The sequence below is a fragment of the Nicotiana tabacum genome, chromosome 20, assembly GCF_000715075.1.
Source record: "Nicotiana tabacum cultivar K326 chromosome 20, ASM71507v2, whole genome shotgun sequence".
Classification (NCBI taxonomy): domain Eukaryota; kingdom Viridiplantae; phylum Streptophyta; class Magnoliopsida; order Solanales; family Solanaceae; genus Nicotiana; species Nicotiana tabacum.
The window spans coordinates 139089819-139161907 of NC_134099.1; the positions used below are offsets into that span (position 1 = coordinate 139089819).

Genomic DNA, 72089 nt, shown 5'->3' on the forward strand with positions numbered 1-72089 from the left:
GGGTTGGATGGAGTGAGGTACGATTTCTACGTATATATGGTTGCTTTGATGGGTGTTAAGGATTTGGGTGTAGTGATGGTCACTAGTAAAGTTTTGGGGATTGGGAATGGGTTGTGGTGTGTTTTGGGGAGTGTGGTAAGTGGTGGTTGGTGGGCACTGAATTGGTTGATGGTGATGTTGTGGCGGAGTTGGTATTGGCAATGGATTGAGATTTTGGGGTGGAGTTGCGTATTGATTTGGTGGGGGAGGATTTTGTGGATGTTGGTTTTGTGTGTTTTGGGGAGGTGCTAGGTTCTTTGTGTTTTGTTGGTGGATGTCGGGGACATTTAAGGTGAGTGACAAGTTTGCCAAGTTGCGAACCTGCTCAAGTTCTCCTTGCAATTCCAATATCGTTTGTTCTAATCTCAGGACTAGATCGCTTGGGGCCGGAGTACTACGGCCATCTGAGGTTTCTGCATTCTAACATTCTCCTTTCAGATATCACTTAAGTCATCCATTTTTTTCTTTTCCTTTGCCCTTTGTATTGCTTGGAGGATGAGGAGGTGGATAGCTTCTAGATCTAGTATGATACGCTTATGAGGCCAGTATGAGTGAACCAACCTAAGGGAGTTGGAATAATCAAAATATGGAAAAACAAAAAAAAGGTAACAAGTTATTGAGGATTCTGAAATGTTTGCAGTATTTAAACACATATTGAGGAAATGTAAATTCGTGTCTTAATTTGGAAACCTCATTGTGCCCGAGGTAGGCCTAGCGACAAATAGATTTGGAGAACTTTAGATGCCAATAAATGCTTCATTTCATAGTATAAAAATAGACGAATCCCAAAACAACACTAAGATAATAGAAAAAATAAGTCACTACTGGCACTTGGCCTTATTACATTCGAAAAATGAGTGAATCTAATCTATTTGGTCTCGGAAGGACCTTCTTCAGGCAAAATGCTTTTGTCGATCAAATCCTCCAGTTCGCATAGGTTCGTCAGTAAGAATGCCTTTGCCAAATGTCCTCCTTCGTTTTCCTCAGTATTCTGGCAGTCAGCGACTCTCTTCCTCATTTTTCCTTCAAATTCCAATAGACTGTATTCCAGATATTCCAGCTTTTCACTAGATTTGGCGGCCATCTCTTTCCATTCATTGATTTGGTCACTTGATGGAAGATTCCTCCACCAGTCTAGCAAGAGTGAGGGTGTGCTAACCATACCGAAGTTGGGGACCTTGTTCCTCATTTTCTGCAAAAGAAAAAGGTTAGGCCCTTCTCCCCCACCAGACTCGACTATTTATACATTCATGATCAGCATATCGGCATTTAATTCTCCAAATTAATGCATAGTATGTGGTTGTGTTCATTAGGATTATGGAAAGCCGGATGGACTTTTGCATAAGGCTTACCTTAAAGGATTATTATGTAGACAACATATTGATCCGGCTAGGTTTGACCATGATGCATGCATAATTTTAACCAGAGTAAGGTTACTATGGGGATCTAGACTGGTACCCTCAAGCGGACAACTTGAGGGGGAAAGGCACGAAACCGTCGACTGCACCGCTGATCGACTAGTTTCACCGCAAATAAGCCTTTCCGAATTCAAGGGTAATAAATAGGAAGAGTGCAACCACTCATTAAGCGTTGCTATAAGATTTGATACGCACAAGTTAAATATGATGTTGAGCATGATATATGCAGCAATAAATAGCACGTAGTCAAGTATTTTCATGTAGGAAAAATAAATACAGTATTTAAATAATTAAAAGACAGTTACAGAAAAAGAAAACAAAGAGACAAGTCAGTTTCATGAATAAAAGAAACATAAGTGCTTAAAATAGGCAGTTAATTTCAAATAAGGGGAAAGGGTTTAGGATAGATTATGCTTGGACTAATTCATAAAAAAGTTCGTTATGGTAAGAGCCTAAGATATCCCCAGCAGAGTCGCCATGCTGTCACACCCCCTTTTTTCCTCCGCGGAGAAAGTCCGGGTTTCGACGTTCATGGGGGTAATAACTCATTTTCTTTTGGGATTTGGGTATTTGAAGAGTCGTCACCTAATGGATTATGGTGCGTTAGGGCACCCAAAGCAATTAACTCTTGGATTGGTTTGAATTACTAGAGATTTAGGGTAAGGGCTCGAAATAACATGGAAGGGAAAGAGCAGGTTTTTTGGACAACGGCCAAAATTAAGGGGACCTGGGTTGGGTAAATGTATTTGGGGCATGGGTCGGGTAATTTAGTTAGAAATTGGGGTGGGTGTTGGGATTGGATTGGGTTGAATTTAGGCTGAAATTAAAAAATATTTGGCCAAGTTTTAAATAGCCAATTTCAGTACTATACAATTTTTATAAAAATAATAAAATTATTTAAAAAAAATATTTCATGTGGGAGGGTCTGTAGGAAAATATGGGACTTGGGCATATGCCCAGAATTGAATTCCAAGGTCCCAAGCTCGAGAAATGAATTTTTGAAGAAAATTGTTTACTTGAAATTATAAGAGTTTTTGAAAATTTAAATGTGTTTGAATTTAATGGTATCGGGACCGTATTTTAGTTTCGGAACCCGGTACAGGTTTTATACGGTATTTAAGTTGTGCCTGTAAAATTTGGTAAGAAACGGACTTCATATGACGTGAATCTAACCCTCGGTTGTCAAAATTTGAACTTAAGAGTTCTTGAGATTTTTCTTTGAATTTTGATGCTAAACTTGAAGTTCTAGGTGTTATTTTGGTGATTTGATCGCACGAGTAAGTCCGTATGATGTTTTTAGGGTTGTGTGCATGTTTGGTTTGGAGTCCTGAGGGCTCAGTTGAGTTCCGGATAGGCCACGAGATGTTTTTACAATTAGAAAAGTTGCAGGTTTTGCTCCTTTAATGCACAGAGATTTTGTGCTTCGCGGTCGCGAAGCTATTCTCGCGATCGCGAAAGGGAACTGGGTAGGGGGTGAAATTTGTTTTATGCGAACGCAAAGACAGGGACGCGAACGCGGAGCACTGGGGGGCTGCACTACCCGAACGTGACCCATGTCCCACGAACGCGTATAGTAAATTGGAGGTGGACTGGGAAGTTGTCATTTCTTTTACGCGAACGCGAACGCGTACGCTGGTCTACGAATGAGAAGGTCAGGGGGCTTGCCCTTCACAAACACGTAGGAGAACTCACGATCACGTAAGTCCTCAACGGGCAGCTCTTCGCGAATGCGGCAGGCCCATCGCGAACGCGATGAAGGCCTACCCGGTCTTTTAAAACAGTAGCAAAAACGGGCAGAACCCATTTTTATGAAATTTTAGAACTACCAAGACCTAGAGGCGATTTTCTTCACATAAATTCATCCCCAAAGTGTTGGTAATCAATTCTAAACTCTAATCTTTCAATTACCCAACGTTTTTCATCTTTTTTTATTAAAAAGTCAAGAATTTTCATAGTATAAATTAGAATTTAGACCTCATTTTTGGGTCGGATTTTGAAACTAATTGCATATTCGGGCTCATGGGTGATCGAATTTTGGTCTGAACCTTGAGTTTTGACCAAGCGGGCCCGCGGTCTCACTTTTGATGAAAATGATAGAAAACCTATAATTAAGCATTGGATATGAATTCTTTAGAATTTATTGATATTGTTAAATTAAAGGAAACGCGGTGTTTGAGGCTTGAATTGGCCGTGGAAGTTCGAGATAAGTGTTTGGCCTAACCTTAGCTTGAGGGAATAGGTATTGTTCTTTATTTGCTATGTGTTAGTGTATTGTACGCCGTATAGGTATGGTCACGAGTATCTATACGTTAGTGTCAAGCATGCCCGTGAGTCTTAAATTGTGATCGTTGTGTTTTCTTAATAAGTACTACAATTGCATAAATTATTGATTATCCATGTTGAGCAAGTCGTATGATTATCTTCTTGGCATTGGTTTATTATTGAGCATTGGCTCTAGTTGAGGTTCATTTGTGAAGTTAATTGTTGGTATAAGTTTGATTATAGCTGATTCCCTTGCCGGGACGTATTTATTTCTTACTGGTGATTCCCCTGCCGGGATATAGTTATTTCTTATTGTTGATTCCCTTGCCGGGATGTATATATTCTTGTTGTTGATTCCTTTGTCGGGATGTGTTTATTCTTGTTGTTGATTCCCTTGCCGGGATGTTGTTGTTGCTATTGTTTGGGTGAGGAAAGAGAGATAAAGCACGAAGGATGATGCCGTGCATATTCATATTTATGCATGCGGTGAGGAAAGAGTGATAAATCACGAAGAGTGATGCCGTGTACATTTTCATTGATATTGATGCATATGGTGAGGAAGAGAGATAAAGCACGAAGGGTGATGCCATGCACATTTCTAATATTTACATGGTGAGGAAGAGAGATTTTAGCACGAAGGGTGATGTCGTGCACATTTTTATTACTTGATTGCATTGGTGAGGATTGAGAGTAAAAGCACGAAGGGTGATGTCGTGCACTTATTGCCTGTTTGTTGTGATTTCTTGTTGCTTTAGGTTCAATTACCTTAATTATCTTATTCCACTATTACTGTGATTCTTTACGTTGGTATTTCCCCCATAGCATGTTACCCCTCCCCTGTTACTCTTGAATTATTTCTATTACTGTTATTCTGCTAGTTACTGTTTATCTGCATGTTATTTGTTTGTTGAGTCCTAGCCTCGTCACTACTTCGTCGGGGTTAGGCTCGACACTTACTCGGTACATGGGGTCGGTTGTATTGATACTACACTCTGCACTCTTTTGTGCAGATCCCGGTACTGGAGCATACATACCTTAGCTAGGAGTTGCTGCCTTCAGTCCATCATGAGACCCGAGGTAGTCCTGCAGGCGTCCGCAGGCCTTAGTGTCCCCTTCTTATTTAGTTTCTTTTTGTTCTTTTCTATTTCAGAGATAGACATGTACTTTCTTGTTCAGACCCTATTTGTAGTTTTTCTTAAATAGTCCGTGAGATTATGACACTAGTTCTGGGTGGTTTATGTTTATGGATTCGCATTGGTATTAGCTTTAACGTTAAATTTCTTTCTTCCGCATTATTTTTTCCGCTGCTTATAATATGTTGGCTTGAAATTGTCAAGAGGTTAAAAATAAAAAGGGTAAATTAATTAGAATAGTTGGCTTGCCTAGCTTTCACTAGTAGGCGTCATCACGACTCCCGAGAATGGGAAATCCGGGTCGTGACAAGTTGGTATCAGAGCTCTAGGTTGCTTTGGTCTCAAAATTCACGGACAAGCTTGGTAGAGTCTGAGGGATCAGTCTGTGCTTATCCCTAAAGGCTACAGAGTTAGGAACAATTTCACTTCTATTCTTCTCTATCATGTGATTTGGTTTCTCAATGCTAATTGAACTTCTACTCTGTTCTTTCGCAGATGGCGAGAACACATGCTTCTTTATTTGCTGACCAACAGCCCAAGCCCCCAGCAGCAGCTCCCACGAGGGGCAGAGGATGAGGACGAGGCCGTGCTAGGGGCCGAGGCAGGGGCAGAGCTCAGCCTAGAGCAGCAGCACCAGCTGCGGAGCCTCAGGTTGAGTTTGATGATGAGGTTCTGGCCCAGATAGTTCCGGTGAGCCCAGCTCATGTCCCAGAGGGGTTCATTGCTACCCAAGTACTCCAGGATGCTCTGGTCTATCTAGTGGATCTTATGGAGAGTGTCACTCAAACAAGCTTACTTCATGTAGCACCAGCCGTCTCTCAAGCTGGGGGAGGAACACAGACTCCCGCTACCCGAACTCCAGAGCAGATGGCTCCCCAGTTTTAGACTCCAGTAGCTCAACCAGTTGGAGCAGTTCAGCTGGGTGTAGTAGCTCAGACCGGTGATGGAGCAGCTATGTCTGCTGATGTTTTCTGGAGGTTGGACAGGTTCACCAAGCTATTTACTACTACTTATGGTGGTACATCTTCAGAGGATCCCCAAGATTACTTAGATAGTTTTCATGAGGTTCTTCGGAACATGGGGATAGTGGAGACCAATGGGGTCGACTTTGCTGCTTTCCATCTGTCAGGTTCTGCTAAGAAATGGTGGAGAGATTATTGTTTGGCCAGAACAATTAGATCACCAGCTCTCACTTGGGACCAGTTCTCGCAGTTATTTCTTGAGAAGTTTCTTCCCGCCACTCAGAGAGAGGAGTACCGTAGGCAGTTCGAGCGTCTCTAGTAGGGTTCTATGACTGTCACCTAGTACGAGGCGAGGTTTTTCGATTTCGCTCATCATGCTCTTCTGATACTCCCCACCGAGAGAGAGAGGATGAGGAGGTTTATTGAGGGACTCGCTCAGCCTATTAGACTGCAGATGGATAAGGAGACATGTAACGAGATTTCTTTCCAAGATGCAGCCAATGTGACCAGGAGGGTTGAGATGGTTTGGCTTAAGGGAGCGGTCAGGGGTCCGATAAGAGGCCTCGACATTCTAGCAGATTCAGTGGTGCCTCGTCTGGAGGCAGGGATTCTTTTGGTAGAATCCGTCCTCCTAGGCCATTTCAATCAGAACTTCAGATTTCTCACGGTGCTCCAGGAGGCTGTGGTTCTCACATGTAATATTCTGATCAGTTGCCCTACAGTACACCACCAGCTCCTATCAGTGCACCTCCGCTTCAGAGTTTTCAAGGTGGTTATCCAGGCTGTCAGGGTCAGTTTCAAGGTTAGCAGTCTCAGCAGCCCAAGTCTTGCTATACTTGTGGTGATACGAGGCACATTGCTAGGTTTTGCCCTCGAGCCTCGAGCAGTTCTCAGCACCAGGGTTCTCGTGCTATGGTTCTAGCACCGGGTGTTCTATGGTTCCACCGCCTGCTTAGCCAGCTAGAGGTAGGGGTAGAGGTGTTAGAGGTGGAGGCCAGGCAGCTAGAGGTGGAGGACAGCTGGCAGGAGGCCGTCATAGGGATGCAATTCATAGTGGCGGGGCCCAGCCCCAATTTTATGCTATGCCAGACAGACCTGAGGCTGAGGCCTCCGATGCAGTTATCACAGGTACGTTTTCAGTGTGCAATAGAGATTCCTCAATTCTATTTGATCCAGGGTCCACATATTCTTATGTATCATCTTATTTTGCCCCTTATCTGGTTGTGCCTCGTGATTCTTTGAGTGCTCCTGTATATGTGTCTACACCGGTGGGTGATTCTATTATGGTAGATCATGTTTATCGTGCTTGCGTGGTTGTTATTGGGGGTCTTGAGACCCAAGTAGATCTCTTACTTCTCAATATGGTGGATTTCGATGTCATTCTGAGAATGGACTGGTTATCCCCTTATCATGCTATATTGGATTGTCATTCCAAGACTGTGACCTTAGCATTGCCGGGGTTGCCTCGTTTGGAGTGGAGAAGGACTCTTGGTCATTCTGCCAGTAGGGTTATCTCGTATATGAAGGCTCGACATATGGTTGATAAGGGATGTTTGACCTATTTGGAGTATGTTCGTGATTCCAGTATTGAGGTTCCTTCTATAGATTTTGTGCCCGTTGTTCGTGAGTTTCCAGAAGTATTTTCTTTAGATCTGCCGGGGATGCCACTTGACAGGGACATTGACTTTTGCATTGATTTGGCTCCGAGCACTCAACCCATTTCTATTCCACCATATCGTATGGCCCCGCCAGAGTTGAAAGAATTGAAAGAGCAGTTGTAGGACTTGATGGATAAAGGCTTTATTAGACCGAGTGTCTCGCCTTGGGGTGCACCGGTGTTGTTTGTCAAGAAGAAGGATGGGCCGATGAGGATGTGTATAGATTATCGGCAGTTGAACAAAGTCACCATCAAGAACAAGTATCCATTGCCGAGGATTGATGATTTGTTTGATCAACTTCAGGGTGCCAAGGTATTTTCGAAGTGAGGATTAGGGCATTCGATGTCCCTAAGATAGCTTTTTGCACTTGGTACGGGCATTATGAGTTCTTACTGATTTCATTCGGGTTAACAAATGCCCTAACATCTTTTATGAATTTTATGAACCGAGTGTTCAAGCCTTATTTGGATTCCTTCGTGAATGTCTTCATTGATGATATTTTGATATATTCCCACAGCTGAGAAAAGCACGAGCAGCATCTTCGAGTCATTCTTCAGACTTTAAGGGATAGTCAGTTGTATGCTAAGTTTTCAAAATGTGAGTTTTGGGTGAGTTCGGTTGCATTCTTGGGTCATGTTGTATCAGCAGAGGGTATTCAGGTGGATCCTAAGAAGATTGCAGCAGTCAAGGACTGGCCTAGACCAACATCAGCTACAGAGATCTGGAGTTTCTTAGGTTTGGCAGGCTATTACCGTAGGTTTGTGGATGGGTTCTCATCTATTGCAGCCCCTATGACCAGGTTGACCTAGAAAGGTGCCCAGATCAGGTGGTTGGATGAGTGTGAGGCGAGCTTCCAGAAGGTCAAGACAGCTTTGACTACGGTGCCAATGTTGGTATTGCCCACAGGCTCAGTGCCATATACAGTGTATTATGATGCATCACATATTGGATTTGGTGCGGTGTTGATGCAGAATGTCAAGGTTATCGCATATGCTTCACGGCAGTTAAATATTCACGAGAAAAATTATCCAATTCATGATTTGGAGCTAGCAGCCATTGTTCACGTGCTGAAGATTGGGAGGCATTATCTATATGGCGTGTCATGTGAGGTGTTCACGGATCATAAGAGTTTGCAATACTTGTTCAAGTAGAAGGAGCTAAATTTGAGGCAGATGAGGTGGTTGGAGCGGTTGAAAGACTATGATATCATCATCCGGGAAAGGCTAATGTTGTGGCCGATGCATTGAGTAGGAATTCAGCCAATATGGGCAGCCTTGTGTATATTCCGGTCGGGGAGAGACCGTTTGTTTTGAATGTTCAGGCTTTAGCTAATGAGTTCATGAGGTTGGATGTTTCTGAGCCTAGCCGTGTTCTAGCTTGCACAGTCGCTCGTTCTTAATTATTTGAGCGTATCCGAGATCGGCAGTATGATGATCCTCATTTGCTTGTCCTTAGAGACACAGTGCGGCACGGAGATGCCAAGCATGTTATAGTGGGATATGATGGAGTTCTGAGGATGCATGATCATATTTGTGTGCTTAATGTGGATGGACTTCGTGAGTTGATTCTATAGGAGGCCCATAGTTCTCGGTATTCTATTCATCCGGGCGCCGCTAAGATGTATCAGGATTTTCGGCAGCATTATTGGTGGAGGAGGATAAAGAAGGACATTGTTGCCTATGTAGCTCAGTGTTTGAATTGTCAGCAGGTAAAGTACGAGCATCAGAGACCTGGTGGTTTGTTTCAAAAGATTGATATTCCTGAGTGGAAGTGGGAGCGGATCATTATGGACTTCATTGTTGGACTCCTATGGACTCAGAGGAAGTTCGATACAGTATGGGTTATTGTTGATATGCTGACCAAGTCAGCGCATTTCATTCCTATGGCAGTTTCCTATTCCTCGGAGCGGTTGGCTGAGATCTATATCCGGGAGATTGTTCGTCTTCATGGCGTGCCCGTGTCTATCATTTCTGATCGGGGTACGCAGTTTACCTTGCATTTTTAGAGGGTAGTACAGGGTGAGTTGGGTACGCGGGTTGAGTTGAGCATAACATTTCATCCTCATTTGGACGGACAGACCGAGCGTACTATTCAGATTTTGGAAGATATGCTCCGAGCATGTGTTATTGACTTTGGAGGTTCTTGGGATCAGTTCTTGCCATTAGCAGAGTTTGACTACAAAAACAACTACCAGTCGAGCATTCAGATGGCTCCCTATGAGGCATTATATGGTAGGCGGTGTCAGTCATCGGTTGGGTGGTTTGAGCCGTGAGAGGCTCGGTTGTTGGGTACAAATTTAGTTCAGGATGCCTTGGATAAAGTGAAGATCATTCAGGATAGGCTTTGTACAACTCAGTCCAGGCAGAAGAGTTATGCCGACCGCAAGGTTCGTGATATAACATTCATGGTCGGAGAGCGAGTGTTGCTTCGGGTGTCGCCCATGAAGGGTGTGATGAGATTTGGGAAGAAAAGCAAGCTAAGCCCTTGGTTCATTGGTCCTTTTGAGATTCTCGATCGAGTGGGAGAGGTGGATTACATACTTGCATTGCCGCCGAGTTTATCAGTTGTGCACCCAGTATTTCATGTGTCTGTGCTTCGGAAGTATCATGGTGATCCATCCCACGTGTTAGACTTCAGCACTGTCCAGCTGGACAAGGACATGACCTATGAGGAGGAGCCGGTAGCTATTCTAGACCGGCAGGTTCGTCAGTTGAGATCGAAGAAGTTCCATTCAGTTCATGTTTAGTGGAGAGTTCAGCCTGCCGAGGCAGCAACCTGGGAGTCTGAGTCCGATATGCAGAGCCGATATCCCCATCATTTTCCTTACTCAGGTACTTCTTTTCTATGTCCGTTCAAGGACGAACGGTTGTTTTAGGGGTGGAGGATGTGACAACCAAAAAGGTCATCACTTAATTTACAAGTCAATTTTGTGTTTCAAGGCCTTAAAAACCTCCTTTTATCTCATCTTGATTTACGTGCACGGTTCAGGTGTATATCCGGAACGCTTTTATGTGGAAAGTTGATAAAAATGCTAATTTTGCCTTCAAAATTAAATTTAAGTTGACTTCGGTCAACATTTTGGGTAACAGACGCAAACCCGTGATTTGACGGTTCCAGAGGGTCCGTAGGAAAATATGGGACTTGGGCGTATGCCTGAAATTGAATTCCGATGTCCTAAACCCGAGAAATGAATTTTTGAAGAAAATTGTTTAACTGAAATTATAAATATTTTTGGAAATTTAAATGTGTTTGAATTTAATGGTATCGGACCTGTATTTTGGTTCCGGAGCCCGATACAGGTCTTATACAGTATTTAAGTTATGCCTGTAAAATTTGGTAAGAAACGGACTTCATATGACGTGAATCTGACCCTCGGTTGTAAAAATTTAAACTTAAGAGTTCTTGAGATCGCGAAAGGGAACTGGGCAGGGGGTGGAATTTGTTCTATGCGAACGCGGAGCACTGGGGGGGGGGCTGCTCTACGCGAACGCGACCCATGTCCCGCGAACGCGTATATTAAATTGGAGGTGGGCTGGGAAGTTGTCATTACTTCTACGCGAACGCGTACGCCGATCCACGAACGTGAAGGTCAGGGGGCTTACCCTTCGCGAACACGTAGGAGAACTCCCGATCGTGTAAGTCCTCAACGGGAAGCTCTTCGCGAATGCGGCAGGCCCATCGCGAATGCAATAAAGGCCTACCCAGTCTTTTAAAACAGTAACAAAAATGGGCAGAACCCATTTTTATCATATTTTCGAACTTCCAAGACCTAGAGGCGATTTTCTTCCCACAAATTCATCCCCAAAGTGTTGGTAATCAATTCTAAACTCTACTCTTTCAATTACCCAACCTTTTTCTCACTTTTTAATCAAAAATCAAGAATTTTCATGGTAGACATTGGGAATTTGGGTAGAGTTAAGGCTTTTTGAATAATTGGAATTTAGACCTTGTTTTAGGTTTGGATTTCGAAACTAATTACATATTCGGGCTCGTCGGTGAATGAGTGGTCGGGTTTTGGTCTGAACCTTGACTTTTGACCAAGCGAGCCCGGGATCGATTTTTTATTTTTGGGGAAAATGATAGAAAATCTATAATTAAGCATTGGGTATGAATTCTTTAGCATTTATTGATATTGTTAAGTTAATTTGGGCTAGATACAAGTAAATTGGAGGCAAATTCTAAAGGAAAACCGGTGTTTGAGGCTTGAGTTGGCCGTGGAAGTTCGAGGTAAGTGTTTGGTATAACCTTAGCTTGAGAGAATAGGTATTGTGCTTTATTTGCTATGTGCTAGTGTAGTGTACGGCGTATAGGTGTGGTCACGAGTATCTATACGTAGGTGTCAAGCATGCCCGTGAGTCTTAAATTGTGATCGTTGTATTTTCTTAATAAGTACTACAATTGCCTAAATTGTTGATTATCCATGTTGAGCAAGACGTATGATTATCTTCTTGGTATTGGTTTATTATTAAGCATTGGCTCTAGTTGAGGTTCATTTGTGAAGTTAATTGTTGGTACAAGATTGGTTATAGATGATTCCCTTGCCGAGACGTATTTTTTTTATACTGTTGATTCCCTTGCCGGGATGCATTTATTCTTGTTGTTGATTCCCTTGCCGGGATGTATTTATTCTTGTTGTTGATTCCCTTGCCGGAATGTTGTTGTTGCTATTGTTTGGGTGAGGAAAGAGAGATAAAGCACGAAGGGTGATACGTGCACATTCATATTTATGCATGTGGTGAGGAAAGAGTGATAAAGCACGAAGGGTGATGCCGTGTATATTTTCATTGATATTGATGCATATGGTGAGGAAGAGAGATAAAACACGAAGGGTGATGCCGTGCACATTTTTAATATTTACATGGTGAGGAAGAGAGATAAAGCACGAAGGGTAATACTGTGCATATTTTTATTACTTGATTTCATTGGTGAGGATTGAGAGTAAAAGCACGAAGGGTGATGTCGTGCACTTATTGCCTGTTTGTTATGATTTTTTGCTGCTTTCGGTTCAATTACCTTAATTGTCTTATTCCACTATCATTGTGATTCTTTACGTTTGTATTTCCCCATAGCATGTTACCCCTCCCCCGTTACTCTTGAATTATTACAATTACTGTTATTCTGCTAGATACTGTTTAACTGCATGTTATTTGTTTATTGTATCCTAGCCTCGTCATTACTTCGCCGGGGTTAGGCTCGACACTTACTTAGTAAATGGGGTCGGTTGTACTGATATTATACTTTGCACTCTTTTGTGTAGATCCCGGTACTGGAGCATACAGACCTTAGCTAGGGGTTGCTGCCTTCAGTCCATCAAGAGACCCGAGGTAGTCCTGCAGGTGCCCGCAGGCCTTGGCGTCCCCTTCCTATCTAGTTTCTTTCTGTTCTTTTCTATTTCAGAGACAGACATGTACTTTCTTATTCAGACCCTATTTGTATTTTTTCTTAGATAGTCAGTGAGATTGTGACACCAGTTCTGGGTGGTTTATGTTTATGGATTCATATTAGTATTAGCTTAAATGTTAAATTTCTTTCTTCTGCATTATTATTTTCCGCTGCTTATAATATGTTGACTTGAAATTGTTAAGAGGTTAAAAATAAAAAGAATAAATTAATCGGAATAGTTGGTTTGTCTAGCTTTCACTAGTAGGCGCCATCACAACTCGAGGGTGGAAAATCCGGGTCGTGACAGTAAGTCCTCTTTCTCCTTTGGCATTAGGTATTGTAGGTTCTAAAATTTAGATTTTTGTGTATTTTGTAGGTTAATTTCTGTGATTTGGGTCTTAATTGAGATATTTCTTTTTGCATGTGTATTTTAGAACCCCCGGGGACCTTCAGAAAAGACGCAATTATCTCAAGGTACTATTGTAATACTGTTCAAAGAGCATAACTAAAGTATAAACAGGTTTTTAGTTTTCTTCATAGTGTTGAATATTATTTTTTTTTCCTTTCCAGATTCAAATTGGTTTTGTTGTAGATGTGCTTTATGTGTTTGAAAATTGAACCTTCACCTTGGCATTCAATGTTTTTTTGTCATGTGTACTGCTTTTGCTGAGCATTTGTTTGTGCTTTGATATCCACCACTATAGAAAATTGAACCTCCGGCTTTCCATTTGTATATGTGCATGTCAAAACAAGGCTGTCCTTTTCCAGTTCATCCTTATGCAAAATTGATTCAAAATTTATTTTCCAATTCATTTCAAAACTTTATTTGTATAGAGTTGGTCTTCTTGTCTTTTCTTTTCTTTCTTTTTTATTTCCTTTGTTCTTTTTGCTTTTTTCATGTGTCAATTGTATAAGATTATAATTTAAACGGTGTGACAAATAGTAAATTTTGTCTTGGAATTTATGTTCTGTCTTCTTCTCTTTAAAAGTCTACTTCTCACTTGAGTTTCTTGGGACCTGAGACAGTAACATGTCAAATTACAAATGATGAAATAAATTGATAGATGAAATATCAGTGTTTGTCATACTTACATACTGCTGTACATGTGTGATATATTTTAGTACGTACTCTTTTTCTTGATTAGATACATGCCCCATTCAATCATAGCTAGCTAGAAAGAATCCTAGAAAAATTCTATTACCACTACTACAATATTTTTGTATGTTAAATCACTGATCATTTGGTATGTGGTTGTTGTACGTAAGGACTGGTCTCTCAAAGATTGATTGTCACATGAAAATTCATTGAATTAGGAGATAAGGGAAAAAATTGTTTAGATATCTGGTAGTAAATTTATATGTTGAATATATATATATAAATATTCTATTGAAGTGTTGTACATTAAATAACTATTTACAATTTCAATCTACAACAGTTACTAAATCCTTTGTTGAGGTACCAACAACAGTTACATATATAGTTTAGGATTTTGAAAAGGCTAGATCAATAGAATAAATTTAACACACCGACAATCGCTTGAACCTGTTGTACTAACTAAACATGCATGTAACACGTTACCGGCCTTGTTCACGCCACAATTCCTACAAAATTTTACATTGTTGTTGCGTTGATAGGTTACTAAATCATCCTTTCTCATGAAAATATTGTAGGTTATAGTAAACACTCTTGCTAGAGAAATGTTTATCAATGGAGCACTTCTGAAAGGTTTGTTTACCTCGAAAAATGGGAGTAATAACTAAATGTGATTTGTGGTTTTAAAGATATGTGATTTATTCCAATACTAGTGAATATGCAAATAATATTAAGTTTAAGTAAGAAGAATTGATGAACCAAACAAGTGTTGCTAGTACAATAAGGACATCGAGCTCGACTTTCTTGGGGACCTCGAGGTCAGCTAAGAGCAATGGAGTATGAATAATAAAGTTAAAACAATAAAGGTAAAGGACAATTGTTGAGCACGGTAAATAAGAAAAGCAAGGTAGAATATTCTATTGCAGTGAATAATGCCCCCTTTACAAATGATTGGGGTCCCCTTTATATAGGAGGAGAAAACCCCAATATAGTACATTCCTAATTGTGGTAAAGAATTCTATTGGTACAGATGTATAACCACCTAGTACGGACCTGTACCATTTCGTACAAATCTTATCCTTTGATTTATGCCTTGATCCACGTGTCCCTGAGAAATTCCCGCTCTTTCTTGAGTGTCTTCGAGATTGTACTGCCCTCGATGTAGGTCGTGCCAGGCCTCTGACCTACTCTCTCGAGGTGCGTGTCCTCCATCCGGGTCTGACCCCCGCTTCGAGTCGCTCGGACTCGGACTCATAGCCCAATTTAAGACTTCGAAATCGGGCTCCTTGATTTTGACCGTATATAGATAGTCCCCGCATTTCTTAGAATGGAATGATATGAAACGATTTGGATTCCCGAAGTCATTTATGGTGGCACCACTCTTATGACGTAAGCGTTGAAATGACCGAAGCGTCCCGTCGGTTCTTTTCCCCAAAAAACAATAAATGCACGTCAGAGCCGGTCGGCCATCACTACTAGTGAACTGTCGCCGCCTTCCACTATATATACTTGTTTTCTCTTCTCAATAAGGACTTTTCCACCTTGCAACACTTATTCTCTTCTATACTTTCCTTTTCACCTCCAAATCCTCCGTCGCATCGGCTCAAAACCTCGCCGGTTCACTCATTTTCTTCCCTCTTTTCCTAAAGCACTGATGGCAAAAACTTCCAAGCCTGTTCCTCAAAAAGATGGGAATCTACTTCTACTTCCTGTCCGGTTGGTGGTAAACCGCCTACTCTTCATAAGATCGTACCGAGCAAATTTTCTTTAAAAAAGGACTTTATAGTCAAGAACCCTCCCGACGTTGCCGGCCATTGAGAGCATGCATCGAGGTAGGTACATAAGGTCAATTGAGGAAGGTCATCTCGATGCTGTGAGGAGGGAGTGTAAATGGGGAGAGAAGGTCATTCTACAAATACCTTCTCGAGGGGAGGACATCACAACTTACGTAGAGGGGTTCCTGAGTGTATATACATACCCCTTTACGTTGGGTACCCTCGACCCGCTCGTGCTCGAATTCTGCCGAAGATATCAAGTAACCCTGGGTCAGATTCATCCGTCCTTTTGGCGGATCGTAAAAATGATGAGGTTCTTCAGTGAAAAGGTCGGGCTTGAGTTCACCCTTAGCCACCTCATCCGATTATATCGACCTCAACATTTCCGAGGTTTAATCAAACTCCAACGCCAATCAACCAAGTCTTTCTTCGCCAGTAACAACGAAGGCAAGGATCGAGGTTGGATGAGCCGGTTCATCCGGGTGAGGACCGTCAATATTATTCCTGAGAAGTTCCTGCCATTCCAATGGAATTTCGAACGCGAGTGAAATTCTTTTAATTCTTTTCAATAAATTTTGCTAAACTTTGCATAATTACTCATTTCCCCTCTCTGCAGCGGTTCCGTGGATTCCTAATGTAATCCTTGACCTCGAGGACTGGGTTCGCAAACTAGATGCTACTTCACCATACGATAAACGCAAATGGCAAGACTTGTCGAAGGGCAAGTGGCAAGCAAAACATCACGGTATGTGCCATAATGTTTCTTTCCTCGTCAAGAATACCTTTCTTCATGTGACTGATTCCTCTATCGCAAGTATTGGGGAGTTCTTTGAGATGAGGCCGCCCCTTTCCGGGGAGGAAGGGGAAGCGGGATCTTCGGCTCTAAAGCCTAAGGAGGATAACAACAGGAAGAGGTCCTCGATGAGAGAGGACACCCAAAGCCAAGCAGAGCCCGCTCGGAGGCGTAGGAGAAGCGTCGTCATAAACGTGGATGTTGACTCAACCCACCAGTTCATGCATGATGATAGTAACGAGATGGAGGGTTCGACACTGGTGGCTCGAACCAGGAAATCTTCCGAGGCTGTCAAGCCTCTTGAGTTCGGGGCCCCTAGCCTCGAGGAAGGATCTTTAAAAGGAAATGGGGATGAAGGCCCTACTTTACCTGACGTGACAACCGCTTCTTAGACTTCTGGAAATACTCTAAAGGGAGTGAGCTTCAAAGCTCCTCCGCCTGAACAGAACGCCTTGGGAGATCTCCCCAAGGCCATGACAGCAAGTCAACCCTTGTCGTTTCTGGCTTTCCTAAGGATACCATTAGGGATGCTCATAATGTAAAGATGTCCGAGCTCGACGGTGTAACGACCCGACTGGTCGTTTTGAGCATTCGCACCTCGCTCGCCAGTTCACGGGCATGACTAGCCTCGTATTATGTATTATGTCTTACGTAAATTGTCAATTTTTGGTTTTTAGGATAATTGGAATAGATTTAGAAGAACAATTCTCAGCTTGAAGCTTTAAATTTGAAAGGTTTGACAAAGTTTTGACGTTTTAGTATTTGATCTAGGACTTGGATTTTTATGATTTGGTTAGCTCCGCTAGGTGATTTTGGACTTGGGAGCGCGTTCGGATATTTATTTCAAGGTATGTAGCTAAATTAGGTTTAAAATGGCGAAAATAAGAAATTTAAGTTTGGAAGTTTGACCCGAGGGTTGACTTTTTGATATCGGGGTCGAAATCCAGTTCTGATGTGACGACCAGGCCGGTCGTCTTAAGAATTAATGCCCCAATCCCCTATTAACTTCTTTTTCCAAGTTTATTTCTGCTAATATGATTTGCCGGGATGTTCGGTTTTGAGTTTCGGGGAGTTTTGGGACACTTAGTCCCTAAATGAGAGCTTAAGTGTTGGAAAGTTGACCGTAGTTGGAACAGTGTGAAGACGGCCTCAGAATGGAAATCTGATGGTTCCGTTAGCTCCGTTGGGTGATTTCGGGGTTAGGAGCGTGTTCGGATTGTGTTTTGGAGGTCCGTAGCTAATTTAGGTTTGAAATGCCGAAAGTTGAATTTTGGAAGTTTCCGGTTCGATAGTGAAATTTTGATCCAAGGGTCGGAATGGAATTCCGAGAGTTGCAGCAGTTCCGTTATGTCATTTCAGATGTGTGTGCAAAATTTCAGGTCATTCGGACATGTTTTGGTAGACTTTTTGATCGAAAGCGTATTTTGAGGAAATTTGGAGTTTTAGGCTTAAATCCTTGGTTAATTTGAGGTTTCGATGTTGTTTTAGGTGTTTTAAGGATTAGTACAAGTTTGAATAAGGTATTAGGTGATGTTTGTGCTTTTGGTTGAGGTCCCGGGGGCCTTGGGGTGATTTTGGGATGGTTAACGAGAAGTTTGATGAAATGTTGCAACTGCTATATCTTTTGTTGCTTCTGGTATTTTCGCATCTGCGGTTTGGAGACCGCAGATGCGGTGCCGTAGAAGCGGCTAAGCGGGCCGCAGAAGCGGCTTTGGGTCAAGTCCTCAAGAACCGCAGATGCGGTGAATGTCCCGTAGAAGTGGAACCGCTCCTGCGGTAAATGCTCCGCATATGCGAAAATTTGGGTTTTAGTGAATGTCGCAGATGCGAAATAGTTTCCACAGAAGCGGGACCGCAAATGCGAGAATCGCTGGGTAGAAAATATAAATAGTTGCCTTCGCGAATTTGAGGGATCCTTTCACCATTTTTATCCGGGTTTGAAACTTTTAAGAGAGATTTTTGAGGAAAACAAAGGGGAATCACTTGGAGGTAACATCTTTGACTTCATAACTCATTTTTATGTGATTAAAGACCTAATTAGTGGTGAGAAATCTGGGAAAAATGGGTAATTAGGGCTTGAGTTTAAGAGGCCTTTAACTGAGGATTTGAGATGTCATTTGGACTCCGATTTTAGTGTTCTTGTTATGTATAGACTCGTGAGAGTAATAGGTTTCTGAAAATATAAATTTTACCCGATTCCGAGACATGGGCCCAAGGGGCATTTTTGTCATTTTACATAATTTCGCGTATTAGCTTAGAATTTAATTGTAGAATCAATTACCTGAAGTGTTATTTACATTATGCAATTGAATTGAATAGATATGGGCCATTTGGAGTCGAGTACTCATGGCAAAAACGTGGTGTTGAGTTGATTTTGAGGCGGTTCGAGGTAAGTGACTTGTCTAACCTTGTGTGGGGGACCTTCCCCTTAGGATTGGTATATTTGCTAATTGAAATGCCTTGTACGTGAGGTGATGAGTGCATACTTGTGCTAATTGTTGGAAATCCGGTTTTCTTTAAGTACTTACTAGTATATTTCCTTTCTTGTTTCTATTACTTGCTCTATTAAGCATGTTGTTAGCTTAAGAAAGCATGTCTAAGTGACTTAATTGCTTCATTTGATTTAACCGCCTTACTTGAATTCTGTACAGCATGCTAGGCTAGAATCACTTATTTCCTTAATATAAATTTTGCTATTTCTATTTATCTTCCTGCTGCTGTGTTTATTTATTTTAGGACTACGGATGTGGGATTCCGGTAGCTCTCCCTTGTCTGTTTACTTTGGGACTACGGGTTAGATTCTCGGTAGATCTCCCTGCACATTTACTTTGGGACTACGAGTTAGATTACCGGTAGATCCCACTGCACAGTTATATGGAACTACGGGAATGCACCCGGTAGATTCCCCTAGTGCTAGGTATTTACATTTGGGACTATGAAACGAGATTCCAGTAGATCCCCGTACACTATGAGTTGGACTATGGGACGGGATCCCCGGAGATCCTTCGGACATATATATATGATGGACTACGGGACAGTATCCCGGGAGATTCACTGGATATGTAAAAATGGGACTACAGGACGGTATCCTGGGAGATCCCCGATTGTTACTATTGGTGCTGAGCTGTATTTCCTTTCCATGTTTACCATGTTCTGTATAATTGTTGTTGTTCTGTATATCCTGTGTTATTTTACTACCGTACTTATTTATATTGTTCTGTCCTATACTGTTGACCTTTATATTTGTTTAACCTCAGTAGGGCCCTAACCTTCCTCGTCACTACCTAACCGAGGTTAGGCTTGGCACTTACTGAGTACCGTTGTGGTGTACTCATGCCCCCTCTGCGCATGTTTTTCATGTGCAGATCCAGGTACCGCTGATCAGGCCTACTATCCTTGAGGGAGGCGACTGCTCTAGAGACTTCGAGGTACATCTTCCGTGTCCGCAAACCGAGAAGTCCATTTCTATTCCTGCTTTTAGTAGTTAGCCCTTCTGTACTTTCTGTTCTTATTACACAAATTCCGGAGTAAGAGCTATGTAGTATTTCCTTTTCTTAGCTTGTGATTCGTGGGTTTTTGGGTCATGGATTTAGATATTGGTTTTGAGATCTATATAAATGTGGTGTATGCCGAGCGGCACATTTAACACTGTTATTGCCTTATTTATGTTTTTAAATTGTTTTACTTCCGCAAGTTTTGGTTATCTTCCGCAAGTTTAGGCTTACCTAGTCATAGAGTAGGTGCCGTCACGATGGTTCACGGAGGGCAAACCGGGGTCGTGACATCTCAAAATTTTCATAGCTTTGTTATGTCATTTATGATTTATGTGCAAAATTTAAAGTCATTTCGGATTGATCAATGTTTCGGCGCAAAATGTAGAAGTTTGAAGATTTGAAAACTCATAATTCAATTCGATGCGCGATTCGTAATTTCGGCGTTGTTTGACCTGGTTTGAAGCCTCGATTAAGTTCGTATTGTATTTTGGGAGATATTGATATAATTGGCTAAGGTCCCGAGGGCCTCGAGTGGATTTCGGAAGGCTAACAAAATGGATTTCGGACAAAAAAGGTTGCTGGAATTTTCTGCTGCAGAAGCCGTCTTTGGACAGCAACTGTGCAATCGTGGAGCCTATTTCGGGAGCTTATATATAGAAATTTGTAAGGAATCTATAAATTAGCAAAACATCACAGTTGTATTCCTTTCATCCTAGTTTCCAGAAAGCTAAATCATTAATTATTTGGATATTTGTACAGAAAGTTATGATCGATTGAATAAAGGCTGGTAAAGCTGTTTTGAATTTTTTTTCCAGAAATTTCTGATGCGAGGAGGCTACTTTGGAAGCTTATATCTCGAAATTCATAAGGAATCTGAAAATTTGCAAAACATCAAAGTTCTAGCCCTTGCATTCTATTTTCCATAAAGTTAAACCATTTATCATTTCGACATTTGTAATGAACGTTATGACAGATTTAGTGAAGACTAGTACTGTCTTTTGTTTTGGCTGGAAATAATGAGCAAGCCGCATTTCATAGATGCGACTTGCCTGGAAAGAAGTTTGTATTCGGGAGTTAGCCATTTTTATTAATTCTTGACGATTTTAGAGCTCGGAAAAAGCGATTTTCAATAGATTTTTCAAGAGGACTTTTTTGAGGTAAGATTATTGAACCTAAAACTCGATCCTATGTTGATTCTTCCTTGTTTTAACATGAAATTAGTGAGATTTAAAGCTTAAAATTGGGGAATTAGGGCTTGGAATTGGAGAGTGTAAATTGGGAATTTGATGGGCCATTTGAGGTCCGATTTTGATGTTTTTGGTATGTATGGACTCGTGAGAGGATAAGGATTCTATTGATGTGATTTTTATCAGATTCCGAGACATGAGCTCGGGGGGTCGGGTTTGGCCAATTTTTGGATTATTGGTGTAAATTGATTATTTTCGAATGGGCTTTGTTCCCTTTGCATATTTTGATGGTATGAATCTATTTTTGGTTAGATTTGGAGCATTCGGAGGCCGAGTCGAGAGGCAAAGGCATCGCGGGATAGAGTTTGGACCAGATTGAGGTAAGTAATGATTGTAAATGTTGTCCTGAGGGTATGAAACCCCGGATTTTACATCATTGTGCTACTTTGAGGTGACGCACATGCTAGATGATGAACGTGGGGACGTGCACCATTGGGGATTATAAATTAGTCCGTCCCGTATGACTATTCAATTGCGTATTTGACTGAAACCTGTTTGCTATAATTGTGTCTGGAGTATATTATCATGTTTTGGGCTAAATGCTATATTTGAGCCTCATGCCAATTGTTTTGGACCCTGAGGGGATTTTCACTATTATTCCTTACTATTTTGACTTCATATTTGTACTCAGTCATGCTGTATTCTACTGTTTTCATAACTCAGCCATATTTACTCTATTTTAACATTTTAAATGATATTTTGGAATGAGCATCATATTTTACTATGCCCGAGTGGCTTTGAGTGATTTCAGACTGAGTGAGGTTGATGACCTGTGTTGTGAGGGTATTATGGGATCGGGCTGCGCGCCGCAGTAGTGTGGTACTGATTCATGTTATAAGGCCAAGTGCCTGTTTGATTATGCCACGAGATGGCTTGTTATTGCGCTTGGGCTGTAATGATCCCCTCCCGGAGTCTGTACACCCCCAGTGAGCGCGAGTACCTAGTGTGAGTGATATGTTGTAGCCTGAGGGGCTGTTGTTGTTTCATATTATTGCCCGAGGGTCTGTTTTTGATCCATGTTTTGCCCGAGGAGTGATTCTTGATTTATGTTATGCCCGAGGGGCTGATTATGAGTGATTGTAAGGTAACCCAAGAGGCTGGTTCTGTTGATATTATGCCCGAGGGGCAGTTTATGGTAGATGTTTTGCCTGAGGGGCTGTTTACGTTTCTACCATGTCTATTCACTGTTTTTATCACTCGTTGAAACTATTGAAAATTGTTTTAAAAGGTTTTACCGAAACTAAGCATGATTTACGAAGTAAATGATTTCTGTACTGTGTTGGAAATGTCCTGCATTTGTTGTAGCGTTTTGACGTGGTTTACGTATTTTCTTACTGCTCATCTTTCATTTACCTTTATTACTTACTGAGTTGGCATACTCACATTACTCCCTACATCTTGTGTGCAGATACAAGCATTTCTGAACCCGGTAGTGGGTGTTGATTGCTTAGTGGCAGAGTCATTGGAGTTAGCAGGTAGTTGTCCGGTTTGTAGCCCTGCTCTTTCCCTTTTATCTTCCTTAGCCTGTTATAGTTTATTTTCAAACTCTTCGTTATATTCGGACATTAGTAGATGCTCGTGACTTGTGACACCGCGATGTCGGGCTTGTGTATTTATTCCGCACTGTTCACTTAGACTTACATTTTGAGATATGTGATTAATTAAAGGCTTCAAAATGACTTTTATTAATTAAAGGGTTAATTCGGGAGTTGTGTTGGGTAGCCTAGTTTCACGATAGGCACCATCACGACCGGATCAATTTTTAGGGTCGTGAAAAGTTGGTATCAGAGCCTAGGTTATATAGGTCTCGCGAGTCATGAGCAGGTTTAGTAGAGTCTCGCGGATCGGTACAGAGACGTTTGTACTTATCCTTGGGAGGCTGCAGAACCTTTAAGAAAAACTTTACATTCTTGAATTCTTATTGTGCGTCCTTGATTCAGCTTGAAGTGTAACTCTTTGAATTCCTTCCACGCGTTCGTGTGCGCACATGAGCGCTCAATATCACCTGTGTATTGACGGTTTGTGATTCCCTGATCGAGGTGTGAGATATGATTTTTGTGTTGATGTTGGGCCAGTCTGGAGGACTTGAGGTCGGGACTTGCCTGTAGCTTGAGCCTTGAGCTGTTGATTGCGCAAGCGCATGTTTCTGGATTTATATGTTCGATAGTGTGCCGATTAAGGGAAGTGATGATTGGATTGATATGTGATGAGTATGATGTGACTGCGAGATATTTTCATATGATTTGAACGAGACAAGAAGGGTCTACTTAGGGGTAGTAAGAACTATTTGGTGCTTGGTTTCCATCGTGATTTGATGTATAGCCCGAGTCGTGGGCGTGTTGAAGGATCTTTTCATGTTGTCTAGTTGGGAAGTGAAGTAGATTTCATGTTGTGATATGAGCTCAGACTCGGGAAGATTAAGTGATTGCGTGTTATTTATGACGGTGGAAGAGTATAAAGAAATGTTAGTTTGAGGCGAAACAGGTGGGGTATCTCCTGCAAAGTGTTCTGAAGTTTGTGTGATCCTTATGTTGTTTGTTGGAAGATCTCTTTTACTAGTGAAACATATGTGTTGAAATTTGAATTTGGGTCGCTTAAGAGAGTGGGCTTGACTGTTACAAGGGTGAATGCGAGATTTGCAGAAGATTTGAAGTACTAGATGGTCTGTGTTGCACGAGCTTATGAAAAATTGAGTTTAATCTCACTATGGTATTATGGCAGTAATGGAGTATATGCATTATGAGTTATTGTGTGTTTTGATCCATGACTTCGAGCCAAGTGGGGGAGTCTGCTATTGATTTGTTGATTGCACGATTATGTGCTATGTTGGTTCCAGTTTGAGGTGTACTGGTGAATAAATTATGGCTTACGGAGGTTGAGAGCAAGTATGTCTCAAGTAAAGGAAATTTCAATAAAGGTTATGTTATGCTTTATGGGTGTATGAGAATCACGGAATGACTTGAATTGTTATTGGTAAAGGATGTACAATGCTTAGAACAGGAAGTTGCTTTGTTGCATTAAGGTGAAGTTACATTCTGTGGTGTCGGAGTGCTAATGGAGCATAGGTCATCCGATCCATTTGATTAGTCTAATTACGATTTGAGTAGAGTGAATGACTCTCGAGAATGGTTCTAGTGGGTTCAAGATTTTACATGTAATAATTGGAGATTTTCAGGTTGTATATTTGGCTAGAAACTGAGGTATGCATTGAAGGGTGTCAAGACTCGTGGTATTTCTATATCATTATGGATTCTACACATCAATATTAGGAAGATGAAGGTAATGGCTTTAGATTTGCAGAAAGTCTCTTCAGGGAAAGTATTTCGAATGTGGTGCTTTTGGGGATATTTGAGAGAGTAGTCAGCGGCTTATGAACCGTAGGACGATGTGGCTTTTTGATTGGGTCTTGTGCGATGAGTCTGGGTCGAGGATTGCTATATTATGGCAAGGAAAAATATTAATTTGAAGGTAATTCAGAAGGAACTTGGATAAATAGGACAACTTGGTAGTAGGTCAGATCGGCATGGTAAGGGATATGATTAGTTCTTTGGGTGCTTATGAGGTAATGAGTTTTTACAGGTGTCTCGTGGAAATGCTCTTGGGTTTTTGGTGACCTGTGTAGCTTGGTTGAGCTAGAGGAATTCAGTCCCGACGGTTTAGTTTTGTGCAAATAGGATTCGAAGAGTTCTTGATGGTTTCTACCACGGTTAGAGATGTATATTTTCTACTAACCTAAGGAGCATATGATGTATAGCAATTTTCTTCTAGATTGGATCAAATGGGAGAGTTCTTGGCTAGGGAAGTACGTATTTGCTTGTGGCTTGGAATGGATTATGAAGTTCTCATATTTGTCATAGGATGGTATGGAATATCTGGTATGTCATGTAGGGTGAGATCTGCATATGTGAGTTCACAGGTCAGTTCTGAAAGGAAGGTCATAAATTCTTAGGCAGCACAGGCAGTTTCAGATGAGTAGGTAAATGATGTTACTAATTGGTGTGGTTTGATGAGGGTATACATTTTCAGAAAGGGCAATGTGTTTGAGTTAAGGGTACTTCCTTGGTATTGCGACACTCTCTTGTTGGATCGACTGCTGATATTCAAGATTGCTTGGTCGCACAGAAGAATTATAAGAGTATCCCTGTGGAATGATTGAGTATGAGAGGTGTGTTAGATATTCAAGCGGTAGAGTTGAGATCGGGTGGGGTGATTCGTATGCTTCATGGATTTGGGAACTGGGAATTCTCATAAACAGGTTATTTCGTAGTGGTGGACTGTGAAGATGTGGGCAAAGCTAGTCAGATGATAGTATGTGCCAGGATTCAGTCATTATGAACTTTTGGAGAGTGATTTATCTATTGTGGAATAAAGTTGATTTGGGGTTCATTGGTAGGCCCAACATGGATGTGTGTTCTACACCGGGTCGTATTTGTTGACTCCGAGCTGCTATTGTTGAGAGATGTGTCATTCGATTATTGTTGAGCTTATTCATGTTCTGGATTGATCTATGAGTTGCTCTTCTGTATTATGGAGTTATGATTTGTTGGTTATATGCACATATGGTGCGGTTTCATTTCGGCTTCATAGCAGAAATTGAGTGAGACGGGGTATTTGGGTGTTGCAGGATTGATGGAGCATTTGATGTGTTCTCTCGGACTGGTATGATATTGCATCATTTGCTCTCCGTGGTTATGGTGATTCACTTTTGGTACTAGTCATCAAATTGCGCGTGGTAGTTGATTTTGGGCATGGTGATTTGAGGTGTTTCATGTGGACCAATGTTTGGACAGGATCGCGCGTTGCAGCGAAGTTATGTGGAGGTATGATCCTTCAGGTTGTATTCGTTTGTTCTGGTTCTACGATGTGTGATAAATTTTTAGCATCGTGTTGTGATGGTACTGGTGAGCTTGCGGTACAACTCTCTCATTTGAGTTATTCTCCATGATTTGAGTATATTTGGACTGGTGCTTATTGGTGCACGGGTTGTGGCTTGAGAATTTTATCGATGTGTCATGTCATTAGAGTAGTCATATGGGATAAGATGAGGTCACTGGGATCTAGAATGAATACTATTGGATTTGATTTCAGCATGTTGGAAGGATAACATCGATATTCGTCTTAGAAATTTACTATGGTCCTTGTCAAAGGAGAAGTGACTTCATGAATGGTTGATCTTAGGAATGGTTATGACTTCCAACGTGTTTCATTCATCATTGGCAGTATACGAAAGTGTTGGAATGAGGTTTTATTTGATAAGAGTTTTATTACCAGTATTCGGTTGTTTTGAGCAGCTGCTATGATTTGAAGTTATCGCTAAGAGTGTTTGAGTTGTGTGGTATATCATGTAATTGCATCTGACGTTGCAGGTATGGTCTGTTATAGCTTGTTCGGGGTTATTCAGAGTGTAGATGTGAGATTCTAATCTTGTAGGTGATCTCAGAAGTGGAAATGTGGTTCTAAGGTTTATGGGCTCAGTTGGATTGTGAAATTTCAGTTACAGTGTGTTATCAGACCTATATGTGATAGGGTGACATGGGATTCCTACCGGGTATGTGCATGGTAAGGTTACACAGTAATTTAATGGTTTTCGGAACAACTCTGGGCACGTTCGAGGATGAACGTATGTTTAAGTGGGGGAGGATGTAACGACCCGACCGGTCATTTTGAGCATTTGCACTTCGCTCGTCAGTTCACGGGCATAACTAGCCCCGTATTATGTATTATGTCTTATGTAAATCATTGGTTTTGGTTTTTAGGATAATTGGAATAGATTTGGAAGAACAATTCTCAGCTTGAAGCTTTAAATTTGAAAGGTTTGACCAAGTTTTGACTTTTTAGTATTCTATCTCAGATTTGGATTTTTATGATTTGGTTAGCTCCGCTAGGTGATTTTGGAATTGGGAGCGCGTCCAGATATTTATTTCGAGGTCCGTAGCTAAATTAGGCTTAAAATGGCGAAAATAAGAAATTTATGTTTGGAAGTTTGACCCGAGGGTTTACCTTTTGATATCGTGGTCGGAATCCAGTTCTAAAAATTTTCATAGCTTTGTTATGTCATTTATGACTTGTGTGCAAAATTTGAAGTCATTCCGGATTGATCAATGATTCGGCGCAAAATGTAGAAGTTGGAAGATTAGAAAACTCATATTTTAATTCAATGCGCGATTCGTAATTTCGGTGTTGTTTGATGTGGTTTGAAGCCTCGATTAAGTTCGTATTGTATTTTGGGAGATGTTGATATAATTGGTTAAGGTCCCGAGGGCTTCGGGTGGATTTCAGAAGGCTAACAAAATGGATTTCAGACAAACAAAGGTTGCTGGAATTTTCTGCTGCAGAAGCCGTCTTTGGACAGCAACTGTGCAATCGTGAAGCCTATTTCGGGAGCTTATATATAAAAATTTGTAAGGAATCTATAAATTAGCAAAACATTACAGTTGTATCCCTTTCATCCTAGTTTCCAGAAAGCTAAATCATTAATCATTTGGATATTTGTACAGAAAGTTATGATCGATTGAATAAAGGCTGGTAAAGCAGTTTTGAATTTTTTTCCAGAAATTTCTTATGCAAGGAGGCTACTTTAGAAGCTTATATCTCGAAATCCATAAGGGGTATGAAAATTAGCAAAACATGAAAGTTGTAGCCCTTGTATTCTAGTTTCCAGAAAGTTAAACCATTCATCATTTTGACATTTGTAAAGAACGTTATGACAGATTTTGTAAAGACTAGTACTGTCTTTTGTTTTGGCTGGAAATAATGAGCAAGTCGCATTTCATAGATGCGACTTGCCTGGAAAGAAGTTTGTATTCAGGAGTTAGCCATTTTTATTCATTCTTGATGATTTTAGAGCTCAGAAAAAGCGATTTTCAATAGATTTTTCAAGAGGACTTCTTTGAGGTAAGATTATTGAACCTAAAACTCGATCCTATGTTTATTCTTCCTTGTTTTAACATGAAATTAGTGAGATTTAAAGCATATAATTGGGGAATTAGGGCTTGGAATTGGAGAGTGTAAATTGGGGATTTGATGGGCCATTTGAGGTCCGATTTTGATGTTCTTGGTATGTTTGGACTCGTGAGAGGATAAGTATTCTATTGATGTGATTTTTATCAAATTTCCAAGACGTGATCTCGGGGGTCGGGTTTGGCCAATTTTGGGATTCTTGGTGTAAATTGATTATTTTCGAATGGGCTTTGTTACCTTGGCATATTTTGATGGTATGAATCTATTTTTGGTTAGATTTGGAGCATCCGGAGGTCGAGTCAAGAGGCAAAGGCATAGCGGGATAGAGTTTGGACCAGATTGAGTTATGTAATGATTGTAAATGTTGTCCTGAGGGTATGAAACCCCGGATTTCACATTATTGTGCTACTTTGAGGTGACGCACACGCTAGATGATACTTGGTGGGGCCATGCACCGTTGGGGATTATACATTAGTCCGTCCCGTATGACTATTCAACTGCGTATTTGACTTAAACTTGTTTGCTATAATTGTGTTTGGAAAGTATTATCATGTTTTGGGCTGAATGCCATATTTGAGCCTCATGCCAATTGTTTTGTACCCTGAGGGGATTTTCACTATTATTCCTTACTATTTTGACTTCATATTTGTACTCAGTCATGCTGTATTCTACTGTTTTCATAACTCAGCCATATTTACTCTATTTTAACATTTTAAATGATATTTTGGAATGAGCATCATATTTTACTATGCCCGAGTGGCTTTGAGTGATTTCTGACTGAGTGAGGTTGATGACCTGTGTTGTGAGGGTATTATGGGATCGGGCTGCGCGCCGCAGTAGTGTGGTACTGATTCATGTTATAAGGCCAAGTGCCTGTTTGATTATGCCACGAGATGGCTTGTTATTGCGCTTGGGCTGTAATGATCCCCTCCCAGAGTCTGTACACCCCCAGTGAGCGCGAGTACCTAGTGTGAGTGATATGTTGTAGCCTGAGGGGCTGTTGTTGTTTCATATTATTGCCCGAGGGTCTGTTTTTGATCCATGTTTTGCCCGAGGAGTGATTCATGATTTATGTTATGCCCGAGGGGCTGATTATGAGTGATTGTAAGGTAACCCAAGAGGCTGGTTTTGTTGATATTATGCCCGAGGGGCAGTTTATGGTAGATGTTTTGCCTGAGGGGCTGTTTACGTTTCTACCATGTCTATTCACTGTTTTTATCACTCGTTGAAACTATTGAAAATTGTTTTAAAAGGTTTTACCGAAACTGAGCATGATTTATGAAGTAAATGATTTCTGTACTGTGTTGGAAATGTCCTGCATTTGTTGTAGCGTTTTGACGTGGTTTACGTATTTTCTTACTGCTCATCTTTCATTTACCTTTATTACTTACTGAGTTGGCGTACTCACATTACTCCCTACATCTTGTGTGCATATACAAGCATTTCTGAACCCGGTAGTGGGTGTTGATTGCTTAGTGGCAGAGTCATTGGAGTTAGCAGGTAGTTGCCCGGTTCGCAACCATGCTCTCTCCCTTTTATCTTCCTTAGCCTGTTATAGTTTATTTTTAAACTCTTCATTGTATTCGGACTTTAGTAGATACTCGTGACTTGTGACACCCCGATGTCGGGCTTGTGTACTTATTCTGCACTGTTCACTTAGCCTTACATTTTGAGATATGTGATTAATTAAAGGCTTTAAAATGACTTTTATTAATTAAAGGGTTAATTCGGGAGTTGTGTCGGCTAGCCTAGTTTCACGATAGGCACCAGCACGACTGGGTAAGTTTTTAGGGTCGTGACAAGTTGGTATGAGAGCCTAGGTTACATAGGTCTCACGAGTCATGAATAGTTTTAGTAGAGTCTCGCGGATCGGTACAGATACGTTTTTACTTATCCTCGGGAGGCTGCAGAACCTTTAAAAAAACTTTACATTCTTGAATTCATATTGTGCGTCCTTGATTCAGCTTGAATTGTAACTCTTTGAATTCCTTCCACGCGTTCGTATGCGCACATGAGCGCTTGGTATCAGTTGTGCATTGACGGCTTGTGATTCCCTGATTAAGGGGCGAGATATGATTTTTGTGTTGATGTTGGGCCAGTCTGGAGGACTTGAGGTCGGACCTTGCCTGTAGCTTGAGCCCTGAGTTGTTGATTACGCAAGCGCGTGTTTCTGGATTTATATGTTCGATAGTGTGCTGATTAAGGGAACTGATGACAGGATTGCTATGTGATGAGTATGATGTGACTGCGAGATATTTTCATATGATTTGAACGAGACAAGAAGGGTCTGCTTGGGGGTAGTAAGAACTATTTGGTGCTTGGTTTCCATCGTGATTTGATGTATAGCCCGAGTCGTAGGCGTGTTGAAGGATCTTTTCATGTTGTCTAGTTGGGAAGTGAAGTAGATTTCATGTTGTGATATGAGCTCAGACTCAGGAAGATTAAGTGATTGTGTGATATTTTTTACGGTGAAAGAGTATAAATAAATGTTAGTTTGAGGCGAAGCAGGTGGGGTATCTCCTGCAGAATGTTCTGAAGTTTGTGTGATGCTTATGTTGTTTGTTGGAAGATCTCTTTTACTAGTGAAACATATGTATTGCAATTTGAATTTGGGTCACTTAAGAGAGTGGGCTTGACTGTTACAAGGGTGAATGCGAGATTTGTAGAAGATTTGAAGTACTAGATGGTCTGTGTTGCACGAGATTATGAAAAATTGAGTTTAATCTCACTATGGTATTATGGAAGTAATGGTGTATATGCATTATGAGTTATTGTGTGTTTTGATCCATGAGTTCGAGCCTAGTGGGGGAGTCTGCTATTGATTTATTGATTGCACGGTTATGTGCTATGTTGGTTCCAGTTTGAGGTGTACTGGTGAATCAGTTATGGCTTACGGAGGTTGAGACCAAGGATGGCTCAAGTAAAAGAAATTTCAATAAAGGTTATGTTATGCTTTATGGGTGTATGAGAATCACGGAATGACTTGAATTGTTATTGGTAAAGGATGTATGGTGCTTAGAATAGGAAGTTGCTTGGTTGCATTAAGGTGAGGTTACATTCTGCGGTGTCGGGGTGCTAATGGAGCATAGGTCATCCGATCCATTTGATCAGTCTAATTGCGATTTGAGTAGAGTGAATGACTCTCGAGAATAGTTCTAGTAGGTTCAAGATTTTACATGTAATAATTGGAGATTTTCAGGTTGTATATTTGGCTAGAAACTGAGGTATGCATTGAAGGGTGTCAAGACTCGTGGTATTTCTATATCATTATGGATTCTACACATCAATATTAGGAAGATGAAGGTAATGGCTTTAGATTTGCAGAAAGTCTCTTCAGGGAATGTATTTCGAATATGGTGCTTTTGGAGTTATTTGAGAGAGTAGTCAGCGGCTTATAAATCGTAGGACGATGTGGCTTTATGATTGGGTCGAGGATTGCGGTATTATGGCGAGGGAAAATATTAATTTGAAGGTAATTCAGAAGGAACTTGGATAAATAGGATAACTTGGTAGTAGGTCAGATCGACATGGTAAGGGATATGATTAGTTCTTTGGGTGTTTATGAAGTAATGAGTTTTTACAGGTGTCTCGTGGCAATGCTCTTGGGTTTTTGGTGACCTGCGTAGCTTGGTTGAGATACAGGAATTCAGTCCCGACGGTTTAGTTTTGTGCAAATAGGATTCGAAGAGTTCTTGATGGTTTCTACCACGGTTAGAGATGTATATTTTCTACTAGCCTAAGGAGCATGTGATGTATAGCAATTTTCTTCTAGATTGGATCAAATGGGAGAGTTCTTGGCTAGGGAAGTACGTAGTTGCTTGTGTCTTGGAATGGATTATGATATTATGCCCGAGGGGCGGTTTATGGTAAATGTTTTGCCTGAGGGGCTATTTACGTTTCTACCATGTCTATTCATTGTTTTATCACTCGTTGAAACTATTGAAAATTATTTTAAAAGGTTTTACCGAAACTGAGCATTATTAACGAAGTAAATGATTTCGGTACTGTGTTGGAAATGTCTTGCATTTGTTGTAGCGTTTTGACGTTGTTTACGTATTTTCTTACTGCTCATCTTTCATTTACCTTTATTACTTACTGAGTTGGCGTACTCAAATTACTCCCTACATCTTGTGTGCAGATACAAGTATTTCTGAACCCGGTAGTGGGTGTTGATTGCTTAGTGGCAGAGTCATTGGAGTTAGCAGGTAGTTGCCCGGTTCGCAGTCCTGCTCTATCCCTTTTATCTTCCTTAGCCTGTTATAGTTTATTTTCAAACTCTTCGTTGTATTTGGACTTTAGATGCTCGTGACTTGTGACACCCCGATGTCGGGCTTGTGTATTTATTTCGCACTGTTCACTTAGACTTACATTTTGAGATATGTGATTAATTAAAGGCTTAAAATGACTTTTATTAATTAAAGGGTTAATTCGGGAGTTGTCTTGGCTAGCCTATTTTCACGATAGGCACTAGCACGACCGGGTCAATTTTTAGGGTCTTGACAAGTTGGTATCAGAGCCTAGGTTACATAGGTCTCGCGAGTCATGAGCAGGTTTAGTAGAGTCTCGCGGATCAGTACGGAGACGTTTGTACTTATCCTCGGGAGGCTGCAGAACCTTTAAGAAAAACTTTACATTCTTGAATTCTTATCGTGCGTCGTTGATTCAGCTTGAAGTGTAACTCTTTGAATTCCTTCAATGCGTTCGTATGCGCACATGAGCGCTCGGTATCAACTGTGCATTGACGGCTTGTGATTCCCTGATCGAGGGGCGAGATATTATTTTTGCGTTAATGTTGGGCCAGTCTGGAGGACTTGAGGTCGGGACTTGCCTGTAGCTTGAGCCCTGAGCTGTTGATTGCGCAAGCGCGTGTTTCTGGATTTTTGTGTTCGATAGTGTGCCGATTAATGGAAGTGATGACTGGATTGTTATGTGATGAGTATGATGTGACTGCGAGATATTTTCATATGATTTGAACGAGATAAGAAGGGTCTGCTTGGGGTAGTAAGAACTATTTGGTGCTTGGTTTCCATCGTGATTTGATGTATAGCCCGAGTCGTGGGCATGTTGAAGGATCTTTTCATGTTGTCTAGTTGGGAAGTGAAGTAGATTTCATGTTGTGATATGAGCTCAGACTTAGGAAGATTAAGTGATTGCATGATATTTATGACGGTGGAAAAGTATAAAGAAATGTTAGTTTGAGGCGAAGCAGGTGGGGTATCTCCTGCAGAGTGTTCTGAAGTTTATGTGATCCTTATGTTGTTTGTTGGAAGATCTCTTTTACTAGTGAAACATATGTGTTGCAATTTGAATTTGGGTCGCTTAAGAGAGTGGGCTAGACTGTTACAAGGGTGAATGCGAGATTTGCAGAAGATTTGAAGTACTAGATGGTCTGTGTTGCACGAGCTTTTGAAAAATTGAGTTTAATCTCACTATGGTATTATGGCAGTATTGGAGTATATGCATTATGAGTTATTGTGTGTTTTGATCCATGACTTCGAGCCAAGTGGGGGAGTCTGCTATTGATTTGATGATTGCACGGTTATGTGCTATGTTGGTTCCAGTTTGAGGTGTACTGGTGAATCAGTTATGGCTTACGGAGGTTGCGGCCGAGGATGGCTCGAGTAAAGGAAATTTCAATAAAGGTTATGTTATGCTTTATGGGTGTATGAGAATCACGGAATGACTTGAATTGTTATTGGTAAAGGATGTACAGTGCTTAGAATAGGAAGTTACTTGGTTGCATTAAGGTGAGGTTACATTCTGCGGTGTCGGAGTGCTAATGGAGCATAGGTCATCCGATCCATTTGATTAGTCTAATTGCGATTTGAGTAGAGTGAATGACTCTCGAGAATGGTTCTAGTGGGTTCAAGATTTTACATGTAATAATTGGAGATTTTCAGGTTGTATATTTGGCTAGAAACTAAGGTATGCACTGAAGGGTGTCAAGACTCGTGGTATTTCTATATCATTATGGATTCTACACATCAATATTAGGAAGATGAAGGTAATGGCTTTAGATTTGCAGAAATTCTCTTCAGGGAAAGTATTTCAAATGTGGTGCTTTTGGAGATATTTGTGAGAGTAGTCAGCGGCTTATGAACCGTAGGACGATGTGGCTTTATGATTGGGTCTCGTGCGATGAGTCTGGGTCGAGGATTGCGGTATTATGGCAAGGAAAAATATTAATTTGAAGGTAATTCAGAAGGAACTTGGATAAATAGGCCAACTTGGTAGTAAGTCAGATCGGCATGGTAAGGGATATGATTAGTTCTTTGGGTGCTTATGAGGTAATGAGTTTTTACAGGTGTCTCGTGGCAATGCTCTTGGGTTTTTGGTGACCTGCGTAGCTTGGTTGAGCTAGAGGAATTCAGTCCCGATTGTTTAGTTTTGTGCAAATAGGATTCGAAGAGTTCTTGATGGTTTTTACCACGGTTAGAGATGTATATTTTCTACTAGCCTAAGGAGCATGTGATGTACAACAATTTTCTTCTAGATTGGATCAAATGGGAGAGTTCTTGGCTATGGAAGTACGTATTTGCTTTTGGCTTGGAATGGATTATGAAGTTCTCATATTTGTCATAGGATGGTATGGAATATCCGGTATGTCGTGTAGGGTGAGATCTACATGTGTGAGGTCACAGGTCAGTTCTGAAAGGAAGGTCATAAATACTTAGGCAGCACAGGCAGTTTCAGATGAGTAGGTAAATGATGTTACTAATTGGTGTGGTTTGATGAGGGTATACATTTTCAGAAAGGGCAATGTGTTTGAGTTAAGGGTACTTCCTTGGTATTGTGACACTCTCTTGTTGGATCGACTGCTGATATTCAAGATTGCTTGGTCGCACAGAAGAATTATAGGAGTATCCTTGTGGAATGCTCGAGTATGAGAGGTGTGTTAGATATTCAAGCGGTAGAGTTGAGATCGGGTGGGGTGATTCGTATGCTTCATGGATTTGGGAACTGGGAATTCTCATAAATAGGTTATTTCGTAGGGGTGGACTGTGAAGATGTGGGCAAATCTAGTCAGATGATAGTATTTGCCAGGATTCAGTCATTATTAACTTTTGGAGAGTAATTTATCTATTGTGGAACACAATTGATTTTGGGTTCATTGGTAGGCCCAACATGGATGTGTGTTCTGCACCGGGTCGGATTTGTTGACTCCGAGCTGCTATTGTTGAGAGATGTGTCATTCAATTATTGTTGAGCTTATTCGTGTTCTAGATTGATCTATGAGTTGCTCTTCTGTATTATGGAGTTATTATTTGTTGGCTATATGCACATATGGTGCGGTTCCATTTTGGCTTCAGAGCAGAAATTGAGTGAGACGGGGTATTTGGGTGTTGCAGGATTGATGGCGCATTTGATGTGTTCTCTCGGACTGGTATGATATTGCGTAATTTGCTCTCTGTGTTTATGGTGATTCACTTTTGGTACTAGACATCAAATTGCGCGTGGTAGTTGATTTTGGACATGGTTATTTGAGGTGTTTCATGTGGACCAGTGTTTGGACAGGATCGCGCGTTGCAACGAAGTTATGTGGAGGTATGATCCTTCGGGTTGGATTCGTGTGTTCTGGTTCTACGGTGTGTGATGGAATTTTAGCATCGTGTTGTGATGGTACTGGTGAGCTTGCAGTACAACTCTTTCATTTGAGTTATTCTCCATGATTTGAGTATATTTGGATTAGTGCTTATTGGTTCACGGGTTGTGGCTTGAGAATTTTATCGATGTGTCATGTCATTAGAGTAGCCATATGGGATAAGATGAGGTCACTAGGATCTAGAATGAATACTATCGGATTCGATTTCAGCATGTTGGAAGGATAATATCAATATTCGGCTTAGAAATTTACTATGGTCCTTGTCAAAGGAGAAGTGAATTCATGAATGGTTGATCTGAGGAATGGTTATGACTTCCAGCATGTTTCATTCATCATTGGCAGTATATGAAAGTGTTGGAATGAGGTTTTATTTGATAAGAGTTTTATTATCGGTATTCAGTTGTTTTGAGCAACTGATGTGATTTGAAGTTATCACTACGAGTGTTTGAGTTATGTGGTATATCATGTAATTGCATCTGACGTTGCAGGTACAGCTTGTTCGGGCTTATTCAGAGTGTAGATGTGAGATTCTAATCTTGTAGGTGATCTCAGAAGTGGAAATGTGGTTCTAAGGTTTATGGGCTCAGTTGGATTGCGAAATTTCAGTTACATTGTGTTATCTGACCTATATGTGATAGGGTGACGTGGGATTCCCCCCGGGTAAGTGCATGGTAAGGTTACACAGTAATTTAATGGTTTTCGGAACAACTCTGGGCACAATCGAGGACGAACGTATGTTTAAGTGGGGGAGGATGTAACGACCCGATCGGTCATTTTGAGCATTCGCACTTCTCTCGCCAGTTCACGGGCATAACTAGCCCCGTATTATGTATTATGTCTTATGTAAATCATCGGTTTTGGTTTTTAGGATAATTGGAATAGATTTGGAAGAACAATTCTCAGCTTGAAGCTTTAAATTTGAAAGGTTTGACCAAGTTTTGACTTTTTAGTATTCGATCTCAGATTTGGATTTTTATGATTTGATTAGCTACGCTAGGTGATTTTGGACTTGGGAGCGTGTCTAGATATTTATTTCGAGGTCCGTAGCTAAATTAGGCTTAAAATGGCGAAAATAAGAAATTTAAGTTTGGAAGTTTGACCCGAGGGTTGAATTTTTGATATCGGGGTCGGAATCCAGTTCTGAAAATTTTCATAGCTTTGTTATGTTATTTATGACTTGTGTGCAAAATTTGAAGTCATTTCAGATTGATCAATGATTCCGCACAAAATGTAGAAGTTGGAAGATTAGAAAACTCATATTTCAATTCAATGCGCGATTCGTAATTTCGGCATTGTTTGATGTGGTTTGAAGCCTCGATTAAGTTCGTATTGTATTTTGGGAGATGTTGATATAATTGGTTAAGGTCCCGAGGGCCTCGGGTGGATATCGGAAGGCTAACGAAATGGATTTCGGACAAAAAAAGTTTGGTGGAATTTTCTGCTGCAGAAGCCGTCTTTGGACAGCAACTGTGCAATCGTAGAGCCTATTTCGGGAGCTTATATATAGAAATTTGTAAGGAATCTATAATTTAGAAAAACATTACAGTTGTAGTTCTTTCATTCTAGTTTCCAGAAAGCTAAACCATTAATCATTTGGATTTTTGTACAGAAAGTTATGATCGATTGAATAAAGGCTGGTAAAGCTGTTTTGAATTTTTTCCCAGAAATTTCTGATGCGAGGAGGCTACTTTGGAAACTTATATCTCGAAATCCATAAGGAATCTGAAAATTTGCAAAACATGAAAGTTGTAGACATTGCATTCTAGTTTCCAGAAAGTTAAACCATTCATCATTTCGACATTTGTAAAGAACGTTATGACAGATTTAGTGAAGACTAGTACTGTCTTTTGTTTTGGCTGGAAATAATGAGCAAGTCGCATTTCATAGATGCGACTTTCCTGGAAAGAAGTTTGTATTCGGGAGTTAGCCATTTTTATTCATTCTTGACGATTTTAGTGCTCGGATAAAGTAATTTTCAATAGATTTTTCAAGAGGACTTCTTTGAGGTAAGATTATTGAACCTAAAACTCGATCCTATGTTGATTCTTCCTTGTTTAAACATGATATTAGTGAGATTTAAAGCCAAAAATTGGGGAATTAGGGCTTGGAATTGGAGAGTGTAAATTGGGGATTTGATGAGCCATTTGAGGTCCGATTTTGATGTTCTTGATATGTATGGACTCGTGAGAGGATAAGGATTCTAGTGATGTGATTTTTATCAGATTTCGAGACGTGAGATCGGGGGTCGGGTTTGGCCAATTTCGGGATTCTTGGTGTAAATTGATTATTTTCGAATGGGCTTTGTTCCCTTGGCATATTTTGATTGTATGAATCTATTTTTGGTTAGATTCGGAGCATCCGGAGGCCGAGTCGAGAGGCAAAGGCATCGCGGGATAGAGTTTGGACCAGATTGAGATAAGTAATGATTGTAAATGTTGTCCTAAGGGTATGAAACCCCGGATTTCACATCATTGTGCTACTTTGAGGTGGCGCACACGCTAGATGACAAGTGTGGGGTCGTGCACCGTTGGGGATTATAACTTAGTCCATCCCCGTATGACTATTCAACTGCGTATTTGACTGAAACCTGTTTGCTATAATTGTGTTTGGAAAGTATTATCATGTTTTGGGTTGAATGCCATATTTGAGCCTCATGCCAATTGTTTTGGACCCTGAGGGGATTTTCACTATTATTCCTTACTATTTTGACATCATATTTGTACTCAGTCATCTTGTATTCTACTGTTTTCATAACTCAGCCACATTTACTCTGTTTTAACATTTTAAATGATATTTTGGAATGAGCATCATGTTTTACTATGCCCGAGTGGCTTTGAGTGATTTCTGACTGAGTGAGGTTGATGGCCTGTGTTGTGAGGGTATTATGGGATCGGGCTGCGCACCGCAGTAGTGTGGTACTGATTCATGTTATAAGGCCGAGTGCCTGTTTGATTATGCCACGAGATGGCTTGTTATTGCACTTGGGCTTTAAGGAGCCCCTCCCGGAGTTTGTACACCCCCAGTGAGCGCGGGTACCCAGTGTGAGTGATATGTTGTAGCCTGAGGGGTTGTTGTTGTTTCATATTGTTTCCCGAGGGGCTGTTCTTGATCGATGTTTTGCCCGAGGGGCGATTCTTGATTTATGTTATGCTTGAAGGGCTAATTATGAGTGATTGTGAGGTAACCTAAGAGGCTGGTTCTGTTGATATTATGCCCGACGGGCAGTTTATGGTACATGTTTTGCCCGAGGAATTGTTTACGTTTCTACCATGTCTATTCATTGTTTTATCACTTGTTGAAACTATTTAAAATTGTTTTAAAAGGTTTTACCGAAACTGAGCATGATTTACGAAGTAAATAATTTCTGTACTGTGTTGGAAATGTCCTGCATTTGTTGTAGTATTGTGACATGGTTTATGTATTTTCTTACTGCTCAGCTTTCATTTAGCTTCATTACTTACTGAGTTGGCGTACTCACATTACTCCCTGCACTTTGTGTGTAGATTCAGGCATTTCTGAACCCGGTAGCGGGTGTTGATTGCTCAGTGGCATAGTCATTGGAGTTACCAAGGTAGCTTCCCGGCGTTCGCATCCCTACTTCTACCTCTTATCTTCCTTAGCCTGTTATAATTTATTTTCAGACTCTTCGTTGTATTCGAACTTTAGTAGATGCCCGTGACTTGTGACACCCCGATTTTAGGCTTGTGTATTTATTCTACACTGTTCACTTAGACTTACATTTTGAGATATGTGATTAGTTAAAGGCTTAAAATGACTTTTTTTATTAAAGGATTAATTCGGGAGTTGTGTCGCCTGACCTAGTTTCACGATAGGCGCCATCATGACAAGGTCGGTTTTAGGGTCATGACATGCGGGGTCCTGAGTGAAGAAGGGGTCGATGATGCCGACCCAGTGGATGCAGGTTCAATCTTCGAGGAGGCTCAACGTCTTTGTTTAATTGTATGTTTTTAGCCACCCTGATATTTCTCCAATGCCATACTTTTCTACTTTTGTCTAATTAATCATTCCTTTCTTTTGTGTAGGCCTTTGACAAATTGAAGACCAAATTGTGCCATTGTGAAGTCGAATTGTGTAGGGCTTCGAATGAGGATAAAACACTTAGGATTCTCCTTGACAAAAAGGAGGAAGAACTGAAACATCTCCGGTCGGAGCTGACCAAAACTCGTGAATACGAGAGTGAGTTAGAAAAGCAAGTAACCTCTGTTCTGAAAAAATACAGGCTACCTCTCCCATCACTAATACTTCAATGTCTCAGCTACAGTAAAAGCTAGATATGATCGGACAACTCCGGGGCGAGGTCGATCAAATTCGAGCCGAATGGAATGAATAGAAAAAAAAAGATAGACGCCCTCGTTGTGGCTAAAAATGATGCGTTGGTGAGGGTATCAGCCCTCGAGGTTCAACTTCGAAACGCTCAAGGGAGCAACTTGGTTCAAGCTAGCAGAATAGCTGAGCTCGAGGCTGGTCTTGCGAAGGTCAAGGCTGAAGTGGTGGAAGTCAAGGCCAAAGTGGTGGAAGTCAAGGCCGAAGCCAGCGTAATACAGGCCAAGGCCGACAGGACGGTGGCCATCTATTCGAAAGATGCTACCGATGCTCAGATGGAGTTGAGGGAGGCTTCAAATTGAGAAAAAAAAAAGCAATGACTATGTCCGACATTGATCTCGAAGGGAGACCATTGAGGAGATTCATGCTAAGGGCTTTGATCTTTCCGAGGAGATAAAGCAAGCTAAGGTAGATGAGGTTGATTCCATAGTCATTTCCTCTGATGACGATGATGACGCCGAAGATGATGACAGGGAGGGGGCTACCGAAGAAGTTACCCCCGGAGAAGAGGCTGGTCTCGGGGAAATGACAGGTCGGGGGGGGGGGAATGTCCCTCTGGAGTAGGAAGAATTTTTTCTATCTTTTTGTAATTTTTTGCTTTGTAGGACCCCCGTGTAATATCTTTTTGTATATATAAAAAGAAGATTCCTTGATCGTTTGCCCTTAATTTTTCTTCAGCATTTGTTAAAATTTTTATGCTCTAACCTCTGAGTGTTGAATCAAATTCGGGGTAGAGTAGACCCTCAAATCTTTGTATTTTGATCAACAATTGATAATAGGCTACCACTTAAGGTTTGATCTTCAAGCTAAGTTTTAGCTCGAGACTTTTGAGTCCGATCTGGGTAAAGTCTTCGAGCATAGTATGTTTCGGCCTTAAAGATCTTTAAATATTGGCCCTTAAGGTCTTTTAGGTTGGACCTTAGGCACTTTTAGGTCGGTCCTTAGGCTCTTTAGGTGGGGCCAATTCGGCCTCTAAAATGGCTATAAATGTTTTCCCTCATTTCGGCTAAAAGACTTAGTGACATTTTATTTATGCCTTAGCATGTGTTTTTGTACCCGTTGGGTTTTCCGAAGGCTCGACATATCGGAACCTTATTAATCATTTCGTTTGTGTAGGCATGATCGAATACCTCTTAAGGTCTTTTCGAAGGCTGGTGTTATCGAAGCGTTTGGATTATTCGAGGGCTGAATTTATTGAAGCCCTTAGATTTTTTGGGGGCCGAATTTATCGAAGCCCCTTATATTTTGCTTTTGCCGAGGGTAGCCTGACTTAACCAATTTTTTAATATTTGAAGTCCTTTAATTTTATTGTGAAAGTCAGACGTCTACGAATCACATTATTTTGGTCGTAGCCTTTATGTGACCGTAGTCTTTAGTATGGCCGAAGTCTTCGGGTTTGTCACTTGGACTTGTTTCCCCAAAAACTTTCCAAACTTGTTCGAAGAGTTAGTCTCCGAGTATATTGGCCTCGAAGGGGGTGCCTCTTTGAGGTTTTATGAGTCCGAATTTTCGATGACTCAGATGTATTGGCTGTCAGTGATAGTCCCCAGATACATCGGGGTGCTTTGGCCCTTGAGCCACTTCCCGTAGGATTGCAAGTGTAGAGCTCGTATTATAGCAAACTTCTTTGAGATACAAAGTATTTTCGATATAACCAGAATGCTTCTTTAAATAGTTGATACATGCGTACATGTTTTGTCGTGGGGCTCGACTATTCTATATAAACAAGGTTCATTTGACCATTTGGCCCATTACAAAGTTCTCCTATCGAGGCCCTCTTAGGCGTGAGGTATCTTTCTCAAAAGTATATCCTCCGGGGGTGATGCCCCTAGTATTCGAGGTTGATTGAAAAGAAGCCTTGAATATTTGTTGAATGTTCCTTAGGTAGCATATGGTGTTGCCTCATTAAAAACCTTGCCAGTAAAACCCATTTGGGATAAAACTCGATCTAAGGGAAAAAGAGTGCAACGCATGCTTTCAAACCCAAGGTCTTCGAGCTGAAAGGTGCCTCGATATCTCCAACTAAACATCTGCAAGGAGTTAGTTTTAAATACAAAAGGAAAAGGGGAGAAGGTCATACCTCAGTAGTAATATCGCTTGAGCAACGATACATTCGAATTGTTTGGTAGTTGCTCGCCTTCCATTGTGCTAAGTTTGTAGGATCCTTTCCCTACGACTCCGAGGACACGGTACGGTCCTTCCCAATTAGGACATAGTTTCCCTTCGTTTGGGTCTCGAGTGTTAAAAGTGACTTTTTTCAGGACTAAGTCTCCGACTTTGAAATATTGAAGGTTCGTCCTTCTATTGTAATACCTTTCGATCCTTTGTTTTTGCACGACCATTCAAATTATCGCGACCTCTCGTTTTTCATCGAGTAGTTCGAGAGAAGTGTTCATAGCTTCGTGATTTGAACTCTCGGTGGCATGCTGAAACCTGACGCTAGGTTCCCCGACTTCGATTGGGATCAATGCTTTGGATCCGTATACCAAAGAAAATGGGGTCTCCCCCATGCTCGAATTCGACGTTGTTCAATATGCCTGTAGCACTTCGGCAAACACTTCTCTCCATTTCCCCTTTGCATCATCTACCCTTTTTTTAAGTTTTGAATGATGGTTTTGTTAGAGGACTCGGCCTGACCATTTGCACTTGGGTGGTAAGGTGCTGATAGGATCCTTTTGATTTTACGGTCCTCAAGAAATTTTGTTACTTTACTGCCGATGAATTGTTTCCCATTGTCACATGCTATTTCGTAGGTATCCCGAACCGACATATAATGTGGTCCCATATGAAGTCGATGACTACTTTTTCTCTTACCTTCTCGAAGGCCTGCGCTTCAACCTACTTCGAGAAGTAGTCAGTCATAAACAAAATAAATCTAGCTTTACTTGGCGCCATTGGTAGGGGGACGACAATGTCCATCCCCCTTTTCATGAATGGCCATTGGTATAGGACCGAATAGAACTTCATTGGGTTGATGGAGCATCGGTGCAAATCTTTGGCATTTATCACACTTTCGAACAAACTTCTTGGTATCCTTTTCCATGCTATCCCAATAATACCCTACTCTTATCACCTTGCGAACCAGAGAGTCTGCACCATAATAGTTCCACAAGTACCCTCGTGGATTTCGCATAATACATAATCGGTGTCCCCGGGTCCCAAGTACACTGCTAGTGGTCAGTCGAAGGTTCTTTCGTACAACGTTCCATTTTCATCGAGTGAGAATCGAGCTGCTTTGGCTTGAAGTGTTCTTGACTCTTTTGGGTCCTCGGGGAGCTTCCCATGCCTCAAGTAGTTGATGTACTTATTCCTCCAATCACATGTTAAATTTAATGTTTCCTCGGTACTGGATGACTTATAGTCTATGATGTATATATATTTCGGGATGGATCTTCCCTGGGCCGAATGGGCCATATACAGTACCGAGTGGTTGAGCACTGTGAGTGGACGTATTATAAATAATATTGATCATGGTATCTGTGCATTGGTACTTAGAGGTTCCTGAGCTTCATACTCTGTATCATTCATATTGTGTTTAATTACTGCTGAGAAACTGAATGAACTGTAAGCATGTCTACTTTTTCGTACAATTAACTGTTGCAACCTGTTGAGGTTTGGTCCGTCACTACCGTCAGTCCATAGTTTGGACTTGTTACTTACGGAGTTGGTGTACTCACGTTACCCCCTGCACCTCTGTGTGCAGATCCAGGTATCTCGGGGCACGACAGCGGCTGTTGATCACACCAGTTGGAGACTTTCTGGGGAGATTTCGGGTAGCTGCTTGGCGACCACAGTTTTGCCTTCTCCTTTCCCTATCTTCCTTTAGTATATTTATTTGGATATTCTCAGACCGTGTTGGTCATGTTATTTCGAACAGATGTAGTAGTTTTAGCTCATGACTTAGTGACACCCGAGGTCGGGATTGTGTTTCTTTCCACTGGATTTTGATTTCTACTTTTATCTTATTGAATTTCTGTTAAAATTATGATTTTCTTAAGTTGTTTTATGTGAAAAATGGAGTATTTGGAAATAAGTGTCTTGCCTAGTATCATGATAGGCACCATCACGACATAGTTAGATTTTGGGTAGTGACAGGCGCCTATCGTGAAACTAGGCCGGCCAACTTACTTCCAAATACTCTAGATTTCATTTAATACTTAACTAAAATCATGTTTTTGACAGAAATTCGATAAAAGATATAAAGTAAAATCAAAACAATACGGAAAATACCAGCCCGACCTCGGGTGTCACTAAGTCATGAGCAAAATACTACAACTGTTCGAAATAAACAAGACTATATAGTCTGAGAATAGCCAACAAATACACTAAGAAGAAGATAAGGAAGGAGAAGGCGGGACTGCGATCGCCAAGCAACTACGTTGCTATATCTAAGGAAAAATTCCACCACTGAAATGATCAGCAACTGCTACCGTGGCCCGAGATACCTGGATCTGCACACAAGGCGCAGGGGGTAACGTGAGCACACCAACTCAGTAAGTAACAAGTCCAAGCTATGGACTGACAGGTAGTGACAAACCAAACCTCAACAGGAAATATCATTAAACTGTACAGAAAAGTAGACATGCTTGCAGTTCAAGTAAAAACTCAACAGTAAATAAATGCAGCCTAAACGGTACGGAGTATAAGGCTCAGGAAATCTCTATGTACTAATGCACAGATAGCATGATCAATGTTTCATGTACCTCCACTCACAAGTGCTCAACCACTCGGTACTGTATATGGCCGTCTGTCCAGGGAAGATCCATCTCGGAATATATATATCACTGATCGCAGTCATCTAGTATCGAGGAAGGCTATTCTAGCCTTGTGGAGAAGATCCATCTCCAGGTTTAAATACTTCGGACAAGATCCATGTCTAGGGAAGATCCATCCCTTAATATCATCAACTACGCTCACTAGGGGTGTGTTACAGACTCCAGAGGGGCTCCTACAGCCCAAGTGCTATCATAATCATCAACATAACCACTGCGGCGTGCAGCCCGATCCCATATACTATCACTCACAACCAGGCTCTTGGCCTCACTCAGTCGTCACTCTCCAGTCTCACACACACAGGCTCACGATGTCATGATACTAGCCCGAACAATGATATGATGTGCCAAATAACAATAATCAATACTGAGACATGATATATAATGCATGAACATGACAAAGTATAGAATATCAATGAAGATAATGATATGACAACACGAAACGACCTCTCGTGTCTCAACAGTATCGGTGTGAAGCCCTAACAGGATATCTAGCATGGTTTCACAACACATTTACTTAGTCACACGATAGAAACACGGATATCAACAAGAAAGAGTTACTAAGTGGTGCCACGGAATGATCCAGGCCGCAATTCTCACGGTGCACGCCCACACGCCCGTCACTTGGCATTTGCGTCACTTCAATAGCAATCATAGAATACATAGTTCGGGGTTTCGAATCCTCAGAACCAAGTTTGGAAGCGTTACTTACCTCAAGCCAAGCCAAACTCTAACCCGCGACGCCCTTGCCTCTCGATTTGGCCTCCAAATGCTTCGAATCTAACCAAAATCAGTATATCATCATCAATATACGCTAAAGGAATGAAACCCATACGAAAATTATCAATTTAACTCAAAATCCCGAAATTGGCCTAACCCTACCCCCGGGCCCACGTCTCGGAATACAATAAAAATCACAAAACTGGAAAACCCATTAGCTCACAAGCCTACTTATATCAAATTCATCAAAATACGACGTCAAAAGGTCATCCAAATCCCAAAAATCCATTCTCCAATTTTTCTTCCATTTTCCCCAATTTTACCCCAAATTCTCAAATTAAATGATAAGATTCAAGGCATAATTATGGAATTTAGCCCAAAACAAGTGAAGAACACTTACCTCAATCACTTCTCTGAAAATCCTATCTAAATTCACCTTTCTCCCGGGCTCTCTAATGAGTTTTTGAAAATATGAACTAAACCCTCATTTCTGAACTTAAAGATTCTGCCCAAACGCTTCCATCTTCGCGAACGCGATCAAAGCCTCGCGTTCGTGAAGCACAAAAATCACTGCCCAATTATTCCTCTTTCGCGAACGCGACTTCCTTCAAGAGAACGCAAAGCTTCAGCTGCCCAAGCCTTCGCAAATGCGACCCTACCTACGCGAACGCAATGCACAAACTCTTGGGGTCCCAGCTGCTCCAATTTACCCTACACGAATGCGACTCCTCTCACGCGTTCGTCATTCACTGGAATCCAAACCTATGTGAATGCGTCCTTTGACTCGCGAACGCGAAGAGAATTTTATCCCCTAGACCCAGCTCTTCTTCGCGAACGCGGGACAATCTTCGCGAATGCGAAGAACAAATTCTTATGCAACAAAAACCAGCAAAATCTGCAACTCTCCAAAACCAACAATTGGTCCGTTAACCACCCGAAACTCACATGAGGCCCTTGGGACCTCAACCAAGGATGTCAACACATCCCATAACATCATTCAAACTTGTTCCAACCTTCGAAACACTCAAAACAATGTCAAAACATCATATCACCCTCGGATTCAAGCTTAAGAATTCCAAATCTTTCGAATCCCGCAACCGATAAAAGTCTACCAACCTCATCCGAATGACCTAAAATTTTGCACACACGTCCCAAATGACACAACAGACCTACTCCAATTTTTGGAATTCCATTCTGAACCCTATATCAAAATTTCCACTGCCGACCGAAAAAATGCCAAATTTTCAATTTCGCTAATTCAAGCCTAAATCTTCCACAGACCTCCAAAACACATTCCGATCACGCTCCTAAGTCCCAAATCACCTAACGAAGCTATATGAACCATCAGAATTCACATCCGAGACCTTCTACCCATAAGTCAACATCCGGTTGGCTTTTCCAACTTAAGCTTACTCAAAAGAGACTAAGTGTCTCATTCCTCTACAAAACCACTCCGAACTCGAACCAACTAACCCGATACCACATAATACAGCTAAACAAGACATAAAGAAGCAGAAATGGGGGAAACAGAGTGGTAGCTCATGAAATGACCGGTTAGGTCGTTACAGAATCAAACTCGCGTAGTTCGTCCAGCTTTGACGGACCAGAGGAAAATATGAATTTTTGAAAACATCGGCTTATTTTCTTTCTCTTTTTTTTTTTCAAAATTTTGGCGGAGTTTCGGAAATTTTCAAATATCTACCTCTCACTCTTGGTTTTTTGATTTCCCTTTTTTTCTTTTTCTTTTTATTTGATTTCTTTCCCTATTCTAGAAGCCAGTCAACATACAAGGCCAAAAAAAAAATACGCTAGTAGCACGTAATATGCATCAGGATGGTCTTTTCAATTTGGGTACACATGTCCTAGACGGACCCAACCACTATGTTGAGTACCCAAAGTCAAATGCACGTGATGCAAACAAGCGTTCCTACTAGGGATCTGGTATGAGGCCATGTTACTCTAGGTTTAAAACCTAGGTGTATTGTTCTAGACCTGGCTTATACGAGCGAACAACTCGAGCCAGGGGGGCAGCGTACCGGTACCCAAACGATCATCCACCTTTGAAACTTGTCTAATCCTCTTCTAAGTTAGGGATATGATTCTAACAGAAAAAAAAGTCACGCCAGGGTGCATTTCCCAGAAGATTTAGAAGACTCAGAGAGAAGAAGGGTTTCATAACAGTTTATATACAGTTCACACAATATCAAAGTGAAAAGCGACATTTAGCACATTAGGCTCAAACACATAAAAAATCAGATAATGAACAAAATCCAACTATAACAATTATTCTAAGCTTTAATTTTGAACCATGAATCAGATGTTCTGGGTAATATCCTAAATAGAGTCGTCAGAGCTATCACGCAACCTTTTTCCTGAGGGGATAGGGAGTTTTTCCAATTTAAATGACACTAATCAAAATGGAATTATTTATTTATTCAGAATCGCCACTTGGGATGATTATATGGTGTTCCAAGTCACCAGTTTATTTTAAATTCCAAATCGAGGAAGTTTTAACTCTAATTTACTGCCCCCGAAACACAGAAATCCGGACAAGAAATTCTGTTAACCCGAGCGAAGGTGTTAGGCATTCCCAGGTTCCGTGGTTTTAGCACGGTCGCTCAACTATTAATAATTGGCCTAATTACCTGATTCATTACGTATTTAAATCCTATTATGCATTTTAACATTTTAACCGCTTTTAATTATTTATGAGATTTGTTTGAAAAAATCGCGATGTCGTGTACTCGTTTGCTTTGTACATATTGCGAATCGTGTCAAGGAAACCGTATCCACGATCCACAACATGTTTAATTTTATTATTGTTCAAAGTTATAAGACAGTCACATAAAATGCACACCCGAATTAGGATTACATATCGTGACCATGCCACGGGAATCGTACCCATAATCACGATGATTTTATTGATCGCGCCTAAAGCAAGCTACGATGATTCATAAGATTATTTCCTGAACTAGTGTTGTTGTTATTGGGCTTACAGTGGATCAGTTGGCCCATAAATATCAGAAACTAAGTTTTAATTGTTCAATTAAGAGAAACATCCAGATAAGAACAAACTAAATAGAAGGAAGCAAAATGCCAAAATCAACAAGAAATAAAATCTCACCAATATCATATGAATCAAGTTCAACACATACACCATTTTTACTGTCTTTAATGGTTTAAAGCTCAAATTCCTAAATTATTTTTTACCATGTTAAACCACGATACATAAATATTATTAGAAGCAGCAATTAGAAAAGCTAATAATGAAACCATAGGAAAATTTCATCCAAATACATAATACTTCAAAGCCATTCATTAACTAGAAATAAGGTAAGTTAAAACTGGACCTCTCACTGTAGCAAATTTCTTTGAGAATTGAATAATGGATCACCCTGAAGCAAACAGCGGTACAACAAATGCTCTGTTCCAAATGAACGTGCAACAGTAAGCTCCGATAAAATTTGTCTCAAAATTGAACCGTGACCGGAGCTAGAACAGAAAACTTGTCGCCGACGAGCTCGAGTACAGAGCTTCACGGGATTAATGGAGGATTTTGGAGCAGTTTTCTCCGCGAAATTGGCAGCAATTTGAGCTGTTGTTTGTGAACATTTTGGGACTATTTTGTCAGTGTTTTGGGGAGCTGCTTTCAGTGTTTCTGGGTGATGACAATGGCTGTGTTTATTGTACGTATTTGGGAAAATTTAGAGCTATTTTGAGGTGTAAACATGAGAAGGAGAAGAAAACTAGTTGTTCTCCAAAAGAACAAAGAAGAAGGCGTTGATGCCCAACTTTCTTTTTAGAGCTCTAAGTTTCTTTTCATTTTTTTGGCCCTGTTTCTTTTGCTGCTTTTGCATCCCTTTTCTACTTTTCAGATCGGTTTTTTGCCCCTTTTTTGTGTTCTGTGTGTTTTTCTTTTTCTTTTGTCATATGGGGTTGTAATTTTTGAAGAAGAAGAAGAAGGAGTTCCTATGGTGGGGTGCAGCTGACCTCTCCTCAATGAGAGAATGAGATATAAAAAAGATATAGGATTTTGGGATGGGCTATTATCTATTGGGCTCAGGTTTGGGCCATGATTTGGACATTTGAAAAACAATAAGACTTTAGGAGAACTAGTCCAAATTAAATCTTCTTTCCTTTTTTATGATTTTGATAAAAAATACTACTCCTAGGCTTGAATAACAAACTAATATATTTTTTTGAAAAACCTTTTCTTTATTTGTAAATAAATATAAAGCTTATATTAAAAATGTGACTCTTTTTTATTCTTTTTAATTTTCTTAAATAAAATATATATAAAAGGAGAAATAAGAACTAAAATATGTAGATTAAACTTAAAATATATTTACATACAAAAGTGATGAAAAACTCAAATATAGTCAAAAATTAGGTGCTCACAAAGGTATTGAAAAATCGTATTTGAAATTTGAAATTATATTTGGACATGCATTTCACTTAAAAAAATGTTACAGTTTTAGTTTTTTGAATAACTCATTTTTGAATTTTTCCCACAAAACTTACAAAATTTCATGGATAAACACATTTTTTGAAAAAGATAATCGAAAACAAAATTATGGACAAATGTGTCCTCACTATTTCTGACTCAAAATATTGGAAATTTACAAAATACTAAAGATAATAAACCTTACACTACAAAAAAAATACCAGATTTGCGGAGGTTTTATTGCGAAGGTTACTATAACCTCCGCAATCTATATCAAATTGTAGAGGTTTATTTACCCCTGCAAAATATATTATATTTACGGCGGTCAGTAACCTCCGCAAACCTTAAAATAATAGCGCCCACTAACCCCAATGTTTCCCTCATTTTTTAATTCTTTCCCTCTCTTTTATTCCCAAACCTTTTCAGCTCTCTTAAAAAAACCTCTATAATTTCATTCCCAAAACCCCTGCCATTTCTCTGATTTCTTTACCTCTTTACAAAATTATCTCTTGCTTGCAAAATTATGTCTGTCTGTCATAGCTTCTCTGCTCAAGCTCGTGTAGCTTCTTTGCCATAGCTTGCAAAATTCCAAATTCCTCTTTTGATTTTGCCTCTGCTTTGATTTTGCTTTTTTGTAAAACCAACCTAGAAATCTATCAAACCAGAAAACTTCAGATCTATCAAAAATTCATATTGTGATTCCTCGAAAAGATCTGAAGCTCCCAATCGTGCAGTATTAATATTGTGATTAGAGCAAATTCATCTCTATCAATCCTTTGATTTTGCTTTTTTGTCTTTCTTTCTTCATGCATGTGGGTTTTAAGTTTATTTTCTCTGTTAATTTGTGTTTTTCCTTTACTGATTTTCTCTGTTAAGGCTCGAAAAATTTGTATCTTTCTTTCTCTATATTTTCTCTGTTAATGCGTGTAGCATTGATGTTTTTCGATTCTCAACAGAAATGAGCAGAAATTTGGTAGAATAGGTGTATTTTGAAGAAGGATATAACACTCTTTTGTTGAAATCGAGATGTAAGTGTGACGACCCAAAAGGTCTTCTACCGATGACCCCAAGGTTGCAAGTGCATCGCCCTTGCTATTCTGCTCCCGAGGTACATGATCCAGCGTCCATTCCTTGAAGCGGTGCAATGTCACTTGAAGTTTGTTCAAGTACCTCTGCATTTGGTCATCTCGAACCTCGAAGCTCCCGTTTACTTGATTTACTGCCAAAAGGGAGTCACATTTTTCCTCGATGACCTCTGCCCCAAGGCCCTTGGTTAGTTCGAGACCCGCAATCATGGCCTCATTGTTAGTCAATTTAGAAGTCTTGATAGATTGCCTAATGACACTGCCCGTAGGTGGTTTTAAAATGATGTTGAGCCCGGATCCTTTCACATTAGAGGCACCGTCTATGAAGAGGGTCCATACCCCTGATGACGTACCCGTTTTTAACAAGATTTCCTTTTCTACTTCAGGTACGAGGGTAGGCACAAAATCGGCCACGACGTCTGCCAAAATTTGATACTTGATAGTTGTTCGAGGCTCATATTCAATATTGTATCCTCCAAGTTCAGTGGCCCATTTGGCCAATCTACCTGATAATTCGGGCTTATGCAAGACATTTCGAAATGGGTATGTAGTCAGCACACATATAGGATGGCATTGAAAATATGGTTTTAATTTCCTAGATGCGCTTATTAATGCAAGAGCTAACTTTTCCAAATGGGGGTACCTGGTTTCAGCATCTTCTAGGGTCCGACTCATATAATAGGTAGGAAATTGTGTACCTTGCTCTTCTCAAACCAACACGCCACTTACCGCTACTTCGGACACAGCTAGATACAAGTAGAGTGTTTCATCCTCCTTCGGAGTATGGAGAAGGGGTGGGTTCAAGAGATACCGTTTTAATTCTTCCAAGGCTTGTTGGCATTCTGGAGTCCATATGAAGTTGTTCTTCTTCTTGAGTAGGGAAAAGAAATGATGGCTCCGATCTGATGACCTCGAGATAAATCGGCCTAGGGCAGCTATCCTCCCGGTCAGCCATTGTACGACTTTCACATTGTTCACCACGGTTGATCTCCTCGATGGCTTTGATTTTATCGGGGTTGATATCTATCCCCCTATTCGACACTATGAAGCCCAAGAACTTGCCCGAACCGACTTCGAAAGTGCATTTCTCAAGGTTGAGCTTCATGTTGTACTTTCATAGGATATCGAACGTCACCTGCAAATGAGTCAAATGGTCTTCTGCGCGCAGGGACTTAACTAGCATGTCATCAATATAAACTTCCATAGATTTGCCTATTTGATGTTCGAACATTTTATTAACTAGGCGCTGATATGTGGCTCCTGCATTCTTTAGCCCGAAGGGCATTACATTATAGCAATATGTACCATACTTCGTGATGAACGAAGTATTTTCTCGGTCCTCCAAGTTCATTTGAATCTGATTGTACCCGGAGTAGGCGTCGAGAAAGGTAAGGATCTCGTGGTCAGCCGTAGCATCGATCAATCAATCGATATTGCACAGTGGGAAAGAATCTTTAGGGCATGCTTTGTTCAAGTCTTTGTAATCTACATACATGCATTCTAAGTTTATTCCCTTTTTAGGGACTACCACTACGTTAGCTAGCCATTCGAGATATTTTACTTCCCTAATGGATCCTATTTTGAGAAGTTTTGATCCTCTTCTTTGATGAACGCGTGCTTTACCTCGGACTGAGGTTTCCTCTTTTGCTTCACCAGCTTAAATCTGGGATCGACACTTAGTTGATGGGTAGTTATCTCTGGTGGAATCCCTGTCATGTCTAAGTGGGACCAGGCAAAGCAGTCAATGTTATCGATAAGAAATTGAATGAATTTTTTCCTGAGCTCGGGGGATAACCCCATCCCCAAGTATACCTTTTGTTCCGGAAGATGCTCGATCAATATTTCATGCTCGAGTTATTCGACCGTGGACTTTATCGTATCTGATTCCTCGGGGGAAACGAAGGCTCGAGGGGCGAGGAAATCTTCTTCTTCGTCATTGACCACCTGTTCGTCGATCACCTATCCCTCGGGCTCAACCAAAGGCATGGGCTGTGATTGCTATTTGGCGGCATGTTTGTCCTTTGACTCCTCCGATGTGGATGGTGTTGATACCGGCGCCAGGTCGTGTACTGCAAACATCTACTTAGCTGCATGCTGCTCTCCATATACTATTTTAACGCCATCCTTTGTTGGCAACTTCATCATTTGAGGAAGGGTAGATGGCACTTCCCTCATGCTAAGGATCAACGGCCTTCCAAGGAAAGCATTATACCTCATATCTCCTTCGATGACATGGAACTTGGTGTCTTGTATGGTTCTGACCACGTTGACTAGGAGGATGATTTTCCCTTTCGTCATTTCATTTGCCATGTTGAATCCATTCAAAATCCGAGAGGCAGGTATGATTTGGTCGAGCAGCCCGAGCTGCTCCACGACCCTTGACCTGATTATATTTGCTGAGATACCTGGATCCACAAGAACACATTTAACTTGAATTTTATTTAAAATGATAGAAATTACTAGTGCATCGTTGTGAGGCTAAGATAAGGTCTCGATGTCTTCTTCGCTGAATGTGAGTGCGTCCTCGGGCACATAGTCCCGAGTCCGTTTCTCCCTTGTGATGGAAACTTTGGTAAGTTTGAATATAGGTCCTCGTGGGATGTCAACTCCACCGATGATCATGTAAATGACATGATGAGGCTCTTCCGGTTCATTCTTCCTATTTGTATCTCTTTCTCGGAAATGGTTCTTGGCCCGTTCGTTGAGAAATTCACGAAGATGCCCTTCGTTGAACAACTGGGCTATCTCTTCTCTAAGATGCCTACAATCTTCGGTCATGTGCCTATGAGTATCGTGATATTTGCATATCAAGTTGGGGTTTCTCTGAGAAGGATCAGTCTATATGGGCTTGGGCCATCTAGTTGCTCTAATTTTGCCAATGGCTGAGATGATCCCCGGGGCATCGATGCTGAAGTTGTATTCCGATAATTAGAGCACCTCTGCTGGTCCCAAGTTCTTATCAAAACCAGTTTTTCTCATGAGTCCCCGGGAACTTTGACCTCGATCCGTTCTTCGATCATTTTGAGGTATGTTATGCCTTGAAATGTTCATTTGATCCTCGACATATGGCTGATATCTTTCCTTATTCGATCTTGACCCTCTATCTGCATTTCCTGACTCCCTTGTTAGTAACCTGCTTGGATAAACCGAGCCCGATGGGGCTCCCAATTGGTCATCCTCGACCCTAATTTTTGATTGGTACCTATTATGCACATCTGCCCAAGTCACAGCGGGGTACTCGACCAAGTTCTGCTTCAGTTGCTTCAAAGCTATCAAACTTCATTCATTTAGCCCCTGCGTGAAGGCTTGTACAGCCCAGTCATCAGAGACAGGTGGTAACTCCATTCGTTCTGATCCAAAAAGGGATACAAACTCCCTCAGCATCTCGTTCTCCCTTTGCTTTATTTTGAATACATCGGACTTCCTTGTTACAACTTTTATGGCACCGGCATGTGCCTTCACAAATGAGTTTGCCAACATGACAAACAAATTGGTAGAGTTCAGGGGTAGGTTATGGTACCAAATCATGGCAACTTTAGACAGAGTTTCCCAAACGTTTTTAGCAAAACAGATTCAATCTCATCATTTACCAAATTATTCCCTTTTATGCCACAAGTGTATGTGGTGATGTTCTCGTTGGGATCAGTGGTTCCGTTGTATTTCAGGATATCTGGCATCCAAAACTTCTTCGGGATGGGCTTCGGAGCCGCACTCTGGGGGAATTGTTTTTGCACGAATTTCTTCGAGTCTAGTCCTTTCAAAATTAGAGGTGCTCCCGATATTTGATCAACCCTTGAATTATATGTCTCTACCTTTTTGTCATTTTCTTCAATCTTCTTTTCTCTGGCCTCAATCCTTTTGGAAAGCTCTTCAGGCATTTTCATAATTGTGGGGTCAGTCCCCAAGCCACTTTCATCGGGCCTCTCTAGCACTGGTTTACCACACCGCGTGTTCACTGGTTCGACAGTGTTTGGAGTTTTATTTTGACTCTGAAGTTGAGTGATGGCGACTTGCTGAGCTTGCAACATTTTGAATATCACCTGGAGGCTGACTCCTCATTATTCCATTCCTCGTGTTCTTTGGCCATCAGGCTGGGCCTCCCGGTGTGCATTCCTTATGGGGTTTGTGCCTGCGTTCGTGTTTAGAGCGTTATGCGAACTGATATCAACTGGATCTATATTTGGCACTCCCTTAGGGTTTATGGGTGGTACACTGACCCCTATACCGCTATTTTCTCCAAGACCTTCGTCCTCGTGAATAGGTGCATTCTGTGTGCTAGACATGATTAAGCCTGAAATCAAAGAATCTTTGACAAGAAAAAGTGTGAAGAATAATGTGTGTTATCAGAAAACTAGCACTAAAATAATCTCTATTATCTTTAGCCCCACGGTGGGCGCCAAACTGTTTACCTCGAAAAATGGGAGTAACAATTAAATATGATTTATGGTTTTAAAGATATGTGATTTATTCCAATACTAGTGAATATGCAAATAATATTAAGTTTAAGTAAGAAGAATTGATGAACCAAACCAGTGTTGCTAGTACAATAATGACCTCGAGCTCGAATTTCTTGGGGGCCTCGAGGTCAACTAAGAGCAATGGAGTATGAATAATAAAGTAAAAACAATAAAGTTGAAGAATAATTATTGAGCGCGGTAAACAAGAAAAGCAGAGTAGAATATTCTATTGCAGTGAATAATGTCCCCTTTATGTAAGAGGAGAAAACCCCAATATAGTACATTCCTAATTGTGGTAAAGAATTCTATTGGTATAGGTGTTTAACCACCTAGTATGGACCTGTACCATTTCGTACAAATCTTATCCTTTGATTTATGTCTTGATCCACGTGTCCCTGAGAAATTTTTGCTCTTTCTTGAGTGTCTCTGAGATTGTACTGCCCTCGATGTAGGTCGTTCCAGGCCTCCGACCTACTCCCTCGAGGTGTGTGTCCTTCAGCCGGGTCCAACCCCCGCTTCGAGTCGCCCGGACTCAGACTCATAGCCCAATTTAAGACTTCAAGATCGGGCTCCTTGATTTTGACCGCAAACAAGGTTATATATCAATACCTTCCAATGGATAAATCTTAGATTGGAATGCCTAGAAATACAACAAAGTATTTACTTGGTTTGAATCAATTTCTAAATTTTGCATTTAAGAATGCTTCTATAAGAGATAGAATAATATGTCTGTGTCCTAAATGTGGTTTTGGGAGGTTGCAGACTAGAGAGATAGTGTACGATCATTTGATTAGCAAGCCATTCCCTCAAAATTATGTCACTTGAATGCTTCATGAGAAACAGAAGTGTTGGAGAACTCTAGAAGGACAGAGGTTATCCCAGATGCATTGCCTCCTGAAAATCCTATGGAATTGTTGATAAATGAAGCATTCCCGGGTTTAAGTCATGAGGGCATTGATGCAGGTCCATCACAAGTAGTTGGAGAAGAAGAAATATTAAATGATTTGCCTTCTTCAAATAGTAAAGAATTTTTTGAGTTTCATAGAGATGGAAGTGAAGAATTATATGAAGGGTCCAAGTAATCGAAGAGAATTTTTGTTAAAATTGTATCACATAAAGTGTTTGTCTGGGTAAAGTTACAAGGGAATGACTATGATGCTAGATTTACTGAGGGATGCATTTGGATTTGCAAGGATACCTAATTCTTTTTATAAGGCCAAGAATACCATCAAAAAGCTTTGTCTTGATTATATCAAGATAGATACTTGTCCAAACGACTGCATGTTGTACTGGGGAGATGATGCTAATGAGGAAACATGCAAGCATTGTCATACTTCTAGATGGAAGACAACTAAGAAGAGCAACAATAATCACATGTCTACTACGGGAAAGAATAAAAAGAAGCAAAAGATGCCCGCAAAAATTTTGCGTTACTTTCCACTGAAACCAAGGTTGCAGAGATTGTTCATGTGCTCTAAAATTGCAGAGCATATGAGATTTCATGTGAAAGCTAGTAGTAGAGATTGAATCATGAGGCATCCTAGAGATGGTGAGGGACCCAGAGATTTAATACTACTTTTCCTGAATTTGCTTCTGATCCTAGAAATGTTCGATTAGGCCAAGCTAATGATGGTTTCAATCCTTTTGGGATGATGAGTACTAATTATAGCATTTGGCCAGTGATTTTGGTTTCATATAACCTTCAACCTTGATTGTGTATGAAGCAACCAAATTTTATCCTCTCAATGATCATTCCAGGTCCACGTACGGCAGGGAATAATATAGATGTATACCTACAATCGCTTATTAAGGAGTTGAATGAGTTGTGTCTGAACGTATGGAAACTTTTGATTCATTAAAGTATTTAGAATGCGAGCAGCTCTTATATGGATAGTTAGTGACTTTCCTGGACTTGAAATTTTATCTGGTTGGAACACACATATCGGTTTTGCATGTCCATCTTGTAATTTTGACACAGAACCTTGCCGACTTCATCATAGTAGAAAGTGGTGTTTTATTAGTCATCGCCGGTTTTTGGCAAGAAATCATAAATTTAGATAGATGAGGCTTTGTTTTAATGGCAATACGGAAGAGAGAAACCCTCCAAGAAAGCTAACTGGGTCAGATACTTTGAATCAAGTGGAAGAAATTGATGTTAAACATACAATTTATGTTAGTTACATTCTACTTTTTGTCTCATAGTTAAGAGAAGAGTAAGAGGTGGGTGTCGTGAACTTATGCACATGTCATTGGAATTGTGGCTATTCTACTTGATATACATTAGGTAGCCTCCAATTTGTAAGATCTGCGGTTCAGAAGACCACAAATTTGGCTACGAACCATTATAAATTAGATCCAGAAGTGAAATTACCTTCTTGAACTTTGTAACAACAGCATCAACTACCATTTCAATTTCCATAGGGGACTTGTCTATCTCTAAATGTCCCTGTTACTTTTGAAGTTATATCAGGAGGAAAGTAATTCTTGAAGTTACTAATACTTGACTGAAGCTAAGTGATTATTTATTAGGATATTGTTGAGGTACTTTTCGTTAATTATATTTTATTTTGATTTTTTTTAGCTAGGTGATGCGGCTAGCGGATCCATTTCACTCATGGATGTGAGAAAATCATCCGGTAGAAGTAATCCTAACGACAACCATTGAAGTTGCTTGCAAATGTATCGTACTCGATTGAATGGTCATAGGAGATTTTTTGTCCATAATAGTTGGAGTAGATGTTCTATTTAGTTTTAAGAATAACTATAATGCTGATGTTTTGTGTTTAATGGATGGAGTAGTTGTGTTTAAAACAAGTTTTTGAGACTAATAATAATTTACTTTAATGTATTTTATGGTTTATTAATATATTGATGTTACTCGATTCTATATAATCTGATGATGCTTCATTATATTAACATAATTGAAATCGGATCAGTTATATATGGGAATAACAATTTCCCAAAAAAAAATCAATAAATAGCGGAGGTTATAACTACTGCAACTTAATATATAATAATATTGTGTTTAAACTTGCGGGGGTTAAATAAAAATATTCTATTTTTTATACGTGTGTTCTTAAAAAGTCAAACTATCGAATTGTGGACGCTAGACCGACGCTAAATAACCGCCGCTATATGATGATGGCGGTCCCCCAAAAAACCCCCACAAATTGATTGCGGCGAACAATATTGCGGGGGTTTTGGAAATCGTTGTAACAGCAAATTGCGGGGATTATATGTAAATAAAACCTCTGCAATTTAGTGTTTTTTGTAGTGTTAACAGTATTAAATATGTTTTTGCTGATAAGCCTTTTTAATGACTATCTTTGGCGAGTTAATTTCTATTTCAGAGCTGAAGAAGCAAATGAAGATCGAATAAATGCATTTGAATAATTTATTATAAAAGAATCAATCAGCACAACAACAATAGTGAGACTAAATATAATTTGCAAGTGATTTTGTTTTAAGCTTAATGGCACGCACATACAATATAACAAATCTAACTATCTGACAGTCCAAAAAACATGCCACTACCATGGGATTAAGAACACAACAAAATAATTCCAATCGATTCCCTTTTTCTTTCTTTTCTGCTCTATTTTAGCATGGTAAGTGTTCAATCCTTGTTTACCTCGAAATAGAGTAACAATTAACCTTGTTTGTGGTTTTAAAGATAAGCGATTAATTCAATACTAATTAATAACTAAGAAATCTAACGTACAAATTAAAGAAGTGAGTTGAATCAAACCAGTGTTTAAGCAAATCTTGACCTCGAGCTATGATGGCCTCGAGGTAGGTCAATAAGAACAGTAAAAACAATAAAGTTAAGAGACAATTATGATGAGTACTTAGCAAGAAAGTAAGAGAGTATATTCTTTTGTCAATGATTGATGATCCTTACAAGTGATTGGTGTCCCCTTTATATAGTAGGGGAACCCTAAATAAGGTACATTTCCCTTTTCAGAAAGGAATCTTATTGGGACAACTATCTAAACGCCTAGTACAAATCCGTATGAACTCGTACAAATCCATTCCGGAATTTATGTTGTGATCTTAGGGCCCTGACGGGAATCTCACTCTTTCTGTTATAAAACCATAACAGTATTATCTCGAGGTTGATAATACTCGGCTCCGATGTTCCTAGAGCACTTATATCTTCGAGTCTCGTATTCTGCCTTCAAGCTCGAGTTCGGTCCATATTGAACTTGTTCTCGATGTGACTCCTCGAGCCTACAAAATTGGGGACACATGATTTTGACTGCATAGAGATAACCCCGCATTTCTTAGAATAAAATGATAAGAAACGACTTGAGCCTCGATTCTCCGAATTCCTTGATAATGATGTCATTCCCGTGACGTAGGCACTCGAAGTAACCGAAATGTCCCGTTGGTTCACTTCCCCAAAACATTAAATGCTTGGCCAGTGGTGGTCAACCATTAGCACTGTCGAATCGCCGCCACTTGCCTATAAATACAAGGTTCAATTTTGGAAAAACTTTACTTCAATCTTTATTTCACCTCTAAAACTCTTTTTATATCTCTCTCTCTTTATCTCTTCTCTCTTATTACTCGTTACTCTCATTCTTTAGTGCCAGAAAATATAAAACTCCGCCTATCTCCACTTCCTTTAGCTTGAATCAGTGGCAAAAACTTCCAAAACAGTTCCTCAGAAAGAGAAGGATTCCTCCTCCTCTTCCTGGCCGGCCGATGAAAAAGTGTCGGCCCTTCACGAGATCGTTCCCGGATCCTGCATTATAAAGAAAGACTTCAGAGTTGAAAAACCCCACCGCGATTCCTGGTCAATGCGAGCACGTTTTGAGGTATGTTTGCTTGATAACGGAGAAGCACATCAAGTCCATAAAGAAAGACTATGGCTAGAGAGATGAGGTCGTGGTATAGATCCCCGACCCCGAGGAGAGCATTACCACTCATGTGGAGGGGTTTCTAAGTGTTTACACTTACCCCTTCATATTGTGTCCCCCTAGATCCAGTCGTGATCGACTTCTGCAAAAGATATCAAGTCACAACCAGCCATATCCATCCTTTTTTCTGGCGTATAGTCAATATGCTTCGGTACTTCTCCAGCAAGGCCGAGGGGATAGAGTTCAACCTCAACCACCTCATTCGATTGTATCGGCCTCAGCTTTTCCGAGGCTGAACAAGCTCCAACATCGATCGAGCAATGCATTCTTCGCTAGCAATAACGATGATAAAGATCGAGGTTGGATGAGCCGATTCGTATGAGTGAAGGCCTCAAACGTCATTCCCAAAGGAAAAATGTCGTTCCCAGAGAAATGGAACCTCCATCTTAAGTGAAGTCCTTTTCCCAGTGTCTTCTTATATCCCATTTCGCATTGTGTGATGCCTTTATCTTTTTTGCAGTGATTGCTTGGATGCCCCATGTTATCCCCAACCTTGAAGACTGGGTCCGAAAATTAGCTGCAACCTTCTCGTATAATGAGCGTAAATGGCGTGACTTGTCGAAGGGCAAATGGGAGGCCAAACACCATGGTAAGTCCTTCTCCCAAGCTTTTTATGTTTTCCCCTTTACCTGAGATGTCACCTTACTCATGCATGTTCTTCATTCATGTAGGTATTAGAGATGCCTCCAAAATGAGGGCCAGCCCCGCCCGGGGAAGAGACTGAGTACTGATTCTAAAATTAGGGAATGATAATAAGAGAAAAAGGGTTTCAAAACCCGAATACTCCCAAGATAGGAGGGGCCCTACCTGAAGGCAAAGGAGGAAACTCATTCATGTAGACATAGACTCAATCCATCAACTAAACAATGAAGAAGAGGATGAGGGCGACGAATCGGTATTGGTAACTCAAACCAGGAAGCCAGTTGAGGCCGTCAAGTCCTCCGAATCGGAAACCCTGCCTCGTGAAGAGGAGACTCCAAAGAAAAATGCGGGCAAAGTCCCCAAATCACCTGAGATCAAGATCGTTCCCCTGCCTTCAACAAGTACACCAAAGAGGACGAGTGCCGATACCCCGGGGGTTGAACAAAGTGCCTCGAGCGACTTGCTCGGGGCCATAATAATAGGTCACTCTCCTCTACCATCTTATTCTGAGGAGTCAATAAAGGAAGCTCAAGCTCTGTGAACGCCCGACTCGAGCAGAGTCCCTAGTGAAGAAGATCCTTTCCGGGATTACTTTACTGGGGTCGATGATGCCACCGACCTCAACAATGCATCTACCCTCTTTGAAAAGGCTCATCGTCTGTTCTCTCAGGTAAGCATTAGCTCTTATTGTTGCAATTTTTTCTTCTCCTTTCACACTAACTGATATTTCTTTTTCTGTGTAGGCCATTACCAGGTTTAGGGTCGAGCTGAGTCAATGTGAGGTCGAGCTCAAGAAATCCTCGGACAAGGGAAGTCTTTGAAACTCCTTTGCATTCAAAAGGAGGAGGAGCTCAAAGACCTTCGGGCAGACTTGGCCAAAGCTTGCAAAAATGAGGCCGAACTAGACAAGCAGGTAACCATCATTTTGCAAGAGGTATGGTCTACTTGACCCAACTATGGAGGCTTACACTTCAGTGTCTCAGCTGCAACAAAAATTGGTGATGATCAGGAAGCTTTGAGGGAAGGTCGATCAAGTTAAGGCCGACTGCAACTAGTGGAAGGAAAATATGGATCGTTTTGCTGCTGAGAAAGAGGCTGCTCTAGCCCAACTGGCTTTGGCTGAGACCCAGCGCCGGGGTGCTAAGGTGAGAAATCTTGCTCAGGTCGAGAAGATCAATGAACTTGAGGTCAAACTTGCCACAACTAGGGCTAAGGTTGATGAAGCCAGGGCCGAGGTCGAGAAGACGAAGGCCATGGCTGATAAAACCGTTGTTGTGTACCTAATGGGTGCTGAGGCTACTCAAATGAAACTAAGGGAAGCCTCCAACCGAGAGAAACGTATAAGTGATTTTTCCAAGTGTCAATCCCGTAGGGAGACCCTCGAAGAGATACATGCTTGGGGTTTCAACCTCACCGAGGAGATAGCCCAAGCAAAAGCACTCGAAGTCGATGCCAAGTTCCTCATCTCCTCTAACAATGATGATGATGCCGAAGCTTGTAATGACTTCATTCTTTTTAACTGTGTGTTTGAGATTTTATCTCAGATGTTTTCTTCAAAATTGCCATGGTCGAGTTCGAATAAGTTCAAACTTTGGAATATATACCCTTACGGGCCCGTGCCGGATAATGGTGAGTTCTCGAGCCATAATTAAGCTATTTATTTATTAAGGCTTGGTATAATTGAACCCTTAGGTTCGAATCGGGTGAGAACAAGGTCTCGAACCCTAAGTGTATCGGCCCTTAGGCTCTTTTAGATTGGACCATTATGGCCTCTAAGAGATGGCTATTATTTCCCCTTTTCATCTTAGAAGACTTAATAAAAATTTATTTATGCCTTGGCATGGATTTTTTACCCATCGGGTTTTTGGAGGGTTTGGTGTCGATCGGAACCCTTCGTTTTTAGTGCCTTAGCACAAGTTCATATTTGAATAATTTGATACCTCTTAAGGTTTTTTGAGGGCTGATTTTATCGAAGCCCGTTGATTATTTTACCGAGGGTAGCCTTTATTTAACCAACTTTTTGAAAATTCGAAGGCCTATTTTTATTGCGGAGTTAAGACGTCTCTGAGCTGCGTTATTTCATCCGTAGACTTTAATATGGTTGTAGCCTTTAATATGTCCGTAGCCTTTAATATGGCCGTAGACTTCGGGTGTGGCTCTTGGACTTGTTTCCCGAGAACCTTACGAACTTGTCCGAAATGTTAATCCCCAAGTATGATGGTCTTGGCCTTGGCCTTTGCGTCGAGGGTTGCCTCTTTGAGGTCTTATAAATTTGAGTTTAGACAACTCGAATATGTTGACTGTCGATGATAGTCCCCGAGTATTCGAGGTGTATTTGCATTTTGGCCCTTGAGTTGTTTCCCGTAAAATCACAAGTATGGAGCTCGTATAGTAGCAAATTTCTTTGGGAAACAAAGTGTTTGATATTGAAAGAATGCTTCTTTGAATAATTCATATATACGTACATGTTTTGCCATCGGGGCTCAACTATTCTATATGGACACAGTGCATCTGACCGTTTGGCCCATTACAAGGTTTTTCCTATCGAGTCCCTCTTTGGCATGAAGTATTTTTCTCAAAAATATAACCTCCGAAGGTGATGCCCCCCAATATTCGAGGTTGATTGAAAAGAAGCCTTGAATACTATTGAATTCTCCCTAGGTATCACATAGTTGTTGCCTCGTTAAAAACCTTGCTAAAAACCCGTTTGGGATAAAACCCGATCTAACAGAAAACGAGTGTAATGCGTGCTTTAAAACCTAAGGTCTTCGTGTAGAAGGATGTTCTCAATGTCCCCCAGTATTCGAGGTTGATTGAAAAGAAGCCTTGGATACTATTGAATTCTCCCTAGGTAGCACATAGTTGTTGCCTCATTAAAAACCTTGTCGAAAAACCCATTTGGGATAAAACCCGATCTAAGAGAAAACGAGTGTAAAGCGTGCTTTAATACCTAAGGTCTTCGTGTAGAAGGGTGTTCTCGATGTCTTCGATTGAACACCTACAATGAGTTAGTCTTAAATACAAATGGAGAAAAGGAGAAGGTCATACCTTAGCAGTAATACTGTTTGAGTAGTGATACATTCCAATTATTTGGCAATTGTTAGCCTTCCATCGTGCTAAGCTTGTAAGATCCTTTACCGATAACTCCGATGACTCAGTATGTTCCTTCGCAATTCAGGCCTAGTTTCCCTTCATTCGGGTCTCGAGTATTGAGGGTGACTTTTCGTAGAACTAAGTCCCCGATTCTGAAGTATCGAAGGTTGGTTCTTCTATTATAATATATCTCGATTCTTTGCTTCTATGCGGCCATCCAAACAAGTGCAGCTTCCTGTTTTTCATCTTATAGCTCGAGGCTAGTATTCATAGCCTCGTGACTTGATTCCTCCAATGCATGTCAAAATCTGGCGCTGGGTTCGCCGACCTCGACTGGAATCAAAGCCTCAGAGCCATATACTAAGGAGAACGGGGTTGCCCCATGTTGGACTTTGATGTCGTTCGATATGCCTAAAGAACCTCGGGAAGAACTTCTCTCCATTTCCCTTTAGCGTCGTTCAACCTTTTCTTCAAGTCTTGAATGATAGTCTTGTTTGTCGATTCGGCCTGCCCATTTCTGCTTGGATGATATGGCGTTGATAAAATCCTTTCTATTTTGTGTGCTTCGAGGAACTCCGTTACCTTGTTGCCGATGAGTTGTTTGTCGTTGTCGCACATGATTTCGGCAGGTATCCTGAATCGACACACGAAATCGTCCCAGATGAAGTCAATAACTTCTTTTTTTCTGACCTTCTCGAAGGCTTGTGCTTCCACCCATTTAGAAAAGTAGTCAGTCATAAACAAAATAAATTTAGATTTACATGGGGCCATTGGTAGAGGGCCGACAATGTCCATTCCCCATTTCATGAAAGGCCACGGGGATAGGACTGAGTGAAGTTGTTCTCCGGGTTGATGAATCATTAGTGCAAGCCTTTGACATTTATCATTTTCTATCAACCTCCTTAGTGTCTTTTTCCATGCTATCCCAGTAATACCCCGCTCTAATAATTTTACGAATCAAAGACTCGGTGCTGGAGTGATTCCCACAAGTGCCTTCGTGGATTTCTCGTAGAGCATAATCTGTGTCCCCCGGCACTAAACATACTGCCAAAGGTCCATCGAACGTCCTCCTGTGTAATGTCCATCTTCATCCAATGAGTACCTAGTAGCCTTGGTTCGTAGAGCCCTCGACTCTTTATGATCCGATGGGAGCTTTCCATTTTTCAAATATTCAATATACTTATTCCTCCAATCCCAAGTCAAACTGATTGAATTTATCTCGGCATGACCCTCTTCAACCACATATCTCGATAATTGGACGATAGTCCCCAGGATAATATCATCTTCCTCGACTGATGACCCAAAATTTGCAAGTGCATTTGCCTCACTATTTTTCTCTCGAGGTACATGGTCTAGAGTCCATTCCTTGAAGCGATGCAAGGTTACCTGTAGCTTGTCCAAATATCTTTGCATTCTATCCTCTCAAACTTCGAAGCTTTTGTTTACTTGGTTTACCACCAACAGATAATCGCACTTGGCTTCAACGACTTCTATCCCCAAGCTCTTAGCTAGCTCGAGACCTGCAATCATGACCTCATACTCGGCCTCATTATTAGTCAACCTAGAAGTTTTGATAGATTGTCTAATAGTGTTACCTGTAGGCAGCTTCAAAACGATGCCAAGCCCGGACCCTTTCACATTCGAGGCGTCATCCGTGAGAGGGTCCACACCCCCGATGATGTACCCAATTTAGTAGAAGTTCTTTCTCCACTTCGGGTATGAGGGTCGGTGTAAAATCGGCCACGAAGTTAGCTAAGATTTGAGACTTTATGGCCGTTTGGGGTTGATATTCGATATCGTACCTGCCAAGTTCGACTGCCCATTTGGCCAATCGGCCTGATAACTCGGGCTTATGAAAAACATTTTGGAGAGGATAAGTGGTTAAAACACATATTGGGTGACACTGGAAATATGGCTTTAGCTTTCTAGATGCGCTTATTAGTGCAAGTGTTAATTTTTCTAAGTGTGGGTATCTAGTTTCAGCATATCCTAAAGTCCGACTTACGTAGTAGATAGGGAACTGCATACCTTGCTCTTCTCGAACTAGTACCCCACTTACCGCTACCTCGAACACTGCCAAATATAAGTAAAGCTTTTCATCTATCTTCGGAGTGTGAAGCAGAGGTGGGCTCGATAAGTATCGCTTCAATTCTTCCAATGCTTGTTGGCATTCCAGGGTCCATGCGAAATCATTTTTCTTTTTGAGTAAGGAAAAGAACTTGTGGTTTCAAACTGATGACCTCAAAATGAATCCGCCCAAGGCGGCTATCCATCAAGTTATCCTTTGTACGGCTTTCACACTATTTGTGATAGTGATATCTTTGATGGCCTTGATCTTGTCCGGGTTGATTTTGATTCCCAATTTGATACCATGAAGCCGATGAACTTGCCTAAACCGACCCCAAAGGCACATTTTTCTGGGTTAAGCTTTATTTTATACTTCTTCAAGATTTTGAATGTTTCCTGCAAATGAGTTAAATGGTCCTCTACGCGTAGGGACTTAACCAATATATCGTTAATGTACACTTCCATTGGTTTACCCATCCGTTCCTCGAACATTTTGTTAACTAGGCGTTGGTAGGTAGCTCCAGCATTTTTTTTTAGCCTGAAGGGCATTACATTGTAACAGTATGTTCCAAACTTAGTGATAAACGAGGTCTTCTCCTGGTCCTCCGGGTTCATCCGAATTTGATTGTACCCGGAGTAGGCATCGAGAAAGGTAAGGATCTCATGGCCGGTCGTGGCGTTGATCAAGCGATCGATGCTAGGTAGTGGAAGTCTTTAGGGCATGTCTTGTTTAAATTCTTATAATCTATACACATTCTAAGTTTGTTTCCTTTTTAGGGACTACAACTACATTGGCTAACCATTCAGGTATTTTACCTCCCGAATGCACTCTATTTTAAACAGTTTGCTTACCTCATCCTTTATAAATGCATGTTTCACCTCGAACTGGGGCCTTTATTTTTGCTTTGCTGGTTTGAACTTGGGGTCGAGGCTTAGCCGATGTGTTGTTATTTTTGGTGGAATCCCTGTCATGTCTAAATGGGACCAAGCAAAACAATCCAGGTTATCGATAAGAAATTGAATGAGTTTTTTCCTGAGTTCGGGAGTTAACCCCATTCCCAGGTATACCTTTCTCTCAGGCATATACTTGACTAGTATGACCTGTTCCAGCTCCTCGGCCGTTGACTTGGTTGCATCTGATTCTTTGGGAACAATTAAAGTTCGAGGAGTAAGGAAATCCTCTTCTTCTTCTTCGATTACCTATTTCTCCAATTCAGTCAAGGCTGGGGATGGTGATTGCTATTTGGTCGTCTGCTTATCTTTGGTGCTCGATTTTTTCAAGGTCAGAGGAACTGGTATCAATGTCACCTTATCGACTACAAACATTTCCTTTGCAGCGTGTTGTTCCTCGTAAACTATTTTCATACCATCCACTGTTGGGAATTTCATCATCTGATAAAGGGTCGACGGTACTGGCCTCATGTTGTGGATCCATGGCCTCCTGAGTAGTGCATTATATCTCATGTCGCCTTCAATGACATGGAATTTTGTATCTTGGATGGTCCCGGCCATGTTCACTAGTAGGATTATCTCCCCTTTCGTTGTTTCACTTGCCATGTTGAAGTCGTTTAGGACCCGAGATGCAGGTACAATTTGGTCTTGTAGGCCGAGCTGCTCTACGGCCCTTGATCTGATTATGTTTGCTCAGCTACCTGGATCCACTAGAACACATTTAACTTGAATTTTATTTAGCAAAATAGAAATCAACAGGGCTTAATTGTGCAGCTGAGAAATGCCTTCCGCTTCCTCGTCATTGAACAATAGGACGCCCTCGGGCACATAATTCCAAGTCCATTTTTCTCTGGTGATCGACACCTTGGTACGTTTATACTTGAGGAACATCGACCCCGCCAACGATCATATGAATTACATGTTGTGGCTCTTCTTGCTCATTCTTCATGTTGGTGTCTCTCTCTGAAGTGATTCTTAGCTCGATCACTGAGAAACTCTTGAAGATGACCCTCGTTGAATAATCGAGCTACCTCCTCCCTCAGCTGTATGCAGTCTTCGGTCCTATGGCCATGAGTGTCATGATACTTACACATCAAGTTCGGATTTATTTGAGAAGGATCGGTTTGTATAGGTCTGGGCCAACTAGTGTCTTTGATCCTTCTGATAGCCGATACGATGCCCGATGCATCGACACTGAAATTATACTCTGTTAGCCGAGGTACTTCTGTGGGATTGGTATGTTTATCAAAACCACTCTTACTCATAAGTCCCCAAGAATTTTGCCCTCGATCGTTTCTTTGATCATTCTAAGGAGGATTATGCCCTGAACCGTTGTTTCTTCGATCTACAACATATGGTTGATACCATTCCCTATTTGATCTTGGTTCATGTAGGTATCTCTTGGGACCTTAACTGCTAATCTATTTGGATGAAATGAACCCGATGGGGCTCCCAACTGGTCATCCTCGACCCTAATCTTTGATTGGTAATAATTATGCACATCTGCCCAAGTTACAGCTAGATACTCAATCAGATTTTGCTTCAACTGTCGTGACGCGATCGAACTCCGCTCGTTCAACCCCTGAGTAAAAGCTTGCATGGCCCAATCATCTGATACCGGTGGTAATTCCATTCGCTCCATTTGAAATCGGGATATGAACTACGTTAGCATTTTATCACCCCTCTGCCTTATCTTAAAAACGTCTGATTTCCTTGTTGCAACCTTTATAGCCCGGCGTGTGCCTTTACAAAGGCGTTTTCTAACATAGCAAATGAATCGATGGAGTTAGGTGGCAAGTTATGATACCAAATCATTTCTCCCTTTGACAAGGTTTCTCCAAGCGTTTTCAACAAAACCGACTCGATCTCGTCATCATTTAGGTTGTTTCTTTAAATTCCGCATGTGTACGAGGTGATGTGTTCATTAGGATCGCTCGTCCCGTTGTACTTAGGTATATCTGGCATACGGAACTTCTTGGGAATGGGCTTCGGAGCCGCACTTGGAGGGAATGGCTTTTGTACGAATTTCTTGGTATCCAAACCTTTCAAGACCAGGGGTGCCCCCGGTATTTGATCAACACGAGAGTTATACGTCTCTACTTATTTGTCATTATCATCAATCATTTTCTCCCTCGACTCGATTCTTTTGGTAAGTTCCTTGAGCATCCTCATAATCATGGGATCAGTCCCCGAGCCATTACCATTCGATCTTTCTGGCACCGGCTCCGTATAGCGAGTGATTTCTGGTTCGACCACACTTGGAGTTTTATGCTAACTTTGAAACTGAGCGATAGCAATCTGTTGAGCTTGTAGCATCTCGAATATTACTTGGAGGCTAACTCCCCCATCTCATGTACCCTATGTTCCTTGGCTACCAGATCGGACTTCCCTGCGTACACTTCCTCCGAGGTTTACGCCTAAATCCGCATTCAGATCAATATGTGAACTAACATTGACTGATTCCACATTTGGCACTTTCCCAAGGTTAATCGGTGGTACACCGGCTCCTAGAGCAACTACATTGTTGTTTTCCCCATGAAATCCAAGACCATCATCGCCGTGTACGGGTGTGTTTTGTGAGTTTTACATGTTTTAACCTGAGAACAAAAATTCTTGACAAGAACAAGTGTGAAAATAATGTGTGTTATCAGAATCAGTACTAAAGTAACCGTTATTATCTTTAGCCCCATGGTGGGCGCCAAACTGTTTACCTCGAAACACGAGTAATGATTAAACTTGTTTATGGTTTTAAAGATACGCGATTTAATTCAATACTAATTAATAACCAAGAAATATAACGTATAAATTAAAGAAGTGAGTTGAATCAAACCAGTGTATAAGCAAATCTTGACCTCGAGCTATGATGGCCTCGAGGTAGGTCAACAAGAACAATAAAAACAATAAAGTTAAGAGACGATTCTGATGATTACTGAGCAAGAAAGTAAGAGAGTATATTATTTTGTCAATGATTGATGATCCTTACAAATGATTGGTGTCCCTTTATATAATAGGGGAACCCTAAATAAGGTACATTTTTATTTTTAGAAAGGAATCTTATTAGGACAATTATCTAACCGCCTAGTACAAATCTGTACTAATTTGTACAAATCTATTCCGAAATTTATGCCGTGATCTTAGGGCCCTCGCGGGAATCTCTCTCTTTCTGTTATAAAACCATAATAGTATTATCTCGGGGATGATCATACTCGGCTCTGATGTTCCTCGAGCACTTAGATCTTCGAGTCTCGTATTCTGCCTTCACGTTCGAGCTCGATCCATATTGAACTTGTTCTCGATGTGACTCCTCAAGCCTATAAAATCGGGGACACATGATTTTAACCATATACAATCCTTTAAAACCATTTTTTGTATGTTGGGTCATGGCTATTGGGCTGGGGAGAGTAGGGGCGTACGCTGAATTTTCCATAAGTGGTATCTGTTTGACCAAAAAGTGTGACTTTTGGTTAAACTATTGTATTTATATAACAATGGGTCAAACCTAGTTAATAATGATATCTCAAAATGTAAGTTTTGAAAATGCAACTAATCCTTGAATAGATCTGGTGGGAGATTGGCAATAACAAGCATTAAGTATTCTAAAAGGTATTAGCAATAATGGAGGGTAACTAGCAATAAATAACAATAAATGACATTTAAGTAAATAAGAGGAGTGATTTACCCAATAAAGAATGAGTTAGATGATTATTCCTCCTAACAATAATGAGAGATAGATAAATCCTAGGATGTTCGAACTATTCTCGGATCTGATGGAAAAGTATGGAATAAAATGAACCAGAATCTAGAAGAAAATGTAATGTTTGTTTCTTTGCTAGAGAGAGGGTCTTTCTTAGAAAATTGTTCTTATCCGTGAATATTACATATCCTTTTTGTTATCTTTTTTCCTCTTTATATGGGACATATTCCTAATAAAACCTAATAGTACATGTGTAGAGAATATTCTTTAGAATATTCCCTCTATTATCCTATTCCAAAAACTAGCCGTTACAACTCTTTCCCCGGTCCTCGTCCTCGACCAATTCTTTTCTCAATACTTCCTCGCCTTAAATGTTTTGCGACAGATTTCGACCTATACAGTTAGTCCCTCCGCTTATTGAGGTCGTCCTCGGAAGACCTCAATGAGCGGACTTTGTTGGTTATGGTCGAAGAGAGTAGGTGAGTGGTTAAGTTTGGGACAAATTGGCAACGTGGCCTTTTGTGAACCGCAACTTTTGGGGTTGCATCGCTTCTTTACTAGAATGATGTCATGCATCATTGTGATACGTTTTCCAAGGCTTTGCATTGTTTCCCGTGCGACTGTCAGCTGAGGCTGCCATTTCGATTCCAGTGCTAGGTAATGATGGCATAATTTCTCGGTTTTGATGCCCAAATTCTTATAAATAGAGGTGTGATGACATTCATTTTTTCTTTAGTGTTTTTCTCTGTATGCCTTCTTCTCCATCCTTCATTGTTGTGTGTTTTCTTTCCTGGTCTTAGTGATTCCTATTGCTTCTAATCCTCTTTTGCGTGAATATCCTCTATCTCAAAAATATGGATAATGTATCCTCTAGTTCCGGTGTAGGAACTGACCCTGTCCCTTTGGCGATGCTTATGTCTCCTCACGCTGATGGCGTCTCAGTATCCATTGAAGATGAGAACTTTTCTACGATGGAGGAAATAATTCCTCGTAGCGAGAGTGTTAGGTCTGACTTTTAGAAAGCGGCTGAAGACGAACCAGAGGCCTCTGAGTCAGCAATGAAAGAGACCGATCTAGCA

General features: G+C 40.8%; 1 long non-coding RNA gene across 1 annotated transcript; it reads right to left on the bottom strand.

The window, feature by feature from the left end:
* Nucleotides 1-693: 693 nt before the first annotated feature.
* Nucleotides 694-49650, bottom strand: LOC142174691 (uncharacterized). Its single transcript, XR_012703723.1, has 3 exons — nucleotides 49006-49650; nucleotides 45648-45715; nucleotides 694-1231 (listed from the first exon to the last, which is right to left on the bottom strand). It is a non-coding gene; the product is annotated as an uncharacterized LOC142174691 (long non-coding RNA).
* Nucleotides 49651-72089: the final 22439 nt, after the last annotated feature.